Consider the following 60,948-nt stretch of genomic DNA (forward strand, 5'->3'; position numbering starts at 1 on the left):
CTGGTGAGACGGCATTCAAACACTCCACGGTCCGCTAACTTGTTGTTCTCGCTACCAATACTAGTGGCTGTGTGTCAACAATGTCAGTCTGCAAAAAAAAAAACTGCGCGCAGTCTCCTCCTTCAAGACTCCGTATCATCTCTAAATTCAGGTCTATCGAATGTTTATTTCAAGCGAAAAACAATTAATATCTTAAATTGAGAGAGTTCTGAAATCCCCGGGAAGCCTTTTTTAATTACTCACAGCAGCATTGTTCTGTCTCTGTGAACTGGACATTTATTCTCATGCCAGCCTTGAATCATTAGGCACCTTAATGTACTGCTCCATAACCAATGAATAATAGTGGGAGGTTTCATAACCCAGGCCAAGAATCCTTGAAACACTGGAAATAAAAAAACTAACTCTTGCGGAGGTGTTGCTCAAGATCCTTTGACCTGACGAGGAAACATCTCGGTTGCACACACTGCTTGAAATTCTGTGTAAGAACACCAACTTCTCCCTACCTTCTGAAAAACGTACAATGTCAGAGTATAACACAAATCCTATGTGTAAGGAATCCACTGGTTACCCTGCTGTATTCAATTTGGGGCTTAACCAAACGCTAGATGGAGGATTTCACAGGCTGGAACGTGAGTTAGTTTTAAATACAGCAGAAGTTATTGAGACGTAGTTGAGACGAAGTGAGACTGTTAGTTCAGAAGGTTAAGTGGAATCATGTTTCGCGTGGAGGAAAAGTAAGAAAGACCTCTCTCAGCCGGCACAGCCACGTTTAGTTTTCTTCTTCTTGTCTAATATCAAATATGATTGAACAGACAGAGCAGGTTCTGAAATTAGCAGCCGCCAAATGTGGGTAAGTTGTTGGCAGCGGTGGGTAAATCCTCAGAGAAAACACACAACAGAAAGGCACGTTTAGCACGGTTTGCGTGTGACTGGATAGAGCTACACATTTGGATAAAAGCACTGCTGTTGGCTCAAGACACTGCAGCTGCTCAAGATCCCACGTCTTGCTTCAAAACAGCTTCCCATCCTCCAAGAATAGGTCTCCCCCTGAAAGACTTGCAGTAATTCGAACACTGGCCGACGACATTCCTATTGAGTTATGTCCATATTCCTTTATTTAGCGCATTGGTTTAAAAAGTGCATGTTCAAATGTCTGAGTGGCAGACATTTAAATAAAACTTACCTGGCACAGTGGCAGGCAGTTTAAAAAGTACATTTCAGAGGTCATGGAGGTCATTTACTGCCTCATACACGGCTGGCTTTTGAAGTTTCCCCAGCTGCATTCTGGTTGGAATATTTATGTAAATACATGTATGACATGAAGTAAACATTAACAACACAAAATAGGTCTTTTGTCGTTTAATATCGACCAATATGACTGTTATATATGACCGTTTCGACAGCAGGGACCCGGGACTGTTGTCTTTAATGTCTTTTTTGTCTTTATCTTGTTTATTGTGTATGCACACTACCGTTCAAAAGTTGGGATCACTTAAAAATGTCCTTATTTTTCAAAGAAAAGCACTGTTTTTTTCAATGAAGATAACATTAAATTACAGAAATACACTATACATTGTTAATGTGGTAAATGACTATTCTAGGTGGAAACGTCTGGTTTTTAATGAAATATCTACATAGGTGTATAGAGGCCCATCTCAGCAACTATCACTCCAGTGGTGTAATGGTACATTGTGTTTGCTCATCGCATAGAAAACTAATGAATAATTAGAAAACCCTTGTGCAATTATGTTAGCAGAGCTGAAAACAGTTATGCTGGTTAGAGAAGCTATACAACTGGCCTTCCTTTGAGCTAGTTGAGTATCTGGAGCATCACATTTGTGGGTTCGATTATACTCTAAAAATGGCCAGAAAAAGAGAACTTTCATGTGAAACTCGCCAGTCTATTCTTGTTCTTAGAAATTAAGGCTATTCCATGCGTGAAATTGCGAAGAAACTGAAAATGTGTCTGGGTGACCCCAAACTTTTGAACGGTAGTGTACATATGTACGACGAGAGCAACGTGAAACCGGAGTCAAATTCCATGTATGTCAGAATCAGAACCAGAACCATTCATTTACCAGGTATGTTACACATACAAGGAATTTGTCTTGGTGGGTGGTGCATACATTAGACAAACAACAACAACAACAACAACAACACAGTAAAATGTGTACACACATATGGCCAATAAAGCTGATTCTGATTCTAAATGAAGTCCTGAAAAGGCCCAGGTCGGGGGCGGTCAGTATTTTCTGAATGTACAGGAACTTTTGGGGTGGGGTTTGCAGGGATGACCGTTGCTGATTGGTCAAACACGCACAGCGAAGCTGCTCCAGCTCAGGTACCGCCTCCTTCATAACACAAGGAAGCTCTCTAGCATGTTAGGACGAGGGGATCTTTCTTTGTTAGTTAACATTAAATGTCAAATTTGGCTTTGCTCTCGGCTTCCGGACTCATTTCTAAAAAAAGAATTGGCGAGCGGTAGAAGAGAGAGTGGATGAAAAACCAAGTTATTTACTGATTGTTTCATGGCGGATACGCTCTAAAGCACAAATACATAACAAACACTCAACCGAGGATTTACTCTGCATTTCATTCACTACATCAAACGTGCATCAGTTAATAGTAAGCAGCCAATTGGAGAGTATGTTTACCACGGCGACCACCAGCAGCCCTCGTCCCAGGTCTTGTTACTTTTTCATTCTGACAAATGTGCCTAATCTTTGCAGGTCTTTAGGACCTTTTAGATCCTTGAAAAGTAGTCTATTAGCTACTAAGGACTGAATGACCAAGAACAACTCGATATGAATAACAAGACTGTGATGATGGGCAAAAGAAACCGAGCATCCCTGTTGATGGAGGGCAGAGCAGTGTAAGTGGCAAGACGTTCTTCAACATCTCCTGATACATTCTGCAGATTCCACTCGAGTGTATTTCAGAGCGGTTGGAAATGGATTAGTGCATTCAGCCAGTGGATCACTGGGCACCGGCTAAATGTTAATTGATTTCTGACCTAAATGCAAATCCTGTCTATTTCATACACTCAAACGACATAACAGATTTGCTCATATTTGAATTCAGTTCAACATTCTGATATAAAAAAAAACAAACCCATTATTAATTTAGCTTTTATTTTTTTCTCCAACTTTTGTTGATGCATCATCTCTCAGAGGGAAAAGCCCTCGACAAGTAAAGGGCCACAAAATAAGCCAACAATGCTCATAGTTTTCTTATTGCTAGTAAAATCTCATGAAAACACTAAAACCAACAATGTGTTAGTCCGCCTCATTTCTTTTTGGACAACTCACTCTCACTCTCTCAACCCCACGCACATTGGGGATACTTATAGTCACACATCAGTTAGACTTTTTCAAATGTATTTCGTTGCAAACAGTATTGAGACATAGTGCAGTTGTTTGGGACTATTTTCGACAGATTTATCCATATTTGGTGCTCAAGTGAGTGTGAGTGTGTGTGGGATTGAAGCAAAATCCACTACAGTGTGTGTGTTCAACATTTTAGTTTTTTGGGATGCATAATGAATAAAAACTAAGAATGTTTAAAACAAAAAAGGTGTCTATGACCCTTGAGCTGGTTAGGACAAAACTGCATGTTAAACATACAGAAATAAGGCTTCACACCGTCGCATATTCGTGTCATCTCAAGCTAATGGCTCCAAATTCTATCTGACAGCTCGATTGTTTTTAGTCACGCCGGCTGTAGGGATGGAAATACTTTGGCTGTCCATCACTTTGGTCCAGATTGAAATATCTCAAAGTATGGGATAGATTTCTCTGACATTTGTACACACATCTGTGCTGCCCTGAAGATGAATGACTCTTGTGGTTTTTGTTGTTTCCCAGCTTCAGGTTGAAAGATTTTTGAGTGAAATGGCTCAGATTGATTGCCATGAAATTTGGCACAGACATTCGTGTTTTCGTCAGGACGAATCGTAATAAATCCGGTGATCCTCAGACTTTTGATCTTTTCCTCAGGTCCAACCCTTTGGTTTAGGACCAAATACCTGCAAAGCATGAAAGAGCTATTGTCTGGTTTTGTCGGCGCCTTTATGAATAAACGATAGCAATCATCGTTTCCTTTTGACTGCTTCATCAGTTGAACACTGAACGAGTAATGTAATATTATAAATATTTGAATTGTATAGTAAGATCATTCTCTGTGGATCCACGTACAGCTTTTATTATTCCCAGTGTGCAGTGACTCTTCCAACCAGTAAGTCATTTATGAGATGATTTTGGTCAACAGTAATAATGAGGACACGTGTCAGAAGGTCATGCCTTCCATTAGCACAGTGCAGGTGTAACAGACAAAGCCTGTTTCTATACAACAGCAGGTTCTCGTGGCAGAGCGGCAGCTGGGTAAACAGCTTGATGTGGGATGCGGCCAGACGATCCCTCGCCTCTACACAAGGCCGCTGTTAGACATTATTGCACTGTCCTAAGCCGGGACACGGCAATGAAAGATGCTGGAATGAGAGCGAGAGTATTTGTGTGATAATGAAAGAGAGCTATACCTATTCGTCTATTCTATTCCACTCCTCAAGGTCTCTGAGAGAAATCGTAATGGCCTCAAGTTTACAAAAATGAAATAACGTGAAAGGTCATTTTTCAACAAAGTCGGACTGTACAACTAGCTGCCGGGTTCAATGAAGACTGATCGTGAAAGCGCTGCAGTAAACATGAGAAAAGAATAGTTGAACACACGTAGTGTGTGCTTCTTCCTGTGCACAAAGGACACTAGACAACACCGGCTGTAGAGCCGTTGTCTCTTTATACTCTGCCGTAAGACCGCGACTCACTCCAACAGTAAAAAGTGTCGGAGATCAGCGTGAGGTGGGGGATGTAGAATTAGTCACCTCTGTTCACCACTTATCCTAAATCATATTATTTACATCCTTAAAACTAATTAGCTGCATCAATGTTATTGTGGAAATACTATCTGCTGGTCTCCGACAGCTGTGGCCGACGGCGCATTATTTTGTCCGTCCGTCCGCTTCATTCTTGTGAACCTGATGCCTATTGTAAGGTATTTCTTCAAAATTGGCTGAAACACCCACCTTGACACCTGATTAGATTTTGGCGGTCAAAGGTCAAGGTCACTGTGACCTCACAAAACCTTTTTTTTGGTCATAACTCAAGAATTTATGCGACTTATCACGCAAATGTCTAACAAGATAAAATTATGAAGTGATGACATTTTGGACAGACTTGGATGTGAAACCTGACCAGTCGGCAGAGGCAATACTTTCCCTCCATCTTTCAGAGATAGAAGGAACTGTGTTTATGTATAATGCATTATGTTTTTAGGCATAAGTGAGCTAGACAGTTGGAAGGGAATGAAAGGAGAAGATTTTTTTTTGGAACTGATCTCAGATGCCTAATCTATTTTTAAACAGTCTGTCTCACAGATGTCTCCGTGTGCATTACATTGGTAAGTGGAGCTAATGGTCGCGCTGCAATACACACCTGATTTTGAGAGGATTCTGCAGGCGGACTCTGATGCTTGTTGTGTTATACATTTAAACAGCTGGCTGTCGCTTTTGTGAACCGTGCAGTTTATTTTATGAGTTTACATACATCTCAGAGACACGGACAACCAGATTATAGTTAATTACTACAACCAGATAACCACATACTTATGTTCCATGCAAACATAAATTCCACATATGAGCCAAACCAGGATATTGTGCTGCAACGTCAACTCCTGTTCATCAGTTAAACAAAAAGATAAAATGATAAAAGTTTTAATGATCGTCATCCTAAAATAAAAGTGGATCTAAGGATGTCCTGAGCTGAACCATAGGCTCATGATCAAGGAATATCCAGTCAATTTGAAATAATAGGCAGATGATTGCTCTTTAAATGACAGCTGTCAAAAAATGCCCATTTCTTTCCTGATAAAACACTAAAAATTGCATCAAGGAAAGGCTTCAGGTCATATTTTCTTAGTGCAGAATACATTCATCTGTAAAACATATTACAGTTGCTTTATGAATGTCTAAGCAGGCCTGTTGATGGCTAAGTGTGTACCGTTAGCCGTATAATTTAAATACTTTATTTACATATTGGATCATAAAAAGTGGTCAGGACATCCACAAATGTCTGTTAATGATTTTCCTGCACTTCAGTACGCAGATGAGAGACGGTCATTTGTTGAGGAGTCAAAGAAACCTTAACAGAGGATCAGCAACCTGGATAAGAGATGAGAATACAAGTTTCCATATCACCTAATATGAGTACAAGGATGAAACATAACAGGGACAGTGGTATGCATGTACACAATACAGTACTTATTGACAGACTAGACGTTGTTTGCAGTGAGACACAGAGAGAGAAGTTGATTTAGATACAAATATTTTTAAATTAATTATTTGCCGATAGAACCAAGTGATATCTAGCAAATGGCAAAATGGCCGACACTGCTCAGTGTGAAGGCCAGTTGTGGTGATGAATCAGAAAAATTAATAACTTGATATTTTCCTTAAAAAAAACGCGGTACTCAATGTCTCCCTTTTTGAATCGCTCACCTTGCTACTGTTTCCTCTGAAACACGTGCAGATGGGAGACTTGTATCCATTTAACATGATTTGTGTCTTGTTTCTCTAATCCAGTTTAGTATGATGTAAAGTTTAAGTACCCGAAAAAACATGCTGTGACCAAAGCCGCCCCTTGTGTTGTTTCACATGCTTTGGGTCTGAATGCCTGCACAATGATACATCTATCATGCTGATGTTCGGTAATGTTTATATATTATATTTGTTGAGATATTTAGTGTGGGCCAAAAATAAGGGCCGACCAAAGTACCAGCATCGTCATGCATGGAGCCCTGCCGCTAGAGATGCTACAATTGGCTTATAATTGCCATGTGGCAATGTATATGTCTCCCAAATTATCAAATGGATTCTCAGAGTAAGTGTAGAGCCCATCATTGTAAAATGCCATTCAATTGAATTAATATTTTTCACACTCAAAAAGATCTTGTTGAATAGAAAAGTGTATATAATAGAGTATGTATTACCCTTTAAAAGCAAGGAACTCTAATTATAACAACACTGATCTTGGTATATATTTAACAACTTACCACCTTTTGAAATAGAGATGTCCTGAGCCGAGTAGCTCGTGAAAAATATCGCTGTTATTTCAATCCGTCAGATACATATTTATCAATATTTAAGTCAATGTAAGTTTGGAATTGGACAGCAGATACTCAATATAAAAGAGCTTGGATCACACTCTGGGCCAGACAACTTGATTTGGACATCCTTATTGATCCACATTTGATGGTGATAATGAAAGAACAAATAAAAGGCCACACTGCATAACAAGTTCCAGTGTATCCCTTAACCGTATTTGTTCAACTTGTATTTCTGTTTAATCTTATTTCAGGCCTCAACGCAGCATGTTAACATCCGTTCACACTCCAGGATCTCCAGTGGGCCGACAGTGAGGACCAGTCGCCACTATGCGATGTGTGTAAGGGACCAGTGGCAGTGTTGCGGCCCCAGGCGGGATGCTGCTGGCGGCCGGTCAGTATGACTTTGCTGGACTTGTGGCTGTCGCGCTCCATCCCCATGTGCCTGCTCCTTCAGAGCCTTGTCCTCATGGCCCTGTGCTTCCCCTCGGCCAGCATGTGTCCAAAGGGCTGCGCCTGCCAACGCGAACTCCACCTCCACGGCCTCAACGTGACCTGCAGTCAGTCCCGCCTCAAAGAGATCCCGCCGAGCCTCCCGGTCGACACCGTCCTGCTGAGGCTGGACCACAACCAGATAGGCGCCGTGCCGGATCAAGCCTTCCACGGACTGAGGCTTTTGAGGGAGCTCAACCTTTCGTACAACGCGGTGGAGACCTTAGGGGAAGGTGCCTTCAGTGGCATCGAGGCCACGTTACAGGTGCTGGACCTCTCCCACAACCGCATCACTAGCGTACACAAGGATGCCTTCGCTCGGCTCAAGGCCCGCGTCATTGTGGACGATAACCCCTGGCATTGCGACTGCGCCCTCCAGCAGGCCATCGGCGGGATGGCCCACAACCACGAGGCCGCCGCCCGGGTCCTCTGCAGGAGCTCGGAGCTCCGCGACCAGGAGGTTCGACCTTTCTTGGCGGTGAATACGGACCTCTGTAACCTGGCCAAAAGGACCACAGACTACGCGATGCTGGTGACCATGTTCGGCTGGTTTGCCATGGTCATTTCATACGTTGTGTATTATGTCCGTCAGAACCAAGAGGACGCCCGGCGCCACCTGGAGTACCTCAAGTCTCTGCCCAGCAAGCCCAAGAAACCGGACGAGGTCGACGACATAAGCACTGTTGTCTGACAGCTGTTTCAAAGCGACACAGACATAATGAACACCAAAATGTTTATTGTAACAGGACCCACATTTGTAGTGTTTACTATTTCAAACTTTTAGGTGATGTGAGCATCAATTCTGCTGAGAAATCTTTGTATTTTAGGGATTCTGTCGTATGTTCTTTCCAGGGTTTGTTGTTGTCTGATTTGAGATGAGATGAGAAGGAAGGCCAGAGAGTCTAATAGTCTAACACCAACATTGTCTTTTCTACAAAAAAAAATTGCATATGGAGCTTTGAACATTTTAATCTCAGGTTCAAACATTGACATGATAATGACTTTTTATAGATGAAAATTTGGAATATCTGTTAAAAAGAAATATATTTGTAAGACTTGACACCCTAAACTTCTTTTCCCAGAGCCCTGATTTTGGTATCTCAAAGCCCCACGTTAAACTGAGTTTTGCAAACACTTGCTAAACCAACTGCTTCTTTCATTCCCCCTCAAATTAACTGTTAACTTAAATATCTATATTGACAGCATATCTGAGGCTATTGTCTGCTTACGGAGACCATTTGATCTGTACATTGTGTTATATTGTAGACCGGTAAGGCCTTGGATATGGGGTATTCAGATATAAAGTAGTCATATCTCCCTGCCTGCTTGCCCTGAGCTTTTTATTCAGACAATTCAAAATGAAAAATCCATTTTAAGAGACGACCACTCACTGAAGCACTTAGTAAGTCGCAGCAACAGAGAATACTGGACGCTATGGAAGCCCATTTCTGTAACGAAACAAATGAAAGGTTAGGAATGATTACAAATAAAATACTTACTCAAAAATGTGACTATATAAGTGCAAATTCTGAGATATATTCTGTCAAAGTTATGACCTCTGAAACGAATCTTTTCAATCGTCTTTGTATCGGTGCAATGTGGGTTGATGTGCAAATGAACGGCAAAGTTCAACAACGTTTTCCTTTCCCACTCAAAATGATCATATATTAAAGTGATAGTGAGTCTAAATTGTAGCTAGCTGTAGTGCCAATACAAAGTTTACATTTAAAGAATGTACTCGCCCCAAAATTTAGAGAAACAATACTTATATATAATATTTTAAATGTAGCAAGTGGCCATGGTGTAAGCAGGATAATCTACTTTCTTGCAGCTATTGAACAATAATGCAAATGTTGGTGCAAATTGCCCATGCAATAGCATGCATTATTTTTCAATAATGGCATTATGGAGTATGCTTTTTATACATAAATGTGAAAGTTGTAAAGCTAATCCAAATTATGATTTGTATTTAGGCTTGAAAATAAGGCTTTTTAGCTAAAATTACAGGGTTAGTTGGTGGCTCCTGATTAATCATTGAGGAGATTTTATGAGGAGAGTTCATGAGGAGAATTTATTTACGGTGAACAAAACAATTACATCGTTTTCTTTTGTTATTGCTACATGCAACATTATTGAGTTTCAACAAGAAACTTTTATAACCACTTATCACTTTATCCGGTCATATCAAGAAACCATTTCTGTTACACAATACCGCAGTATATTATATTAAAACAAGAATCCTTTGTTATTCTAATGACACAGCACTTTAGCTCATTAAAACAATATTATGTCATGAGAAAAAGAAGACCGACATCGGTTCGTTGCTGCATATTAAAGTGATTTCTAGCCACACAACCAAACCATGAGCTCATGGTCATAAAATAATCCCCTAAACCACATTCTTACTCTCCAACCACCAAAACCCAGATGGAAGTAGCTCTGATATCTGAATGTTAAAATGGTCGCCCTCAGTTATCACTATGCACTCACAGCAAATAAGCTTCATAAGCAATAGTGAGTACATTACAGACACCACACTGTAATTGTTTTACCCCACATTTTGCCTCTTAGGCATACAAGCAACTCCACTTTCTAATGAGAATGTTTCTGGATGAAGTGATATTCTGTTTTAACAAAAACCTTTCCTGTTCATACTTAATACATTGTTTTGTATTCAAAACAAGAAAAATACATCATTATGACATGATAATGTGTTTTTGAGATAATGAGACGCTGAGCAAATAGTTTTTGTAAAGACGGCAACACAACCTGCCAAACAAGTGAGTCATCTCCATTAACAACTCTGTCACTAGACCCAAACACATTAAGGCACATCAATAAAGAGCCACATGCCCTGAAAGGTTGTCCTGGCAAGCAAAATAACAATTTCCATTCAGAAAAATTTGACATTTAAATGGATATGTGTTCAATTTTGCAGCATACTAAGATTAATGTTTGTTTATATAAAATTGATTTATCTGCCTTGCAATGACATATTTTAAAATAACCTAATTTCTATTATCAAAATGAATGTTACATTTATCAAACGAGGAATTTGTCACACTTTATAATTATTTAAAAATATCCCCGGAGACCTCAGATTTAGTGAAGAGTTTTCTTCGCCGATACAGCTTCATTTTTTTTGCCCAGAATTTGAAGGACAACCAGTGCATGCTTTCCCCTCTAGATAATCCCATCAATTACATGTCAGTTTGGGCTACTCAACATAAACATCTACAAGCATTATTTTGGCTCCAAACTGGCCATTCTGCTCGTATGAACACATGCATTTAAAATGTTTTTTTCTTTATGCCTTAAAACATGAACACGCTTGGTACAGTCAGCTGAAAGGAAATGGTATTCAATACATCCATTGGTTTTGAAAATTAATCTAGCTTCCGGAATTAATATGGCAGGAATCTACGGTATATTATTGTCCAAAAAAAACTGTTATTGATGAAGACCCTGAATGTTAAGAGGTATTGAACAGTAGATTGCCAATGGTGTTTTAAAATTGAACTTGAATGAGTGAGACAGTTCATTCTTGACCTTGGGAATAGTAGTTTCCACAAAATAATCTTGACTCACTTCACAATTTGTTTACTTAATCTCTAGTCTTCATCAGCAGTGAGATTCTCAATTTAAGACCAAGATGGACGCTTAATTACCACCAGAAGCATCCCAGTGGGATCCAGCCAAGGTATTCAAGTCAATGGGAGTTCAGCAGCTTAAGATCTTAGCTAGTTCACCAAGACAAGACCCTTGTGAATGGTTCCAAAGCAACAGTAGTAAGGAACGCTATATTGGCGAAACAACAAGGTCATCAATATCCAAAACGGGTCACAGAAGTGACTGGGAAAGGGTCCCGAGGAACGACATTCAACATCATCAGTCGATGCCAATGGAGGAAGTTGTGCGCCCTTTAAGGTTGGAAACGAAAGGTGTGGAGGTCAAATTAACTTTTTTATTAACCGTAACATAAATTTCTCCCTGTACTCAATCATAGTTTATTTGCCGTAACCACAAACGTTACCAAACCTTAACCATGCCTTAGTTGCCGAGTGGAGATTTAGCTGAATGCGAGAACATTGGCACAAGACGTTAAAACGTCCCTGAACTTGGTCTCGGTTTTGGCAGAATTGCCCCCATGTATGAAGGGTCATCACGTGGCCCGAATACTCTCTCTGCAGATGAAGACGGTGAGATGTAAACTAGCTAGTTGAGATTATTTTGTCAAAGAATATAAGTGTGTCTTATTTGATGTTTTGGAATCGAAGGTTTTGGGGAGCGGTGAACAGGCTGTTGCTGTGTTGTCCTGTACGTTACTTCCCTCAGTTTGTGAAGTCTATGTTTCTGTTGTCGTCAGTCAGCTGTTGTCAGTCAGTCTTTGTATATCTGTACGGATCAGGAGTAAGCACAAGGCTAAATGTCAGTTTCAGTGAACTCTTGTTGTTGTTTTGTGTTTACTTCAGTCATTCAGAGTCAATGCTCTTTACTGTTAATTGTTACCGTTTGCCTTCACTCAATTTCATTTTTACCAGGCCCTTTCAAGGGGAGGACAGATTTCTCAAATTTGGGGAGGGCAGACTATGCGATCATCTCAGTCATGACAAATCAACACAACCATCCCTATTCAAGACAAGCAGCAAGTGCATGCATCATTTCCCTTTAATAACACTGTGTACAGTAATGTCCCCGGCAGTGGGTGAAGAGAAAATGATGCTGTCATTTTCTCAAATGGCTTCCTTTCCAACACGGCCACTGGAACATATGCCAAGAGAAATCTAATGAAAGCCACATGAAAGACAAGGGTGGTATGTAAAAGTACAGAAAAATTGATTTTCATAAAAAAATAAAAGCTCATTTTATAAATACTAACTACTTTAAATAATAACCTAAAAGAATTCCTGCACATGATTGGTGACGTGTTGGATACTGGGTGTTGCTGGTATCTTGTGAAATTTCCTCTCGCTTCATGTTTTGTTTGTCACAGACTTTGTAGAATAATGGTTGTTAAAAACGTCTTAGGGGATATGCAATGAGAATACGTAAGTAGAGAACACTAGGATCACATGTAAATAGGAACGTTGATGTTGTGTGAAATACTTGAAATCCCTTTAATTAGTTGTTCTTGAATGTGCTAAAGCCTTGTCTTGTAGAGGCGACCTCATACTCCTCATGACAGGATCAGGATAGGCTATAAAATGCATGTACAATGTAATGAAGCACAGTGTAGCCAAGGACCCGAGAGTATTTCTAAGTGCCTGAATACTTCTCTCATCATTTTATTTTTTTATTTACGTCTTCTTTCTCCAACTCTGGTCTTTGTTCTGAAGCCTCTCTTAGTTTAGGATTATCTCTGTTTAGTGGATTTGTCGATTTAGGTTTATTTTGCAAATTAGAAAGAAAAAAAAACGGACTCAACCACGCTGATGTAAAGAGCTGTTCAACTAAACTATACTGTAGCATATCACAGTTTTCCGTGCACAGACAGGATGTGATAGACAAGCTCACAGTTTAGGATGAAAATGTTAGCACTGACTATCATGGTTGTGTTGTAATAGCATGGCATACAGAACATGAAATAAAGGAGGTATGCATTGGTTTATGGTTTATTTTTCTCTCTCGGTTGGTTTAAAAATAAACAGCTTTAGGCAGTAAATGAGTACTGCATTACAGGAATGTGATAGCTTTCAGGAATGAGTAGTGTAACACCACACAAGGCATCAAACGTAGGTGACCTTTCTGTCTGCACAAGCCCCGTTTTTCAGAAGCCTTTTGTTTTTGTTTTCAGAGAACGCCATCCTAAATATTAATCCTTAAATATCTGCCCAGAAATACTATAAAAAAAGCTCTCATCATGGGGGATAGTTAAGTACCTGAGGTCAACTGCCATCTAAGAGGCATCTCTTTGAGATGAGAAGATGCACTGTGCAATGATTGAAGGTTAACTGTAGGGCAACGATACTTTGCAGAAATAGTGTTAAAAAAAAGTCCTAATAGACGGATGGAATTGCACCGAGTTGAATCCAATTACAGCAACATTTCATTGATGAAACAGTCTGTGATCACATTTCATTGATGAAGGTCGGCTGTCTATCAGAGGCAGAGCATACGGTCACACAAAAGAGCCACAGCTCTCCTGCTCAAGTCTCCCTCTTATCTAACACCAACACATGTATTGTACCGCACTTTAACTTGTTGAACGAGCATCCAAACAAAAGTGCATAGTTAACGTACATTTTCAGGCCTGGTAACGGATTAGCAGCTCAGCTGCAGCTCATTAAACGGCACATAAATGTCCCTGTAAATATCGCTTGGGTACATGTAGCTGATGTAGCGATCCGACTCTTCAATAACACCAACATGCTACATCCACGACATGTCGGCTACTGCCATGTGGGTACCGCGCTAGTACCATTGATATAAAATGGGAATAAAACAGACATTGTCATTCAAATCAACATAGCAGGATGGTTAGAGCGCTTGTCTACCGTTGCCGTTGGGACCGTTATAGCGGGCTAACTTCAACTAGCTAACTTAGCTTACTTGAACTAAAGTAAATGTTTTGCAGCATCAACTAATAACACAAGCAGCAAATTTAACAACTTCATGCTTCGTCCACACACTCTCGTCACAGCGCACATTGCTATCGCCAGATGAATGACAACTTTGATCATCTTATTTTCTGCAAGTTTGCTAATTGCACCAGGCTTTAACGCTACACTGGTTACAGAAAATGAGCCGGACGGTGGGCTGGTGGCCGGTGGCATAGCTGGGTCCCTCTGCCTCATTCCCCTCCGCTCTGGAGAACGACAAGCTACGTATCTACAACTACCTATCTACAACTATCCAGCCATTTGACCCCCTAACCTCTCGCTCTCTCCCGCTAAGTAGCCAAGATGGCGGCCATTAAGGGAGAGAAGTGTCCAGCGTTCCGCACAAAATAGCATTTTTGATATTTCCTGAAGTAGGCCTACCGGTACCTTTTTTTTACTTCCTTTTAATATTAAAAAACTATTGACGATACATTTAAAAAACAAAACACATGTTGACTTTATTTATGACTACAAAAAGGGATGACTAAATGTGATTTCAGTGGGAAATGGTGCGACTAAAAGGTATCCTATCCGATTCTGCCAACATTTTGTAAGATGTTGATGGCCATTAATATCTCTAAACTGTGGGCTACCTGGCAGTTAAGAAATTACAATGTCTCACATTCTGTTGCTGCATTTATTAAATACAGACGATGTGACACGTGGGTGTGAAGGCTTTGGCGTTGTTTAAAGGTCCCTTTGACAAACCAGTGACAGAAAGTAAAGAATTGATGCATTTCTGCTGTTGTAATAAGTAAAGTATTATATAGTCATTGTTTTTTGGTGAACAACAAGCAATACATCAACACAAATATATGTGGTTAAAAAACAAAAAACACATATTTGTCTTGTTATTTCAAGCCTCAATGCAATTGTATTTTAATCACACATTCATTTTCCTTCAAGGCAAATATTTCTCTCCTGAAAAATGAGTCTGCAATTCAGATATTGTTCTTGTCACTTGACAGAAAATCTCTAAAGTATCATGAATAAAGCATGCATGATAGTGACGATGCTAATCAATGCCGCATTTGAAGTAAAAATACTTTTCGTTTCTGATTCAGATGTCTCCAACCTTCCTGCACTCACCTGAGTTGTATTTATAGTTTACATTTCATTGTTCTTTCTCCTCATTTAGTGTGTTGCTATGCACGCTATTACAGTGCACAGGCTGTACATGAGCATACAAATAAAAGATGATACATAGAATATGCTTTATCTTGCTCATGGTTTATTTAGTATTGTTTACAGTACATTAGTTCTTTAGTGCATCAAATTTAGGTGACTTCTGTGTAGTCTATTTTTTTTTCTTTCTATGTTCTCATTTCTATTTCTTAGAGTTAGCAGCGCCGAAGGTTTCCCTTGTTTGATTTGTTTCATACAGACTGTGTTACATTTTCACTAAATGTTAGAAAATTATGCTTTCCAAAAATAGTTGAGCCTCTGTGTCCATCACACAGTTTATGTAACAACCTGACTTTTAATTGAAATGCCCATCAAGAAGGAGAAAACAGAACATTATACAATGTGTCTCGTTTCCCTGAAGGCTGTAACAAACACAAAAAGCTTCAGGATGAAATGAAAATGAATGTGTCCTCAAAGTCACCCTATTGTAGAATCATTTGAAAGCTGAACTATTTGAACAAAACGTATTCAGTCAGCTAACTTTAACATTTCATTCTAGTGTTGGAAATGGTGACCTTCACAGACGTGAAACCGCTGTTCACTGTGTTCTTGAATGTAACAGGAAGTGCAATGCAATTAACTATCTGTTGTATTCAGTTGTTCATTAAGTTCAAAACTGTACTCATAGAAACTCCAAAATATAGTCCTTTCTTTACCTTTAAATCCCTCTGAAATGAAACACATAAACGTGTCTCCTCAGCCAACAAGATAAGGGCCTGAATTCAACTCTCAGGAGTAATTTCCCTCCTGTGTTTTAATTTTCTTTTGCCTCATCACAGTAAAACAGAATATGCTCGTCTATTTATTTATTTTTATCGCACTTCAAGGTATTTTCTTATGCGAAGCTGAGGCAGGAGCTTGATATTTCACCCGAGCAGAACAGTCACTTGTGATGTTCTGCTCGTCCACAGGGATTTGGTTATCCTCATGCAAACCCTAATTTAGAATTTGAAAGCTTTGTCTGACAGTAAAAAAAAAAAAGAATTAGCAAAAATGTTCAGACAGACTGACAGAGAAAAAGTAGAGTGTGACTATGTAAACTTAAATTTGATGTGATGACAACAAACGCAGAGATTGATATTAAATAAAAGGATCTTTTCTGGCTCGTGGCAGCCACGTGAGCCAACATTGATCACTTAGATCTGTCACTAAGATGTAGAGTCGATCTCAATCACACTGATTGACTCTTATGATTCATAAAACATGTGGGGCAGAGTGTAATGACGACACAAAGCAATACATGCCTTCAATGTCAATACCAATTCAACAGATATTTTGATTGATCTGAGGCTGATGTTTCCCTCTTTATTATATTATATTATTCTTAATTTGCTTTAACAAAGGGGTGCGGCAGAAGATACACACTGTCGTAACCCGACTCAGAGGCTGTGACAAATCCAGGAATTGACATAATGGATGAAGGTTAATTAAAGGTATGAATTTGTACATGTGGAGTGTGTCAGTGAGTAACATCACTAATGTAGATGTGAATGTGTGAGCATGTTGAAAGAAAGCAAAAGAAAAGCAAGCGAGGGCGAAACAGGCGGACAGACGCTGGCAGGGATGAGTCCCGGTGAGGGAAAAGAGAGCAGAGCAAAGATGGAGTCGTGCTTTTATGTCCTCGGCGCTCCAGGAAGGTGACGCCTTCATGGACAAATAGTTACACAGAGGCCTTCACAACATCATGGATTACATTTTCACCCATGTTGTGCCAGGCAACCCAGAATGAAATAGGTATCATTTTTTAAATATTACTATTGCATGGATTTCCATTCATTTCTATACAGACATTCATGGTCTGAATGAAGACACTTTTCCTCTTGCCCAATCATGATTTTGATATTTGTCAAGTCAATGCGATTCTTTACAAGCATGTCCCGAAGATAACAGATGGAATAATTACAAAATTATAATAATAAAGCACGTAGTTTTCCCCAAATGAATTAGACTATTTGATGAAAATGTATCAATTTTTATTGATCTATTTATTTTCCTTATTGATGGTTGTGTTGTTTTGTATTGTTTGATATATTATTTTTTGCAGCTGTTGTTGGTGTTTAATGTTGCCTTTGCTTCCCAGTTTGTTTGCTGGTTGTTTGGAGTTACCTGACAGAATTTCTGCATAAGACACAAAATATTGTTCTTCTGTCTGACATTTGTTTGTATTTGTAAATAAAAGCTTGCAACAAAAAAAGACGGCATTAGAGATTTTTAGGGAAATGTGTCAACAACTATGAAATGTATTGTCATTAATGGTATAACATTCATGTTCCACTCAGGATGAATCGTAAAAACTTAACAAAGTTATTGACATACAATGTGTAGATATATTGCATGCATATACTGTATGTATAGAAGCACTAGATGCACATTAAACCACTGTGACTCACCGACTCTGTGATATTGAGGTCTTTTATCGGTCAGGTGGTGATAAACAGTTGCAGCCTGCATCCATCAGCATGGTGGGTGACATGAGCTGAAGGCCTCCGGGGATTTCACAGAGGAGGCAAAACTGTCCACTGACAGAATGAGACTCTGACTGATGATTGTAAGATAATTACCTCACACCCAATGGCAGTTCATTCATTATGACTGAAGCTCACGTTCAATATTTGAACACTGTCTTAATCCCGACTAAAGAAGCGAATGCACCGACCAAACTAGATGGAGCTTCCACAGAACCAGCCTCGCTAGAAGCATTAGCTCAGTGGGAAAACCCCCTGCTGCTGATTTCATCTCCGGTTTATGGACAGTAAAGTCAGGATGAGACAGTGTAGAGCCACACTCTCATTTTAAAGTTCAGAACTAAGAAAATATAATGATCTACAACCGACAACAGTGGTTCTCAAATGGGGCTTGAGATTAAAAAAATATATTTAGAATTAGCATAAATTAAAGAATCCTTTAAAAATAGCTATTTAATAAATATTCAATGATATAAGTGTACGTTCATAAACTGAATTGTATGTATTCTATATTAAATCAGACACTGATGGCACAGCGCTGTGTATTGCATTATTTCTTTCAACCAAAAATGCTTTTCTTGGCTGGAAATAAAGGGGTACATCACTGAAAAAGGTAGAGAACCAAGATACAACAAAGCATACCATTTAACATAATGTACATTTTTTTATTAAAAAACATAATAATAACAACTAAAGCATTCAAATGGAAACCACAAGAATGTATATTGCTATGAAGAATTCACAGACTAGACTGTAAAATGAAAATGTCATTCAGTTTTGATGCTAAAGATCCATATAGTTATGGGTAGAACCTTCTTCTGAAAGGGCTTGTTAGTACTTACTGAAATGGCACAATAGCTTCCACCTAATGGCAGTGAGGTGCAGGCAGCACACAGAGTGGGCAGTGTGGTCTTCTGTATAAGAGTAACCCAGACAACACTTTGAAGATGGACCTCCTCTCGTCTCCGGAGGTCAGTGGAACCACTTTCCTCCTGTGGCGGACAACTGCTCCACAGGGGCGAGTTACTGATGCCTGGAACAGAACCGCCCCACATGCAACAGCAGCTCCACTACCTGGATGAAGACTACGAAGACAACTGCTGTAAGATCCCCATGGAGCAATATCACAGTTTTCACTAATTGAATATTATTGGATGGATTCATGAAAAGGCTTATCGGGCACAGACCTGAGGTGTCAGGGGGCCTGAGGGTCAAGAGACACAGAGGGACCACACGGACACACAATGACCACACGGACACACAATGACCTCAGAGAGACACAGAGGGACCACAAGAGACCCAAATGACCACAGACAGACACAAAATGACCACAGAGAGACACAACATGACCACAGAGAGACACACAATGACCACAAGGACACAAAATGACTACAGAGAGACACACAATGACTACAGAGACACAAAATGACCACAGAGACACAAAATGACCACAGAGACACAATGACCACAGACAGACACAAAATGACCACAGAGAGACACAAAATGACCACAGAGAGACACAAAATGACTACAGAGAGACACACAATGACCACAGAGAGATACAAAATGACCACAGAGACACAAAATGATCACAGAGAGACACAAAATGACCACAGACAGACACAAAATGACTACAGAGAGACACAAAATGACTACAGAGAGACACAAAATGACCACAGACAGACACAAAATGACTACAGAGACACAAAATGACTACAGAGAGACACAAAATGACCACAGACAGACACAAAATGACTACAGAGACACAAAATGATCACAGACAGACACAAAATGACTACAGAGAGACACACAATGACCACAGAGAGACACAAAATGACTACAGAGAGACACACAATGACCACAGAGAGATACAAAATGACCACAGAGACACAAAATGATCACAGAGAGACACAAAATGACCACAGACAGACACAAAATGACTACAGAGAGACACAAAATGATCACAGAGAGACACAAAATGATCACAGACAGACACAAAATGACTACAGAGACACAAAATGATCACAGACAGACACAAAATGACTACAGAGACACAAAATGATCACAGACAGACACAAAATGACTACAGAGAGACACAAAATGACCACAGAGAGACACAAAATGACCACAGACAGACACAAAATGACTACAGAGAGACACACAATGACTACAGAGAGACACAATGACCACAGAGACACAAAATGACCACAGAGAGACACAAAATGACTACAGAGAGACACACAATGACTACAGAGAGACACAATGACCACAGAGACACACAAATGACCACAGAGAGACTAAACATGACCACAGAGAGACACAAAATGACCACAAAGACACACACAACGACTACAAAGAGATACATGATCACAACAAAGAGACGAAAGATGACAAAATAAATGACGCAAGACGACTACACGGACAAACAAAGTTACTAAAATGGACGACAAAGACACACAAAGCGACCACAAAGACAAGCAAAAACAATTACAAAGAGACACTAATGTCAACACTTGATTACAAAGAGACACAAGATAACAACACTCTTCTTGGGTCTTTATTATAATGTTGTATTTGCTAAATATTTGCAAAGATGGTTAGTTTTTAGCCATTACAAGAGCTACTTTACATCACAATCCTGTTAAATAATAATAAAGGTCTAATATAGTGAACTGTACTGATTTGGGAGAAGGGTTTTTCGCTAAAGTGATTATTAGTTTCACACATTGTTACTGGAGAAACGTTGTACATTACAAGCCTCTCAAAATGTATAATAAAAACAGACTTTAAAGTGTTGAGGCCCTTGTTACTTAGTTGCACTATTCCCCTCACCACTATGCCCGTGGTTACGCGACAATGCACGATGAAGGCCATGAGATGTGGCTGAAAGTGCAAGAAGAAATCTAGTAAGTGGATCGTGAACAAGAAAATGTAAATGAAGAAAATGAACCTTCAAGCTGTACGACGTGTTGACAGTAAAAGGGAACAATGCAAACAATGAAGAGGTGACAGTATTGACCTGAAGCTTTCTATACATTTACACCGAAGACTTTCCAATAAACAACAAAAACAGACGTACTGGAGGTCAGAAACAAACTAAGGATGGAATTCACAAGGATTTTATTGCTTTTTGTCTGGCAGCCGCGATTCAGTGGCCACTGTCAAAAGGGTCTTTGAACACCGTCACGGCCACATTGGAAATATGCTTCTTAGATTTCCTGAATGGCTTCCGGCTCTTGCCTGCGCTGCCTCCATCCGACTGCGTTTTGTCTGAGAGTATTGTGTTTTGGAATGATTATTATCAATTCATGTCCTCTGTTGCAGTCTGCCTCTCTGCAATGTCGACAATAATATATCGAGCAGAGCTCAGAGGCGAGACACCCTGTCGGCCTCACAAAGGAGACAATATGGACCATCTGGAAATATTTATGTGTTCGAGGATGTAATGAAGTGCACAATTTCTTCTCACACAAATCATTACCTCCTGGCCGGATTACTCAGCACTGACAAGGATCCCTTCATAAGGGATTGCTAAATTTAGCACAGAACCCCAGAAAAACGACGTGCTCATTTGTACGAATCACACAAAGCACAAGCAGTTTGATAAAAAAAGAAAAGAAAAAGAAAAACAGCGTTATTTTTATCTGCTGCTGTTAATTGGGACGACAAACTGTTTCCGCCCGTGATGTAGCAGCAGGCCGCTTGCAGTCAGATTGTAAAGTTGTTTTGCCTTCAGTCAGTTTTAAATACACACTCATCTGAGTTTATTTTCTACTTACGCATTTGGCTGAAAGTCAACAGTTAACACTCGTTCACTTTGAAGCGCTTGTGATTCTCACTTGAATCCATTGATGGAATATTTTATTCTGACAGCTGAACTTCACCAAACCAGACATTTTGATCCATGGGAACAGTTTGAATTCTGTGTGTTTAGCCTCCTAAGCCTTCTGGATGGCTGGGACATATTTTTCGGGGATGTAAAAGCTGTTACTCGTACATGTCATTTGACCCTGTCTCGATGTAACAGGTTCAACTACTGCAGCTTTATTCTGTCACATCAACCTGGTTGTTCAATACAAAAAAATACAAAAATTACAATGTCCAATTATATTTGGCACCCATTAAAATAATAATAATAATGCATTTTATTTATATAGTGCTTTTCTTTGTACTTTACACAATGTTTTCAATGTCCTAAAAGCTATGCAATGGAACAAATAGAATAATAAAACAGATGCAAATAAATAAAAACAATAAGAGCACACAGTCATACATTAAAAGCAGTTCTGAAGAGGTGGGTTTAGATTTGGGTTTTGAATGTGGAGAGGTCTCGGATGAGTTTGGGGAGAGAGAAATGAATACATACTGTATGATTAGAATATCCAGTTGTGGTCATTGGAAAAGTAATGACAGCACTAATTGAACATTAAGGAACATATAGGATACCTAACGTCGATCAAAACAAAAATGTTCTCACACACACACACGTATTTCTCTCACAGTTGGTGTCAGCATTATGTAAAATCAAGGTGATGCCTTCAAACATCTGTGTTAAGTCTGAGGAGTTGAGGCCACAACAACTCCCACAGTGCTTCTGCTTTTACCTCTGCCGCTACCGTAGTTGTTTTTAACACTACAAACATGCGTTCTCCTCCGTGTGAGGTCACAGCTCTTGTTCTTGTTCGCTGTGCAGTATGTGGGTTGACCCGGAGGAGCCTGCGCCTGCGAAGACGAGTCTGTTTTTAGTCACTTTCGCACCTGATGACTGTCGACACTCACTTGTTTCTCTCACTCCTTTAACATTCATTTCCTCCGCTCCCCAATCGGGGCTGCAGGTAAACTGGGAGGTGCGAAACCTTATTAAGAAAAAGAAGAAAAAAAACAGAAAGCACTGGCTGTTGCATTAACTCGCTGCACTTTACAGAAGGAAAACATGACATTTTGCCGTAAACGCACGACGGTGTGCAGCTGAAGGAGCCGAGTTTTCTCCACTGTTTCTGTTGCTGTATTGTATTAATGAGGGAACGCTCCCAGGAAGTGCAGCCGCGGATGTCACCAATCTGGGAATGATTCACCTCCTGACCCTCGAGGAAGAAACTTGCATGTGTGCACAGATGAGTCAGACGAAGAAACACACACTTGCTCCTTTTATGTTTCCACGATAATCAAAGTGATCTGACGCCACACAGCTTTGGCATCCCAGTATTGAAATCGGATCAAACATGTTTCTGTTAGCTAATGAAGGCACATAAGTGGTGACGGGAAAACATTGGAAATGTGCGGCAAAGTTTCAGAATCTGGATCTTTGAAGCCCTCTAAAGATGTGTTTCCCTATCGGTGAGTCTCCAATTGATTCATGGGCCGAGTTATTAAAGCCGACTTCCACTAAAGACCTCTTTCTTTAGGTTGTGCTTTGTGGGAAAGTGGATGCCTCATACTATTATCCTGACAATTTTTTATTTTTTACTTGCTACCATCTCACAAAATCTCTATATTGCAGCCTCCTCTCGTGTAGGATTGAGTAGGTGGTTTCAAAGAAATCCCTCCTTTTCTGCACAAACAACTGATCTCTGCTTGTTTTTCTTTAGCTTTGAGAGTGAAAGGAGTCATGGAAAAAATGTCAGTTTCTCTCAAATGCATAAAAAATGTATAAAAACAAGCAGGACTTTGTGAAGGACACGGCTTTGACAGTTATTCTGACAGTTACCATCTGCTGCAGGAGCGACGTCTTTTTGAAGGACAACCCTGGAAGCTTGACAAAAAGCCAATTTCCATTGGATTTTGGGATTTCTGCAGAGCATAAGCTCTTTGGCAAACAAAAATTGATGATACACCTTTTGTTCAGCAAGGTCATCTTCACAAATGAAGGCCATTTTAATGTGAATGCAATCGGCAGTAAAAAAAAGCTTTACTTGAAGCCTGACGAGATAGATTTGTAATTTTTTTTGTAGGTCAACCCTGGAAGTTAGGGAAGAGCACTGAGCTTTGAAGCACATTTGACAGGCAAAGCGGTGGTTACATCTTGGAATTACATCTTTGAATATTGCTATCAGACCCCAAAATAACTTTCTTTTAGATGAATCAACTTCCCAGTACGAGCACTTCAATGTCCCTAGTTTAAATCGTGAGGTCCTAAAAGTTGTAATGGCTAGCTAAATAGCTAAATCTAGGTTTTTTTTCCTTCTTCCGTTCACGTGAATGAGCCCAAGAACGAGGCTGGATCGAGGGGCTGGGAGGCGAGGTTAAAGGTCACCCATAGATACGAAAGATCGCCAATAGATTCGGGTGTTTACACCGGAATGTTATACCCGGAAGTCAAACTTTATTTCGCTTAATGCGCCAATGAGCAACTTTCACAAGAATGAATGGGGCGCTGCCTCCAACGCTGTATCTGCTTCTCTTCATACATCTCTGGTTCCCATCCCTGACTTGCTGATCACAAGTTTCACTTTGTTACACTGCGATACTGCGTTAGTGTGTTCTCTACCTGTGAACCCAGCTGGAGAGGACAGACCTCCACCAATACTGTTTCCATTAGTAAAATAAAAAAGGCCTCTATATAGCCGATATCTCATCGGCCCTATGATTCGGATCCGCTCTAAAATTGAATGGGTTCTTCCTTGGCCTTCCATCATGAAAATTGGGCCAGTAGTTTTTTTTTTTCTGTAATCCTGCAGAGGTAATTACTTGTGCTTGCTTTGTGTGTGTAACTTGGGAGGCTTGTTAGCCGAGAGCTTTCATGGTTACCCAATCAGCAGAGTGTGACAGAGAGTTTTTTTCAGTCCAAATCTGTATGTTGTTTATGCTGCGGCATATCTTCTTTTAACTTTAATGAATCACAGTGGCCACTATGGGGTCATCTCACATTTAGTGTTACATCACGTATTATTATTGCACACAATCAAGTGCCAATGCACGCAGTCATATCTCAACATATATGATACGAATGGAGTGAAGGTTCATTCAGTCACACTCCCACCTGTGCTCTATGCTGTGATCAACACTTCCCTCTCGCCAAAGCTGCTTCTCCTCTCCCCTTCCTCTCATCCTCCTTTCTTCTACTATCCACCTCGACTCCCTCCTAATCGTTCGATCAGTAAACGGAGCACATACTCCTCTCCGGCCAATAACTATCCCATGTTCACTGCATGTACCTTTCAGCTGTGTGTGTGTGTGTCTTGCTGCCTGTCGCCCATTTGGTTGATTCCTTCATCCAATAATAGGAACATTAACGCCTCAAACGGCAAAAAATCTTTGAAATCGTGTCTAATTAAAAATAGAGCCCTTCCTAACATGGTTTTAGCTGTGACCCTATTAGCTATTATTCATGTTTCTTATCTGACAACGTAATAATGTAATTTTGAACATTCGTTATAGACGAGCGCAGGCAGAAGACTCTCGCGTGAACGTTGCTCACATTGCTGTGGGGACCGACACCATGTGGCAACAGATGGGGCAACTGAGCTCTGGTTATCACATATGAACAAAGAGGAGAAAAGACTGTTCACACACACACACACTATCACCACATGCAGGCCTCGCGTCTGTTCTCCTCTGCGTTCATATGTGATTTTTCAGCTTCCTTTTGGATGCTGATAAATGGAGAAGCCGCTCAGCAGCTCGTGCTTACTTCTCTTGATGGTGGTGTCTTGTGAAAAAACTATAATTCCAACCTCGAGGCTGGAAATCTTCACTTTTCAGTAATTGGACTTCCCACACTGAAGCAAATCAGCCTTCAGATAAAAATGCAGGAGGAAGAAAAGGCTATAAATCTCCCCAAATAATGGATGTGTTCAATTATTTCTTCAAGAAATTTGGAATAAGGCTGTGTACTTATTCAAGGGAAGCCCTTTGTGTGTGTGTTTTTCATGTGCATCTATACTTTTCTATGAATTTGATGGTGAACTCAATCTCCAAGTCAATGGGGAAAGGTTGTGACTGTAACAGCAGTGCATGGTCTTCTAGCTTTGTGTTGTGGTGGATGGGAGATGAAACAGAAGGGCACTTTCAGATGGAAATAAATGATGACAATGGGGCTTTTATGTCAAAGACGCAGGGACATCAAAGAGAGAGCGACGGCAGCCAGATTGAAACCGCGGTGACAAATGTATTCACACCATACCGCCTATGATTCACACATAAATGAAACGGGCATCATGGAATGTGATGTTGAGGAGGCAATGGACACATTTCTGCTTCAACTCATCATTACGAAGGTAAATGTTGATGCACAGTTGGAGCGGCTGTAGAATAATGTTCAGCCTTCAGATGGGTTCCCTACAGCCTCGCTTCCACTATACAAATACGTCTCCCACCAGGTCACAATCTCCTGGCATGAAGGCTCTGTTTCGTACTAGTTTTACTCGGCTTTGTCGTAAGCGATGAGATCACAGTTTCTAGTTCTTATGCTTGTGGTCAGAAAACAAACATTTCTGTAAAAAAAGGATGAAACACCGATGTTTGACAAATCCCTCATTGGCTTCCCACGTGAGTACGGCCAATAGACACGTCTCATAGCAGCGATGCTACATGTCCAACATAGGAGTTATTAATGCCATTAATGATGGCTGCTTAACACTTCTAGGTGCTCATTCTGCAGCCCAGCATAGAGCATTGGTTCATGTTATTAGTTGCACTTGTGTTTTTTCCTGATTAAAGCTCAATGCACAATGATTTCAATGATTTATTGGAAATATGAATGATTTCCGGTGGCCTGTTTGCATCATTTAGACAGCAATGTGGGGGGAACTCTGAAACACGGTATTGCACGGTAATGCACTCACTGCAGTACGGTACATTACCTGAACTGAATTATACAAATTCTTGTCATGTAATTTCTTTTTTTTAAAGATATTTTCTAAGAAACGTTATGGTGATTTCCCCGTCGTCTCTGCTCTCCGTTTGCTTGATGAATTCGATTCTCGTGTCCTTCAAATCCACCCGAGAAAATTCAATTAATTATCCGAAAGATTCCCAATAAAGGCCCTCGACGCGCAGCCTTTTCTCGGGCGTACCGACACGAATCTGCCTGCAGAACTGTGTGGCAAAAGAAAAATGATGGAATGTGAGGTCCTCCCGCCTTTCTTCTCGAGGTTATGTATAGTTAAATATTCTTTAAAGCGAGAGAGCCGTGGAGCCGCTGCAGGCCTCCTGGTCGGCTTCAGGAGGAAGAGCCCACGTTCTCCTGCCTCCTAATGAGCTGCTGCTCCAGATGACAGGCAGCTCCTCCACCAGCTCCAGTCATTATCTCTCTTACACACCCATGGTTGCTCATGTATGAGCGTGTGTGTGTGAAGGGCAGTAAATAGAAACAGTGAGTAAAAGTGAGCACTGAGCAAACCCACACTGAATTGGCAAAGGGACAAATGTTTGTGGCTGAACGGAGACAAACTGTGTTGATGAACGCACATGAGGGGAAGTCGCTATTGGTTTTTCTGCCACTGCTGAATAATTCACCAGAGAAAAATAAACAGAGCATTTTTGCACAAGTTGAGTCATTTGACAATACATCATCAAGGCAGGTACATGATATCCCCCTTTTCAATCACGGCCAAGGAGATCCCTAAACATGGGAGAAAGCAAATTAGCTCCCCGACGATGGAATTAGAATCTGTGCATATAGACGCCCGGAAATTAATTACATCATTTCAATCTGAAATTAGATTCATGAAAAGGACGACTTGGATCACAGATGGCTTTGTTACGTGCAGTCATTTCAATTCAGTGCTGCATGGCGTCACATCTTGTGCTGCTCCATCAAGGCGGTCGTTCCATTCACTAAACATTTCCATTCATCGGGATTCTTCAGCACTCGGATTATGGGCGTCTCAGCAAAATAATCAAACATGAGGTCAGAGTTTTCTTGTATAACTACATCATTATTCACACGACGTGTCAGGCTCTGGCCTGTTGTTATTATATTACACTGACACCTTGTGTGTGCATTGTGCCATAACTTGAGGACCAGGCAGCAGCGAGGCTCTCTGCCGTGACATAACAGCACATACTAGTACATGTACTCAAGTACTGTACTAAAGTTTTAAGGTACTTGTACTTTACTTGAGAGCCTCGATTTAATTGTACTTTATACCTTTACTCCACTACATTTATCTGTAGGTAATGGCTACTTTGATGATCACGATTTTACCTGCAAAATACATTCAAATGCAATGCAAACATATGTAGATATAGATGAATTCCCCATCACTATATATAAAGTATTTCCATCTTAACCAGTAATATTAAAATGCTGCTGAAACAGTAATGCATCAGCTACCTCATAAAAATCCAATAACATCTCACTCTGTCAAGGGCATTCTGTTACATAAGTACTTTAAGTGCATGTTTTCTGCAAATATGATTGAAATCAGCGATCATTGTCTTATTTACAAAAGCCAAATATTAAGCAATAATAATAATCAAGTGAACTGTGAACAGATCAAATAAACTGCAAGACCAAAATGAGGAAAAATGTCTAATAATGTATCTTTATTAGGTGCACCTGTGAAATGCAATGCGATTAGAATACAATAAAATAATAAAAAGGCAATGCAATAGAACACAGTATATAGATAAGTAGCACGAAAGGAAGAGACATGTACTTACACATCAAAGATTAGTATTTGTCAAACACATAATACATATTTTCATACAATAACTCTCTTGACTGACTATTTTTTAGTAGTTTTACAGAAACACATTCCATGTTTATCTGTCGTAACAAAGTCTATTTGTAGGTGATAACAAGCTCTATTAACAAAAAGGCAGCGCATATTTCCTTTTCACTATTACAATGGAACCATGAAGAAAATTAATCAAGCAAAAAGAAAATTGCTGTTTTTGTGTCAGTGTAATTATATAATTTACAGTCTTTGAGCATCTTGAACAACTCCAGCATCTGCAAGAGCAGCACAGCCTCCCCATCAGTTAATGACACTGAGCTACACAGAGACACAGATGGTGCATGTAAAGCCGCGTGTACATCAGCTGCCAGCTTCATATAATGGGATGTGACACGCTTATTCCTCTTATTGCCACACTCCATTTCATTTCATTTCACAGCCAGAGGTTGTTGTTGTCTTGTACGTATACGAAGCTCGGAGAAGCAGCTCAGGCTCCGAGCATTGATTTTTTCTTATTCTACTGCTGCCTTGCGTAGGATGGCTCATGTCTGCTATGCTCTTTGATGGAAACAAAACACCCAGAATCCTGTGCAGCACTCTGTAGATATACTGTGCAGTATCTTTCTGTCTGTCCTGGTTGCTTTTGTTGCAACACTTTCAGCCCAGAGTGAAATACCTCAACAAGATGGACTGATGGATTCCCATTAGCACACATTCTCACTCACAATCGGTCATTGTAGATTTACTGAATGAAATACTGTTACTTATATTTGATGTTGTATATGCACTATTCTACAACTTGATCCTCTGACTTTGCCTTTAGCACCAGCAACAGGTTCACGTGTCCAACTTGTTCATGATAAGATACCTACTCCATTATGAATGGTTTGGTTCATGTTGGGTGTTCTTTGAGTTGTGTGCATCTTTGACAATGTTGAGAAAGCTGAGCCAGAGATGACCAAAAACATTTTTCCCTGAAAATGTTTGTAAATTTCCAAAGAAACAGCAATGTAATAACGTCGCACAGCTGTCGGACAATTCATCAAGTGTTGTTTCTCTTCAGGCAAGCTGCTATGCACAGTTGGTTCTTTTTAACTGCACAAAATCCAGCACACAGTGGGTTGATAATAAACAATTGCCACTTGCAGAACAGAGCTATCATCAGCTTTCTGCCATCACTTCTCCTGAATGTACAAATCCATTTAAATGTAACAAAAAATGCTGGGCTTCTTTTTGACTCCTCAAATCTCTGATATTATAATTATCCATGTTAGTTCCAAAATGTATTGTAAATTGTATTTAACGTAAACATCCACTAGATGGCACTGCTGTCTAATTTCCCGGTAGACAGAGAGAGTATCATCAGAGGAGAGTGTGGACGTTTGGAAGTCTTTATTTCCTAGTTAATATTATGAATATGGTATTAGGCGATAACTAACTGTAGCATGATGACATAATTGTTAGTAACGTTTGATTCTATGCAAATCTCGCGAGGAATCGCAGTCAGCATTCTCCAAGAGGAGCTTGCGCGTTTTGCGTTGACGTTCTTGCGTCAATCACATACCATTACGTCCAATAATGTCCGTATCCCGCGATCCCGCGAGGCAAAACCAGAGCCATATAAAGAGGGGGTCGCGTCAACTGAAGTTAATTTCCATGCATAGATATTGGTAGAAATTAGTACAACAGAATTGCTGTTTTTGCTAATAAGTAGTCAATACATTAATGAATTTACAATATTCCTATAGAGCATACGTATTTAGATACATCAATACTTTTCATGACTAAATATGTGCTTTTAAAAACACATATAGAATTGTAAAAGCAAATAAATTCAGAACAGATTTAGAAGTTATTTATAACTAGATATTGTTTACAACAGAAAGTCACTATATAAAGTCATCTCACTAGAAACAAATCTAATAAGAATGATACTTATCAACAATGAATAACAAACATCAGATATGTATTTCCTCCTGTCCTCCGGCCTCCTGGCTGTTTTGTCTCAGCTAAGATAAACAGACTTCTCACTGACATCTTTTGTTTTAGCCTTTTTGTAAAAAAAAAAAGAAGCTTTTGGCCGAGCTTTCGTGCTTTGCTTGTGTAAACACAGCGGCCTGCTGACAGAGCCTTTTAAATTAGGGGTTGCTTTTGTTTACATGTTCATGCTTGTTTAACCGGGTGTATTGACAAAGTATTGGCTTTTTACCCGCCAATGTTTTATTGCATTAACAGTAACGAGCAAAGTTGGCATCAACTGGGATATCGTCACTTCACCTGGTTCACCTCAGCGGCCTCTCTGCCTCTGTATGCTGACTTATTTCAGTGTGTGTAGTAAAGAGGGACGATGAGATAATACATTAAACCAAAACATTTTAAAAGTATGAAGGCAAAAGCACCATTGACATTGGGGCTTATCAATACTCAACAATGTAGCATTGGGTCCTGTTTAACACTGAGTTTTGGTAGTTTTCGTTACCCATCCCTAGCTTTAATTATTTCAGTGTTCGGTTGGTCCTTTCTAGGCTGATGTAAAAACATGGCGGTGCAACATGGCCGACTCCATGGAGGAGGACCTGCTCCCTATGTCGATAGAAATGGCTTTCCCTAAGGCTAAGCTAACAAAAACATAATAATTATTAATTTCAGGTCATTATACGCTAAGGGAAATTATTTGAATATAGGTATTATTATTATATTCCATTTCTGCCAATGTATTTCCCTAAATGTTACACACTGTCCCCTTGATGGACAGGTAAGATTGTGTAAGACTTACTTTAAGTGTAGCAACGTTTAATAAAAAATGGCCTTCAGAAACCAAATTTCTTGGCATGTGTTACAAACTCAACAGCTCAAACTGTTAACATTCTCTGAAGCTACTAATTTAGAGGGAGACACGTGCTTTAATGTACACAATATTAGTTTTAAACGTGTCATCTTTTAGACCATTGACGAAAAGATCCTCACCAACGGTCACGGTAACTTCCGGGAACCATCGAGAGGCTCCGCGAGCCACCATTGCTGTCCATCGGAGTGAACGGAGACGACGTGACTCTCTTTATACGGCTCTGGGTACAACTACTACTACTTTAGTTACAGAGTTGAGTCCTGAGTTTAAGCGAGAGACAGAGAGACAGAGGAGGCAATGTCAGGCAGAGAATCATCGGTTGGTGAGGTAGACGGCGGAATAATGGGTAAGTTTAAACATTTCCTCCTTCGTGTGTGAAGTTGAGCCAAGTCTAAACGGTGAGCCGTTGAACAGTTGGCTGTTTAACGTTCGCGACATGTCACGCCAAACTTCATGTGAAAAAATCCGATCGTTTAACGTCCCATTAGCTTCTCCGGGGCAGCGGAGCTACGCACCCCGGGGAAGAGCTGCCGTTTCCCCGGTGAATTTCGTCAATTTAAAAGTTGTGAACCTCGCTCAAACTGGTCGCTGCCCACCCACCACGCCGTGTTACGGTGTAATGTCACGTTATTGTGAACATAAAGGGGACAGTAACGTGGTGTTTTCGACGTATGCCGAATTGAAAAGCGGCTCCTAACGGCTGCTACGGTGGTTGTTTTCAAAGACAACGTTCAGCCGTTAGCGCATAAACTTAAACATTTTAGCGTAGTAAAATCTCCAGATTTATGAATGGGGTTTGGCGAGGAGCGTTTAGATTTGAACGTCGACGTTTTAACGATGGTCGCTTTATACGTCAGCCTGGCATTTCCTGTTTCTGTCATTATCGGCAGTAGCGCACACAAAGAAGCCTGCTCATTACAAGAGATCTAATAAATGCATAAAACATGTGAGGCTGTTAATAGTGTTTACCAGAAATACAACAACCAGCTGAGAGTGTGAGGATAAGGGATGACCTGGCTACATAGGTCAGTGTTATCCTCCCAGGTAGTAACGTTACTGAAAGCAGAACACTGCTCAGGTACATGTCTAGATCACAAGCAATCCTCTTGTTCAGCACAATGTATTTAATCTGTGATCAAAGTAAATCCCACTGCAGTCTGACTCCTAATATTACAATCTAATTTGATGTAGCCTGTATCCATAACAAACCCACACGGTTGCTGTAGTTTATCTTGACAAGAGTAGGTACAAGTACACACAGAGATTAAACATTTAAGGCTATCACACGGGGAATAAAATTGGTGGTGTCTTGCAGTTGGAGCCAGGTGACATATTGTTTGCTCTGTTTGCAGAGTGGCAGTGACATAGCACAGATGGGCAGGTCAGGCATTCATCCAGACAGAAAGAAAGAGTGTCAGATGGCGTGGCAGGCAAATACCACAGGGAAGTCTGTGATGACAGAGCTGTGTGTGTGTGAGCCGGCTCCAAGTTTGTTCTGGTGTTGGTGTAATGTAGTTCAGCCTAATTAAAAAGGCTAATTCTAAAAGGCATCAATGGGGTGTATGCTATCATCCTTTCTCTATATGCAGTGAGAGGCTTGTATGACGGTTTCAGGTTTGCATAACTGCAATCACACCACTGGTCTAATTTTAAATCAGCCTTTATCTTTACAGCAACGTAAATATAAGAAAGATGCACAGCAAAGACTAAGTGTAACATCTGCTTTGGACAATTGTTTGTGGTCTAGCTTTGACTAAATTGAGTTATCTTTCTACAACTAGATGAACTCTTGAGTTTCGCATTGTTTGCTCTCTTGAAGAGGATACGTTATTTACAATTTGATTCTGGCGGCTTCAGGATATATTCCAATGTGTGTATTGAAATAGGTTGCAAGTTGTATTTGGAGTTTTTTTTAGTTTCTGTGTATATCATACACAAATGCACGCACCCCAATTCATGGTATCCGTGGTATTCAGGCCAGGCTTTGGTGTTGTCCCAATCGCTCCACAGTTTGAGATTCTGATCAACATTTGTTCATGTGACAAGTGCACTGCACATTTGAACTTTAAGGGAATGCGTATGGCTTGCAGGGTGCGACGCTACTGAGTTACCATGAAGCAGCACACTGATGACGTGATTGAAAAGGTACACGGCACATAAAGCGGAAACGACGTAAAGTGCAGGGCTGCAGTTAAGCTGAACTCTCAGTGAATGGGAACGTTTTAATCGACATGCTTCACGATCGAATGCTTACTTCTGTTGAATATCTTCTAAATGGTCGCTTGTGTTCAACTTTCAGATAATTCACCAAAGTACCGATAGTGCCGCTCTTCTTTTAATGCCATGAATCCATTCTTCTGGGTCATGTGGCTCCTGTTCTACTGGCAGATACTTGTTCCATTAAATAAACCTTTTTTTTAGTAATACCCCAAGGCATGTAGCTAGCTTTGTCCAAGGCTACACTCGCTATCTTGCCACACAGAGCTCATAATCAGCCACAACTCGTCCTACTAGTTCGGCTACCAGAAAAGTAACATTCATCACATCAACAACACCTGCTGATGAGTGTTTATCTTCCGGTACAACATTGCGGTATAGGCCAACAGTTTAACTCGAGACCTGCTGATGAAAAGTGGCACCTACCAGTGCAACACGAGTGGTTTGCTGTTTTTACAGGGCACACAGCAGTGACATACTTTTGTCGGTAAGAATATGTCAAGTTAGCTGCCAAAAGAACACCAGACACTAGTCAAAGTGGTACACTATATGAATTGGTATTCAACACTGAAATCCTCCTCTGACACTTTGTTGAAATAGCTTAGCTTAAACTTGCCTTTGTCATTTTATAGGGATCTCTGAAACTCAATTGAGAGGCGAAAAATCCAATTTGGGACTTTGTTTTTCCCGAGGCGGTGTGAACGGAGCAAAGTAGTGTCAACAGAGAAGTTTGTAAGAATAGCAGTGTGGGACGATGCACGAAATGTCTGCTCTCTCCTGAGGTCGTGGGAAGCGGTTTGTCACAACGCATCCGTCTCCTCTCTGCTGCTGCGTTCACATTCAGAGCCTCTGAGCTAGTTGGACCGCCTACTAAACCCCAGTTTCCTGGAGACTCGCTGCATTGTTTCCGGTAGTTTAGAATAGCAAAATGCACCATGCACTTTTCTTTTAGTTACTGGTGCATTTCTTTTCCTGCACTGATTTAATTTGTCGGTGACACTGGCTCTGTGCTCTTCAGACTGGAACTTGTCCCACATTTTGCCGATATAATCTAAACCATTGAATTAATGAGTGCTGCTTTACTTACTTTTTAAATTGGCTTTGTGTAAAACAACTGTAATTACCGCACGTTGCCTAAATTCTCGTTTCTGTGATGGAAGTAAAACAGTAAAGCCTTGTTTCCCCTGCGTGTTACTGCACAGCTCGACTGGAACCGTTCTTTTTTTAGTTTTTTCCATTTGCAAAAGTTGTGGATAGTACCCGTCACCTGGTATATGAGCTATTCCGTGCATGTGTACGTGGTATTTCTGGCCCTGTATGTGAAAGTACACAGTGTTGCCCTGACTCATCATCTTCAATGCAAAAAGCCAGGAATTGTGACTTAAAGGTCTTGCCACTATTTGTCTCTGGTCTTTGTTTAAGCTTATCCCATCACATTGGAGATTAGGTGACGTATGCAGACATTTTCACATTGTTTCAGACTGAATGTTTGACTGCTCTGCTGTTCGTCAACTGTCTCCAACACAGGAAGCAGTGGGAAAAGAGCAGCCAGCGATGTAGTGCTCTGTCAGACGTATGTGTGTGTGTGTGTGGTTGCAATGAGACAAGTGGAGGATGCATCATCTTAAACGCTCACATTAACTGGTGACTGCTCCTATAAACACACAGGAAATGACAGCTGGTTGAAACTGTACAGTTGCTTTACTGTAGGTCTGACTTTGTTGACCCACAGTACAGTAATGTGATGTAATAACAGTTAGTTTAAATTAGCTTCACTCACTGAAGCTGTTAATCAGACTCGGACACCTTGTTATTCAGGGTTTCCACCAGAAACCTGGGGTGATTAATGTGGCAGTGTAGCAGATGTGGTTATGAAATATATATGTCCAGCTGGGCGAATGCAAAACTTAAAACCTCTCCCTCTCATCTTCTATAAATTATTCCTCACACATTTGCTAACCGTTCACGATCGAACCCTTTGCTTCTAACATATCCCAACTGGATAAAATACTCACTCTTAGTGTAAACATGGCATTCGGGGGAACCCACAGTATCAGACTGTGAAAACTCTTTGCACTAAAAACAACTGGCTGACAACTTTTTTGGCTTGTGAGCCAATGAATCAAAAGAATATTTAGTTGTGATCCATTATTACTTGTTGCTAATTTCTCTACCAATGAATGATTGTCCTCTATTTTTTTTTAAAACATCCCTAAGGTAAAACTATCCAGTATTTCACAAGAAAAGTGTATTAGATTTGAAGTTAAATTAAAAATACAGCCAAGAAAATATACAAAAAAATAAATAATAATGACAAAAATAATGACTGAACTTATCTTACGCATGACTGAGCCTCTATAGTTGCTGCTATACATTGTATTACAAGTCTTATATTGTTTCATGTCCGTTAACTGGCAACTAAAGACGGAGACCTGTTGACCAGATTCATACTACGTTTGTGTTTTATGTCTGCTGTTATTTGAAAAATCATATCCAAGTGTTTCCATTGTTCCTACAGTAACTCAGTGAGCCAGACTGATGCATCAAATATCATTGTGTGTGTGTACTTTTACTCATTTTTGTTTTGTATCTGGTTCTTTTCTCTCTGGTTTTGGTTCCTGCCTCGTGGACCTGCCTTTGACCGCTGTCTTCCCATGTCATTTTATTCTTCTCACCAACCTGTCTGCCCGTCTCCAACCCAGCTGTAAGTAATAATGATTCCTTATCAGCCTGCAAGGCTTCTGGGTTGTAAAGATTATACATCATACGCTCATATTGGATGTCATTGTTCAACACATTTCTTTCCATATTTCTTGTTAGAGTTGAGTTCTGTGTAATGACAAAACTGCAGCTCAAATAACTTTGTTGATTTAAATTGTGCAATGTACCTTTTTGAAGTAATAATATTTGACATAAAATATAAGCCATTAGAGTTATTAGAGGTTGCATTTTTATTTTATTTTTTTACAATTGGGTAATGTAGCAATGCATAGTGCACTTTACACACTCATTGAAACTGATTGTGCAATATTGTTGTCATATTTTTGTGCCTTATTTAATAAATCTTCTTATACTACTAGCATTTATAGCAATGCTTTTTTAATTCTTAATTTTTTTTTTAACCTTAAGTTTATTGTAATTCTGTGTGTAAGGAGGACCTAGCAAAATAAGCTTTTCATTGTACAGAGTAACTGTCTGTTATCTGTGCATATGACAATAAAAATATCTTGAATCTTGAATATAAAAACACTTAATTTCACTCTGTTAGTTGTAAAGTTCACTCTTCAGAAAAGTAGTAGTTTGACAAAAGAACAAGATAACTCAAAGTCCACTTCCAATTATTCTGGAGCTTTCAACCACATCTCACAGTCTTCCAAGCTGGGCGTACTCTCTCCATTATACCATGCTTCAAGATTTGTTACGCCCACAGTAGATAATTGCCCGTTTCTTTGCAATATGCATCCACTCAAAGTTAGATTAGTTCTGTCTTTACTTGCTTAAATATAAATCAGCTGGTTATGCAGGCACAGTGTATTTATTTTGTTTTTGTGGCACCACAGTAGTAGTAAGTGTTTTTACAAGTGCTGTCTGAAATCTGAGATCGCAAATGATACAAATCTACCACAACCTGAGCTCATTTTCCAGTATGTTCACTTTTGGTCCACAGCAACAGAAGAGCCTGGAGGGCTATGTGGGCTTTGCAAATCTCCCCAACCAAGTTTACAGAAAATCTGTGAAGAGAGGATTCGAGTTCACACTCATGGTTGTGGGTAAGTCATTCTCTTGTTACTCTTGTAGCACCTTTTTTGTTTTGTTTTGTTTCTCTTCAATCTTTGTTATCATACAGTTTAATACATGGTTGTGTCAAACGGGGTACTGGTTTCTCAGTCTGTTTGCTTAATGAAGTGGGACGGTCTTTAAAAGACGTTGATATGTCAACATCCAGTACATCTCCGTCCGTGTTAGAACTTGTAGTACATATATATTTATGTGTTGAGCAGTACTGCGTTTCACAGAAACGTCGTGGCTGAGAGTGATGGCAGTGTTGGCTGCCCGAACGCGTTAGAGATGGTTTTAGTTCAGGAGGATGAGGTGCACAAAAAAAGAAGTCCAGGAAAACACATTTAACACAAATGCTTGCCATTCAGCAGTACAGGCAGCCCACTAGGGGCTGTGTGTGTGCGCGTGTGTGTGTCTCTTGGACTGTGTGGTGGGAGGGGGTGGGAGGAGGTTTCCTGTCATTCCATTCATGCAGCCAAAGTCAAAGCCTGAGCAGCTGATTTCAAAAGGGAGACACACCCTTAGACCGCTCCTCTCTCTGCTGCGCGTTATCCAGCGTTACCTGAGCAGGAAGTCGCTCCGAATGCCTGCGTGATGTCACATCCTGTCCCCTGGGTTCACGGCTATCTGCGCCTGCCTCCCTCTCTCTGGGGCTAAAGGGCCCGTCTCTATGGCAACCAGAGCTCTGTGTGTGTGTGTGTGTGTGTGTGTGTGTGTGTGAGTGTGAGTTCAATGTAGTCATGGAGTTTCCCCCTGCTGTGCATTCTCAGGAAAGAGGCTGTTATGTGGCAATTTTGTGTGCAGCGTATAATTAGAATAGCGGTGTAATTGGCAAAGTCATGTGCTTGTCATGCTGGAGTCAATGGAGCGTCGGTTTGTGTGCACGGGGACCCCGCACGGTTATGGAGTTTCTAGACTTATATTTCAGAGAGACCGTTGTGTCGGAAGAGTATTTATGCTACGAACAGGTTACTTGTTTTCACTTTATTTTAGTGCTTACTTTATTAGACATTACAGCATTAAAAGGACATTTATCATGAATGGGGTGCCCACACCCTCAGGAAAGTATGACCACAACAGGAATATTGAATGTCTTTTAATATGGGCGTATACCACATATACAACTAGTACACACCCAGTGACCACCCATCACATAACAAACTACAAGGTAAAGGGTCTGACTAAAGGGAATCTGTACATTTAGTAACACGTAATACAAAGAGTAATTTAATTACCGCTTAAAGTCTCCTTTGCAAATGTTTGATTGGCCATCTTGGCATTTAATCCTATAACATTGTTTGTATTTTCTGACGCAATAAATGTACATTTTTAGATTCTCCATTGTTAAGAATATAATATCATTTTGAAGATGATGCCTGTTTTAAGAGAGCCCTGAGTAGACTTTAAAATATCTAAATAAATGAGAGAAAGTAGCATAACAAGAGTACCAGAATACAATTTAAATTTATTTTTTGGGAAGTGAATGTCCGAACCCTGTTTATAACCCAGTATCTGTTTTTTCAATGTGTATTTAGTGGGGGGATGGCTATTGTTACACGTGACACGCGAAAGTGGGCCAGAGCCATTTGTTGGTCAAAGTCAATATTTGGCAGTGATTTGCACGTTTGCAGGATCTGACCTTGATGTTAGCCACTGCAGCCGCAGCTCATTGTGTTTGGTGTTGGTTGACCGAGTTAAATGAGCTCTGTTGTATCCCTTTTTGGAAAGAATGCCCTCGCATAAACAAGAAGAGGGGCTTTTAGGAGAAGGAGACGAAATCTGACACAGGGAGAAGGAAATTGATGGCTCTGCCAACAGATATATGTGCAGCGCTTTTGTCATGCTCTCTTCTTGTTAAACTTTTACTGTCTTCTGCCCCTTTTGATGGGAAAGTCCCCGTCATGAACAGAGTGGTGGAGAGAAGATGACTGCTTTCACGGGATAATGTTGAGCGAGCAGAATTTCCCTTTCACAGACCAACCGAACACTTTTCTGTTTTACCTGCTCGTTATTAGCCCGGTGTCTTGGAAGTCCTATCAAATGAATTAACCCAACGCGGGCGCCCTCTCACAAGCCAAACGTTTCCTGCTTCCCCTGCACCAGCCTCTTGTATGCAGTGGTAAGTGCCTTTGAATAAACCCCCATGGTTTACACAGCTGCTGGAAATTTCCTTTAAAGGAAGTGTGCTGGCTGCTGAGCGAGCCGAGCAGCGAGCCAGCGGGGCTCGGCTCGGCGGGCTCAATGAGAGTGGTCGGGTATGCCTGGCTGTAACGACAGTGAGCGGCTTCTTTTATTTATCCCTGTGCAATATGGCAGATTTGAATGAAACCATGTAATGGCAAGGAACCGTCATCCATTGGTTGACAAGATACGCTGCATTTGTGCTGCAAAAGAAGCAGTGCACTGGGCTTATAGAAATAATAATAATAATAATAATAATAATCAATTAGCCTTCACTACATTAACTTTTTTAACATTCCTTTGTTGTGGCCTTATGCTACTTGCAGAAAATGAATATACGTTCACATTCTAATAAATTTAAAAAAAAAAGTCCAAAAACCTAATGGAGTGCTTCAGGGATGACGTATTTTTGGATTTATTTAGATTTCTTATATCTGAACTTTTCGCATCGCTTTTAAAGATCACGTTAAATGCCAGAAAACACTAAAGAAAAGGTAAAGCGGTAGACCGACTATTTCAGTTATCGGAGACATTCTACAGATGTATTTATAACATAGCATCACTTGTTATCTTTCTGCAAGATCATTTTTAGCACTGGGACAACATAGTTACCTGCTGTACTCAAACTGAGGACTTTGTGTTCAATGTACATGGTGCACATCTTCTCCCCTCGGCCACTGTGACAGCTCATCAATCTGCAAGTCACAAGGTAAAACTTAACCAGCAGTAAACCTACAGTTTGTATCGGAGCACATTATCTTTTTTTCCCAATAAGAGTTCATTTTATTTGAACACTACAATGTTTAATCTCTCAAATCAAACGTGATTCGCTCCCATAAATCACATCTAGACCAAGACCACGGTATTTATCACTTAATTCTGTATTGAACTTTGTTCACTGTCTGCTTCAATGGAACAACTGTTTTTTTTAGCTTTTTTTTAATTTTTTTTAATGACATTATACAGTTCGCTCACTCGGGCCAGTGAATATTATGAACCAGTGTTAAATTGTGGGAAAAGGGTCGGTAAAAGCCAATTATCATGCGATCTCATTTCTGTGTAATGCTTCAGTTTTTGTGACAGATTCATGACCCCGTCCTATCAAAACAGCCACAGCTCTGACCAAGCACGATCAGCATCTCCACTAAACCCACCGCCACCACCATAACTCTTGAGTTTGACGAGTTTGGTTCTCTTGTAGCCAGAGCTCCTCATCCTCCCTCTCCGCACACTGGGCCGAGACTTGAACCTGGATCTCGCCGTGTCTCCTTGGTCCTGCTGTTCTTGTCAGCTCTTGGCATCTCTAATTCAAGTGGACATTTATATTGCATGTATTTCACCCACAGTTTGCACAAAACCACAGTCTCCCCCTGGTACCCATCAGCCTTCAGTGCACAAGAGTTCTCCATTCCCATATAGCCTCAAAGAAAGGTTTACAGCGATCCTGCATGTTTCAGCCCAGACAAGCTATAATTGCTGAAACATTTCTGTTGAGACTGCAAGATAAATGTGGCTCTACCCTCTTAGGAAAATATTTATTACTGCGAGAGTGTGTCCCGTGAAGGATCCTTTTGTGCGACGCTTTCTTCATCTCGCCGCCGTCCTCCTCCCTATTCATGAAGCGGTTGAGTGGGTGAGTTGTGGGCAGCAGTGGTCCATGTTGGCCCCGGACACTTTTAAAGGTCAGGAGCAGCTCTCCGGCTGCAGTGCCGGGCCGGCGTATGACGGCCTCTTCTCGCACACTGAAGCTTTTGTTCGGCGGCTCCTTGTTACACTCCGCTCACACCAATCTTAACAGCCACACTGCTGATGGTATTGGATTACAACAGGCAGTCCCTCTAGGTTCTTGCAGACATTTTGTGATTTATTACAGCTCTAAAAATGTTCAGTCTTAAGTTGACTTCATCAAGCTGCTTGTTTAGTATGACTATCAGTATTCAACTCCCACACATTTACTTCAGAAAGGACTTTAGTGTTTCATTGTCTATCAAAATTAGTCCAGATTTATGTCTTTTGTCAATCGATTATTCAAGTCTTAGCTCTTCCAAAAACAAGAGCAAAAGTGTGCACGATTATTTGCTCTAAAGTTAGCATGCCTAGCTAACTATCGTATTCCCTAATGCTAGCATCACTTCCAAGGCCAAGAGTATCTGATTACTTAACTACACTTCCTGAGTGCAGGAACATAAACATAGAATACGGCTTTATAGATCTGGGCCAGCCTTTGATGCTTTAGACGCAGTTAGGTTGATAATAACTATATCGAGAGTTGATACCCAGTGCTATCCAACAGAGGCGCTAGGTGTTGTGTTTTGTTATTGAAAGAACAGTTTAAAGTGTTGTGTTGGTTGTTTTAATGGAGGCTGTTGTAAAGCTGAATCCTTAGAAATCTTTGAAAGAGAGCTTTTGGGGGAAAATAAGGGAGAAAAATCAACAGTAGATGATCTGTCACACATGTTAAAGATCTTTTAAGCTCAAGGTCTTTATTAGCATTGAGAACATTAAGCCATCATTAAACATTTGAAACTCTTTTTTTTTTTTATGGAGTGGAAAAATGTGCCAGTTGTCTGTTTGCTTCTTGTGCTGAGGATTTCTTTGAGAGCAATGGAATCTGGGCTTTTGATTTTTAGTTTTTACTCTGTCGGAGTGAAAATTCATGATGACTGAGGCGGTTTTAAATCTTCCTTCCCCGCTCCTCCCTTCCCACGATTCTCTGATTAGATTCCTGAAATGCAGACAGGAAAAGAATTTGGGAGGACAGAACTTCCACCCTGTCTGTCTCTTCCTTCGTCTCGTGTTAATGCTTGCCTGTTTAAAAAAAAAAAAAGGGGGGGTTAAAGAGCCATTTCCTGTACTGAAGAAAGTCTTGAATCTAAAACATGTAAAGAATGTTTAACAGGGAAAGTCTGCATAGGAAATGGAGTTGATACACATCTGGAGATTGTGTCATGTTGTGCCTCAGTCTGGCATGAAAAAGGGGATTATAAAACAAGTCTAGTGTGAAATGCATCTCTCGAGTTCACTCCCACACACTCACTCTAGCTCTGTCTTTGTCTTTCAGGGGAATCTGGGCTGGGGAAGTCGACGCTGATCAACTCACTCTTTCTGACAGACCTGTACTCCCCTGAATACCCGGGTCCTTCGCATAGAATAAAAAAAACTGTTCAGGTAATCGTATAGTCCACACCCTTCCTTCTCTACGTTTTAACACGTCACTGAGCTGAGGATTTACCGTTTCTGTTGACATGACTCGGCCACTAATGGGGATTCAATCCCATAAAGGGCCAAATGTTTCTCTGTTAATTAAAACATGATTGTTTACCTTCACTAGCTCACACTAACTTTCACTTTTTCATTATCTCTTATCATTGCAGCCGTCTACTAAATAGTTTCTGACTGAGATCTTGTTTTATGAGGTGATGTCTTAGCTGTTGCCACACATGTGTTTGTGTTAGATGGGGAAACCGGTTTATCTGCTTCAAGAAGCAGAGAGTTTGTTTGCCAAATGTAAGGATGTCATTTCAAATTGGGCAATGTAATGGGACGGTTATCACATAAATGATTGTCAATTTGTCTTGACTGGCAAACAAATACTTTGTGATGAAAGTACATTGAAATAATAATCGAAAGACAAGGCAATGTCAAATATATTCTGGGTTTTTGGGGGTAAAAAGGGCATTCTGAATATGAGCATTCTGCTAATATGATTATCACATATGTGCTCTTTACATAATAACTGATCAATAATAATGGTAAATCACGGCGTACTATGCTGGACCTGAACCACCGGACCGGGTCTGGCTGTGTGTGTTTTTGGAGAAAGAAGGCCGGCGGCTGCAGCACAGCTTTGCTTGTGAGCCCACAAAGAAACTCTATATGTGTGCTGGAGTATGGATGAAGGACGCGGACTAAAAACAGCAGATGGATACGATGTAATATGAAGAAGAAAGCGACCTTATTGATTGATACTGTTTGTTTCTGGACGTGTGCGGGCTTCTCTGATACTGCTTGAATGAACAAGGTTGTGCTTCATGTGGATGATGAGCTCTGTGAGTGGCAGGTGGAAGGATTAGAGGAAGTTTAGTTTTTACACTTTGATTGATCAGAAACAGTAAACTGTTTGCTGTGACAGGGGAAGCTGGTTTATACTATGTGTATACATTCGGAGTGAGAGAGATGCAGCGCATGTGTTATATGTAAACAGCTGAATGGAGCCAGCGTAGAGTATAGCGTATAGATGGTCAGTGGCTACCCTTGATTGGACTCCAACATCTCTGTAAACACACTGTATTTACTTCTCTGCTCCACAAGGTTTGGGCGTAAACACTGATGTGAGCTCTTCATGTCAGAAGCGATGTGATTCATAAAAAGGATAGACATGATAAGCTGTAGCTTCAGCCTGCACATGGTGTGTCGTTTGAGTAATTGCTTTTCATTTTGGTTAAATAGTTTATTGTCTTGTCATTGTCACCGCCATTATTGCTTTCAGACTGAAATACTTTTTTAATTTCAACATATTGCAAAATAGACGTGGGTTGTCTCCTTTTCTGGAATAGTCAGCATCTCGTAGCTCTAGATATATTTTTGTATGTACGTTCTGGAAGATGATAAATGCCAGTGCATGGACACATTTATGCATGCATCCAATGATTTATTATTACGTCACACAGGGCCTATTTGGATCCATGTGTGTTAGACCTCCTCTGATAGATGTGTCACCATTTTGTGATACACTGGCTAATGTATTGCTGTAGTGTTTTTTTTAATTTTTTTAAAAGACTCATTCTGGACAAAGTTGAACCTTTCTCTCTTGATGGGTATGACCCATATGGCTCAGTTGGAAAACAGTTGTGATTTCCTGTCCACCAATCAGGATTTAGCTATATATAATGACAATATATGATTAGTTGCGAGGTTGTTTGCTTATGTTGCCAAGCCACTGTAGTGTGCGGCGGCATCCACTAATCACTAGGTTGGAGGTTCGATCCCTGGCGGCTTCTCGTGTTCACATTTTGAAGTGTCCTCGGCTGGACATTTGGGCCTTGAGGTATCCATTAAGGTAGAAAATCACTGTTTAAGTGCAGTCCATTAACTTGCTTGATTGAAGCAATTTAAGTGTGAGTGAGTGTTAGACATGATACCTAAGGATGTACTACATTAAGCAATGAGTGTTTAATGTTATGGGAATACTTCAGATTTGGAACCTATTTCAGGAGTTTTAGTGAAGCTGTAAAGAGCAATTTGATGATGGTATTGGATTACAACAGGCAGTCCCTCTATGCTCTTGCAGATATTTTGTGATTTATTACAGCTCTAAAAATGTTCAGTTTTAAGTTGACTTCATCAAGCTGCTTGTTTAGTATGACTAACAGTCTTCAACGCCCACATATTTACTTCAGAAAGGACTTTAGTGTTTCATTGACTATCAAAATGAGTCCAGATGTATGTCTTTTGCCGATCGAAAAACAAGAGCAAAAGTGTGCAAATGCTAACTTATTTGCTCTAAAGTTAGCATGCCTGGCTAACTAAGATTTGGAACTATATTTCAGGAGTTTTAGTGAAGCTGTAAAGAGCATTGTAACATCCTGTTGTAACTTGACAAACTCACATATTCCCAAAATGCAGATAATGTCTCTCGATGCAACCTTTGCTGTTGACCCACTTATTCAGCCCACTGGTCCCCAAAATGGTGCCGAAAATGCGGTTGCCACCGGGAGCGATGCTGAATGTGCGAGGCATGTGGATTATGCCCTGACTCCTCGGTCTTTGTAGCCATTCGCTCCTCTGACGGTGCAGAGGATAGAGGGTTTGGCCGTTCCCTCAAACGCAGCTCGCAGCCGCATAGCTTTACTTGAGCTTCCTTTTGAAGAGTGAAAGTTGATACTGTTGGTGTGAAGGGGCTCCAACCAGCTTCTCTCTCCCATCCTCTGCCTGTAGCAGGGAATTACAAGTGTGCCGGTTGGAGTTGGTGTACAGTAGATCAGCTGCATGAGGAGGATCTTCCCTTCACCTGTTCCTTGTGAGCTACTACTTTACTCTAAATCTCCTAATCCCTGGCAACACACGCAGGGGCTCTGTCTGCTCTCGCCCCACTGCTGCTTCCAATTTGTTTACCTGCCTATTACTCCCCCCCACAGTTCTTCTTAAAAGTTTAAATGAGATTTAGTTGGTGTGTGTGCTTCTGTTGGCTCCCAAACAAAAGGCTTTAGGATTCCTCAAGGTTTCCCGTCCTAAAGGTCATCTAAAATGTTTAAAATTAAATCTACTATATGCATGTGTGTTGCCTGTTATTTATATATGCAAGGACCAAGACGATACATATGTAGAATAGAGCTCTCTCGGAACCAAAAACTAATTTAATTTAAGAATAACTGTGGTTACTTTTTTTTCCAAGAATGCTATAAAACCCAGAGGAAATGATGGTAATAGAGTCCAATTAATTATTAAACAAAGGAGGAAAAAAAAAAGCAAGATGACCGGGCGGGCGGATAGAGGGAGTGTTAACTGTTGCAGGTGATAAACCAGGCCAGATTAATCTGTTCCTGGTTAATAAGGCTCAATGAGGCTGGAGAGTAAACGAGGACAGTGACTTGGTGATTTGCCAGCAAAGTGTCTTATTCACTGAGCTCTCATCTTGCCAATGCAGACATGCCTTGTTGTTTTTATAACCTTCTTCCTCAGGGGAATTTTAGAGCTTAATAATGTTGGGTTTAATACAAAAATATCATGAAATACTTAGGTTTAATAAAGGTTGATTTTCTTAATGAGCCACGTAGATCCAGAACGATCCAGTTACTTGCAGTAGCTTTCATTTTCACCCGAGTTGTAAATATAATAATGTATATTTAATATTGGATGGCATTCAGAAGGTCTTTAAAAGTAAAATTGTCGATTAAGGGTCTGTCTGGTCAGCCTAGCCTCCCAGTAGCAGCCCAAGAGGTCAGTTTAAAGATTCCAGTATGTAATGAATGCTGGTAAGTGGTGGGTGGGAGTCACAGGGTAAGGGTCTGCTATGCTGGGGTGCTGCAACAGCCTGTGTGATGGATTGTGAAGGAAAACCATGTGAACAAACGCTATAAGGACAGCAAACCTGCAGCCCAACGGCTGTAGAAAGGATGGAGGTGGAGAAGGAAGAATCGACTCTCAGCTTGGCGCTCCTTTCTGTACAACTTGTTCTTTGACTTTCCTCGTTTGAGAAGTTTTGTTGTGAGAACCTGGCTGTGTAACCGACATGTGGTGTAGTGACGGTGCAGCCCGGCCCTGGTCATTAAACCTACCACTGGCATTCTGCGGTGCTACTTAAGTGTAAGGTAGCAGCTCGGTTAAACCCAAATGTGGCAAGTATTCCACAATTCAGCCACCCCATCGCTTTACAGCACTCGCAATTTGTGTCTCAAATCGTCAGCTCAAGAGAAATGCATGTTCCGAGTTGGACTGAAATCAAAGGTAATACGCGGTGACGTACGTAATTTAGGGAGCGTCGTAATGTCAATGTTTGTCTGCCAACTGCTGCGAGGACTTGGCTTGACCTCAGCCACGCTGAGTGTTTCTCATCAGCCACTCGCAGCGTGAGAGCGTTCTGCGTCTGCGATGTGAGACGCGCTCTGGTTCGGATCTGCTGATCTAAATCAAAGTTCATCTGCTGATCACGAGTTCTGTCTTCTTGACCCCATGCTGATCGAAGCCCGGCCCTTCTGGCCCTTCTGATGTTGTCCACGCTCTTCAACTCACCGCTTCCCTCTGTCCAATGCTCGTCTACAGATTAGTGGTTTGCAAAATAGTTGCGGCTCACTGTGGCTAATTGTTTTTGCAGAGCTGTTTTAGTTGTTTGTGTATTTGTTTAAAGTACATTGAATAAGTAAAGAACTAGCCAGCTGAGGCCAATGGTCCTGTGAAACGATATTTGATTATTTTATGTACTTTAAATTTGGTGTGTAGAGTCACTTCAAGTTAATTACATCATTAACTATGTATCATGTAACTTATTGTTCATCAAGAGTTTGAAGTTTTTACCTCAAACTGAACTTTGTCTTCCTGGACAACTTCAGTGTCCCACAATCTTTATATCTTTCTAACTTGAGTTGTAAATTAATTATAAATACATACAATGTTGGCCTCGCCATTGATTGATATAATTTGTACTCTAATGTCATCAAGACATTTACAATGTTTAGATGCATTTACTAAGTTTCACAGGTTTACAAAAGGTGGCTTTGCAGTTATTCCCCCGCAACATTATTTCACAGATGAAAATGGTTTTGACTCTTATTTCAGCACTTGCATTTTCACGGGCAGGAGGTGGCGGTTTTAATCAAAAGGCTGCTGACTCGGCAGTGTTAACCACAGTTCCAGGATCAGTGTCATCCTTCTGAATTCAGTAATTTAAATTGCGCTGTCTCTGTAAATCAAACGCTCACGGCTTCAGTAACTTTGAAGAGTCCACTTGGTTGGTACCCTGTTGGAAATCACGTTTGCTCTCAAAGTTATTAATACTTGCCAGAAAATTTACATTTGATCGCCAGGTGCTCAACCACACACACATGTTGTGCGTGGTCATCTCCTCTTCAAACAAAGATGATTAAATTTGTGTAAACTATAAACTAGTATTTTGGCATGTAGTGTATATGACAGGCCGCAGAATGCTATGTGCAATGTGTAGATTTTAACAGTCATGATGAACCTGTTTTTCTTTTTGTGTTTTTAATTTGTTTGTACAAAAATCCTTTTGCTCTCAAACAAAACCTCAACCAAGCAATCGAATGTGGAGATACATTGGTTTTAACCACGAATAGGAAATGACTGTATTGTTAAAGAAAACTGTACATAATGAAGTATTGTAAATGGGTAAATTAAAAGTAATCCTGTTTTCACAGGATTATCAGTCATTCTGTTATTATTTGCAAACAACATGACTGATTTGTGTCTCTATTCTGGGTCTCTGCAGGTGGAACAGTCTAAGGTTCTGGTGAAGGAAGGAGGAGTGCAGCTCCTGCTCACCATCGTGGACACTCCCGGCTTTGGTGACGCAGTTGACAACAGTAACTGGTGAGCTCAGCCGTCTGTCATTGGCTAATTTAAAAATACTAAAACTGTGTCACTGTACCTGACTTTGATCTGCGGTCCTCAGCTGGCAGCCGGTCATCGACTACATCGACAGTAAGTTTGAGGATTACCTCAACGCAGAGTCCCGGGTCAACAGACGGCTGATGCCGGACAGCAGAGTGCAGTGCTGCCTGTACTTCATCGCTCCGTCTGGACATGGGTAGGTGATCATGGGATCTTTAGAGTCATGGCTTTTTTAAATGCACAATATTATATGTACATGTCTGCCACTAGGGGTCTTTACATCATAACAATAGACGGTGTTGTGATGTCATTCCTTAAGTGTTCACTTTACTCGGCTATACAGACAGCTGTGTTGAATTTGGCAGTTAAATAGGATTAAGTGTGAAACTGTGGACAAAAGAGCAAGTATGTACGACTGAAAATGCTGCATGACGACGCAGTATCGCGCAGTAAAGCGTAGCTTAAAGGGCTATATGTCATCTTGCATGTTTTGGGCTATAAAAACAAAGTTCAAAACGGATCTGGCTCTCGGTGCCATAAATTACATGTTATATAAGCACAATATTAAACCTGTTTTTCATTTTGAATGGGTGATGGCATAAAATATGACAACAGGCATTTAAAGCTTCATTCAAAAAACTTGAATAAAAGCTTTGAGGAAAAATAAATGACATTCGTTACAAAGGATTTTCAGAGTCCAAACACTCAGATTTACGATGCTGTCTGGTCACTCCAGATGTGCAGTTTGAGGTCAGCCAAGCCCTGAAACATGACCTTCAGGTGTGTGTGTGTAGCTCGCAACTTCGCCCAGCCCTGCAGCTTCACTTACACCAGAGCCCTTCACTGACACTCTAACCATTAAACTGTCTCGTTTCTTTGCTCCTTCCTCAGACTGAAGCCCCTTGATATTGAATTCATGAAACGGTTACATGAAAAGGTGAACATCATTCCCCTCATCGCCAAAGCCGACACAATGACCCCTGAGGAGTGTCAACAGTTCAAGAAACAGGTGTGTGTGTGTGTCGCCTCTTACTGAATGTATACGTTCCTGTTCGGCTCGCATCTTTCAGGATTTATTCAAATGTTATTGCTTGATTGAATGCCAGGTTTGCTGTCACTGTAGACAGTTTGTGTTTATGACCCTCTAACAAGTCCTGTTTATTCATTATACATCACAAGCCCCATGAACAGAATACAGGAAGTACAAGTCACACTTTACCACCAATGTTGAAGACTTGCATGTTGTATTTCAGTGTACACATCACACTGTATTCATGCACAGATACTGTAGTGCCCTGTTCTTTGTTCTTGTCCTATTCTGTGCCACATAAATGGACTCTGTTTCTTGACTCAAATAATAACTAAGTTCGTTGATTTATTTCACTTTTATCGAACTTAACAAAATAATAATTCTAGCGTGAATTCTAACATGAGGTCAAAGACTGTGCCGATGTCCCGTTCTACATAAAGAAAATAAAACCCAAGATTCGGTCCCGCCCCTTCCTCTTATACCGGCTGATCCTCATCAGATTAATATAAATAATTCCCCCAAAAAAAGCATCATTTCGAACATGAATATAACATCCAATCATATGGCAAAGGAATGTCTTTTTAGATCATACAAATATATGACGTGATTTATAATCAACACAAAATGTATGGCTCCAACAGACTCTGTCTGTACACGTATAACGGTTGCGTGTGTGAACAATAAATAGGTAAATTCCTCCTTGTGTGCCTCGGCTAACCTCCAGTGTGACTATTGATGTTTCTGCACCCGTTTGTCCCACATACAGCTCACTCACCATCGCTGTTTTTCCATCTCACCCTGCCTCTACCTGTTTCCTCTCTGCTGTGTGCAGATCATGCAAGAAATCCAGGAGCACAAAATCAAAATCTACGAGTTCCCAGAGACGGATGATGAGGAGGAGATGAAGATGGTCAGAAGAATCAAGGTATGTTCTTCTAAAGAAACCCAGCAGGAAACTTTAATTAGAACTTTGTGGGGTTTTTTTCCTCTTAAGTTTCACTGAACTGTTTTGAATGTATGTCATACACACTTTGTCTCTGTGCATGTGAGCACACATCCTACAGTGTATTTTTAGCCAATGTGCGTGAGCTATGTATGCAACAGTTGTTTCTCCTCCCTCCTCTCCTGCAGGATCGTTTACCCTTGGCTGTAGTCGGTAGTAACACCATTATCGAGGTCAACGGAAAGCGAGTGCGCGGGAGGCAGTACCCCTGGGGTGTGGCTGAAGGTGAGAGATCGAAGGTCCCATCAGCTGATCCCAGCCTGTAAATTGATCAACTAAAAGGAGTCTCTCGAACACAAATGAAAACACACCAATATTTCCACTGTTGTATTGGATTATTGAGTGGACATCATGTGCAGATGGATAACACAACCCATGTGCACGCACACAGAGGAGTGCTGGATCAAATCAAATTTTGCTATGAAGCATTTCTTTACGCTTGCATATGAATAAGAAATTCACAAGAGAAATGCATAAAAAAAAAAAAAGGATTAAATTGACAATATATTAATGAGGTCAATAATGATGTCATAGTAGTTAATTTTACGTTCATAGATACAATTAACTTGTCTGCATACCTTTCTGTATTTTCAAAAGAAAACTATCGTTGCAATTTCATTTTCTGACGTCCTCCTTCCGATTACGAGGCAAAATAGTGGATTTAATAGGCACTTCCCTCTGTGGAAGAGTGTTTAAACCAGCGTTATCACTTGCTTTATCCTCATCAGGGCATTATATGAAAAAGAAAACATTTTTCCCACCAGTGGGGAAACTAGACGCTTTTTCTCACAGGATGTGAGAGCCCGATTTGACCTGACACAGGAAGTGTCTGTCACATTGTGGTGAGACGTATGAAGCATGACTACATAGTCAGTTTGAAGTGATGAGTGCACACAGCCACAGTGGGAACGTCACAGAGGTATTTACTGTAGCGGTAGTGAATTGGAGGCAGTGAAGGGGAAAATTATTGTCTCCGCAAAAAAATTATTAACAGCTTGAGAACCTCGTACAGTACAGCCTGGTGGATGACTTGTGGGAGTGCTACTATGAAACTGGTTTGCTGCCAGTGATGCTGTCAATGTTTTGGAATACCAAAAATGTTTTTGAGAGGGTCGGGGAGAGAGAAAGAGGGCAAGGTCCCTGAGAAGCTATGCAAGCCACTCTACCACAGCAGTCCAGAGAAACCCCAGAGGACCGCGGAGAGTTTTACTGTAGGAGGGATACAAATGGCTGCGTGTGGTGCCACCTGCTGATGGGTTCTGGTACTACAGCCATCTATTAGTGCCACTCCAGGGCCTTGAAAAGCCTGCTCAAGTCTTGATAATAATTAACCGTTAAAACCAACAAAAGGCAGTAAAAAAATATCCGTGAGTAAAAGATATAATCGGACACAATAAATCAAGAAATCAATAAATAATCCTGATGGTGAAATAAATGCAATCCCTAAACACGAAGAGCATGCAAATAAGAGCAGGGTTCTTACGATCCTGGAAAACCTGGAAAAGTCATGGCATTTTAAAATGGTTATTTCCTGGCCTGGAAAAGTCCTTGAAAAAAATTAAATCCCAAAGGTTTTGGAAAAGTCATGGAAGTTTGTTGTTTTCTGTCGTTCATTTACGCTGAGTTTGAAATAATTAATCTATTAATCTAATCTCTATTTATAAATGTTTATTATTTTTAATCAAACTATTGTCTCTTATTCATTTCTGTCATTTGAGGTATACTGTATGCTTTGGAATTCTCATTATTAGTTTAAATACTACATTTTCTCACTTTTTCATGTTTACACCGAGATTTCACAAAATGTTTGGTCATGTAAATCCATTGGTCAGAATGTGTATGAACCCTGTAAGAGGATAGTAGGTAATGTTGCAAAGTTTAGGTAATTAAAATATGAGATATATTTCAAAACACATTATACATGTTAGAAAATAATTGTTGAAAACTTGGCCTCCAATGGAGAGCATATATCAGTCCAAGATCCGTGAGGAATTACAACCTGATCCTCGAGGGCGATCGATACGTGACGAGTTTCAAAGGGAACTCCAACAGGCTCCTCCTCTTTTTTGGCCGCTGCCACCAGAGCCACTGCTCCCACCAGGGTTGCTTCCCAACTCAAGTTATAAAAAGATGATTTTGAAAGAAATCCTCATTATTACACCACTGGTTTAAGATGTTTACATGGAAGTAAAAGCAATATAAAAAGTCAAAAGTGGAAGCTGAATTAAAGACATGCGGGGCATAATACATAATTGTATGCATTAATTCAGCAATGTAGTGTTTCACTGTAAAAACATTTTTAGTACAAGATTGTTCATACCCACAATTGGTCCTTCCGTATAATCTGGTGAGAGTTCTACTCCGGGTTTCCTCCAATGTTGGGCTCAAATATTTAAAAGTGATCCGTTTAAAGATACGGTTTCTCTTTTTTCTTTTCTTTTTTTTGTGTCTTAATCAAGACCACTTTGTTGGTTTAAAAACCTAATCTATATTTGTGAAAATCTGAACACATTGTAGAAGAAAAATAATTTCTGGAATTTTGCATGTCATTAAAAAAGGAATTCAATCAGGTTTTCCTGTGTAATGAGCAACTGTTACCAACGAACACTTTGGTTTTAAGGGTTTTCCCTAAAATAGTTGGTTTGTATTATCATCTGACTGCTGTGTTTGTTGCCCCATTGGATCTTTGTCTGTGTTCTAATCGCATCTCCGTCTGTCTCTTCTTACAGTGGAAAACGGAGAGCACTGCGATTTTACAATCCTCCGGAACATGCTCATCAGGTGAGCAGAAACCTCTTCAGCACAGGACAGTCAACGCTAGAATAAGTTCCTTTTACTTCTACGTTCAGAAAACATACCTTCAACTGTGCAGGTTGGATGGAGATACAATTTAGATTGTCCAATTTAAAATGCCGTTCTGAAGGAGTGAGAAGAGGAGTTCTGCTCAGAGCTGAAATGTAGCATAGTAGAATATTTAAAACATTAAAGCAGAAGTTTACTAAAATCTAGTTGCTACTTCCAGTGAGAGACCGCATGCTTATTTACTTCTTGTTGTTTTCCAGGACCCACATGCAGGACCTGAAGGACGTGACGAACAACGTTCACTACGAAAACTACCGAAGCAGGAAACTCGCTGCGGTCACCTACAACGGAGGGGAGGGGAACAATAAGAACAAGGGGCAGATGACCAAGTAAGTCCATCCGCACAGTATGCACAGAAACTGTGACGTTTGGTTTGCTGAAAAGCACATGTATGGTGTGAACTCACGGGATAATGTTGCTGCTCTTGAGCAGCTCATTCACTGTGTAAACACGGAAGGGAACTACAGTTCCAAGGTCAAAGTCCGCAGCGACAGATTAAAGTTGGCAAGCTGTCACTGAAGCGGGTAAAACCTTTAAACCCATTCCTGGCCCATACAAGCCAGCACTAACCCCCCACTAACGGCCCCCCAGTATCTGTTGTGTTTGGTTTGACTGAGCTAACTGAGGCACCATCTGACTCATAATCCACCGGCTGCAGCTGTCGGTAATCACCAGCACCCTCTCACAAGCTAATGCATGGTTCATGGCAGCATGCTAAGTGTCTGTGCATCTGTTTGTTTTTAGACCTGAGACGTCTGACGACATGTAAGTGTTACTTAACTTCTTCACCATCGCTCCAAAGAACGCATTTTCACTTTTTATCCCTTGATTTCCTTCGTTCATTTTTTTCCCTCACCTGCAACGCTTTGAAATGCTTTCATCTGTTTGAATGAAACTATTGGAATAATGTTAAATGTAGAGATCCTGTTTGACTTCATATCACACATGTCATATTTTATAGGTTTCTACATAGCATCTAATGTATCCAATCATTGTCATGCTCTGAAGCATCAGTCATATGGCTTGTCTTCTTGCTTTGCAGTTTCCATACTCATTTCTCATTAACCAATGTTGAATAATTTACTCATACCTCAACACTATACAACCGCTGGCTAACTAATCTTCCAGTATTAGGGGCGATATAGACAATTTATGTCACGATTATGACGATTAATTGCAATCTACAATATTATTGTGATGGTCATCAGAAAATGCTTAAAACTTAAAACGTTTTGGAATCACTTACGGATCAAAGACGACAGATCTTTTTTTGTGAATATCCTTTTTAGTAAATGAAACCCAATCAAACAATCTTAAATAAGCATAAATATAATGACAACATTGTGCGAGTCAGTTATTTCTTACACAATAATTCCTGTATTAAATATATACTTGAAAATATTCACAATTATCCTGATTATGGAAATGTAACACAATCAATCAGGGCTATCAATGGAGAGAACCCTCTAGAAAAAAGGCCCGGTGGCTTTGAACTTAATACTAACATTTATATGCTAACATAAAATGTGGGTTACTTGCGACAACCTCTTGTCTGTTTTAAACAATCAAACTAGCCAACAGTTTACAAGCCTGTGGTGGAGATGCATGCTCAAAAGAAAAGCCCATATTTCTGGTCTTACGGAGAAACACATTTCCTTTTAAACATTATGAAAGACTTAAGTAATTTAAAGGACGTAGCCAAAGTAAGTGCGTCACGTTTCAATTCATTAGCCGTGTAAACAATTTAGAAATCTCGTCTCTATCAGAATAAGGGCAAAAAAACAGTATTTATTTGCATGTAGATTTAATAATTTGAAAAAGATACTTTCACTAGCCTCTATTTACGCTACCATTAACATATTAGACAAGTTTTATATCAAGCAAGCAAGCTGGGGCTTTCCTCCTTCCCTGATCCTGCCTCTTCTCCTTTTCATCACTCTGCAGTCAGAAAGGCTTTTATAAGTGTGTGTGTGTGGGGGTCACTCACAATGTCCAGCTGGAATCTCACAGCAGTGTGGCCATCCACCTGCCACCGTGTGCCGTCTGTATAATGACTGGCTTGTGTCTCCAGGAGTCCTCTAGCCCAGATGGAGGAGGAGCGACGGGACCACGTGTCCAAGATGAAGAAGATGGAGCAAGAAATGGAGCAAGTGTTTGAGATGAAGGTCAAAGAGAAGCTGCAGAAGCTCAGAGACTCTGAGGTCGAGGTAAAATAATTGTTTTTTTCTGTGCTTATTTGTGTGGTTTCCTTTTTTATGGATGCTTGGTTAACCTCTCGATCGTACATCCGTGTCCCTGCAGCTCCAGAGGCGTCATGAGCAAATGAAAAAGAACCTGGAGGCCCAGCACAGAGAACTGGAAGACAAACGTCGCCAGCACGAGGATGAGAAGGGCAACTGGGAGGCCCAGCAGAGGATTCTGGAGCAGCAGAAACTAGACGCCTCCAGGTATACGCACCGCCACACATGATGATCAATAATGGGTGAAAAGAATTCAAAAGAAGGGTCATATTGGCTTCACAAAACTGTAGACTGAAGATGCCACTTCAGATTAACTTGAGTATGAACACGGCTGATGGCTTTTAAGCACAACTGCACTACCAACTGGGCATGAAGAACCAGAAAACAGCTCAAAATGTGAATATTAAAAACTGAAAATATTGATTTAGTTTGTAAAGGTATATATATATATATATATACTCAACAAAAACTTCTGCTTAGAAAGCAAAGCAGTGTTTCTTGATATTTTGGTGCAGGAGGCAGGATGTCCACTTTTTTTACAATTATAATATTTTTTTACTATATTTTTATCCAAAGAAAAATCATATTACTCATCGCAGTTTGGCATAATAACATAGGAATTAGTTAAACATAAATAGATAATAAAATAAATAGAAAAATAAGCTAAATTAATTAATACTTTACAACACATGAATGGAAGTAAATAATAAATAAATAATAAACCTAGTCATTCCTATCCCTTTCTGATTGTATCGGGTAATCAATCATCTGTGTCATCAATAAACAGTATTTGCTTTTGAATTCAAATTAGTGAAGCAGTTCAGATGTTTGTTTTTTTTTCCACCAACAAAAATATTTTGTGTCCTATAATATTTTTCCTATCCATTTTGTCGGAGTTCATCTGTTCCAGAAAAGTCCGGACAGGATTTAAGATTTAGCATGAACAACCAACCTTCAAAATGTCACTGAAATACACGGAAGACTGACTGCGGTTGCTGTTGTCAGTGTTTTCAAAGGAACATCTGAGGCGTTTTAGGCCGGGACACAAGAACAAAACTCGTACTAATCTGACCAGCTCGCCTTTCTTTTATTTTCAGTTTTCATTAAATGCCAACTGCATGGATGAAACTATGAATATGCAGCAAAACGCTCTTCATGGCTCTTCAGCAAGTAGCAATCAAATCAGAGTCGCAACATAATGCCTCGCAAATAACCAGAATGTAACTCTTCCAAAAGCCTCTTTTCTATTCTAAAAGAGGCTTTGGGAGGATTTAAAAGATGCGCTATCGGGGACTTGTATGTGCAGTGAGTAGGTAATTGTGTCAAAATCAGATTTGCGTAGCAGTAAATTAGTGAATTGCTTATTACTGACTGACACATCCCCACGGTGTTAGTGGATGCAGACAGTTTTTTTTAGACTGCTGCGTGCTTGACTGCTCTTCTGTCCTCTTGTTTTCACAGGACCTTGGAAAAGAACAAAAAGAAGAAGATATTTTAGGACCTTCCTGATGTTACAGTGTATTTTCTTTTCTTTTTTTCACCAACCTGCCAGCCTTGATTGTCAGAGCATCTGTCGATCAACTACATCCGCTGTTTGACCATATTACTGTGTAATACTCATGTGAAAGCCCAGGGGGCAGTATTGTCTGGACTCTGAGTTTCAACAATCGTTCTCTGCTCCTCATGTTCCTCCTTAAAGAACTGTAATAATCTCTAAAGAGCCAATGTGCAGTCCTGTTCTGGGTCACTGCTCACAAAAAAACAAGTATATTCACACAGAAAACACAACTGCCGTTATTACTTAATGACACACACGACAACCAGTTCAGTCTTTCTTTCGTTCTTTCTTCTACTTTGGGAATGTTTGATGCTGCACTGTGCTGCATCCTTTTAATGCCAAAAACCAAACGAAGAGGTCGGCCTTTCACTTCCTGCACATTGGCAGACCGTGTCAGGCTGAGGCTCACCTCAGGCACTGTTTTTTTATATATGTATGTATCTTTCGGCTCACATATTTAGGTATTGCATTTAATTTCCTCCCAAGTGGTTTGCTCTTCCATCTCCTGTCATGTAAATTGTATTACCATTAACCGCCGTGTTCAACTTCAAACATTTGTAACATGTTCTTACTTTTTGCGCATTTCTTTTTTTTTTTAGGTTTTTTTTCTTTTCATTTTGTATTGGCCTGATATAGAAATTATTTTTCATTTATTTTCCAGTGTTTTCCATCCTCGCTTTTTGGAAACCAAACATGTATTCCTGACTTCGCTCATGCTGAGTGTAACAACGTCTAGAAACTGCTCTCGAAGTGCTTTAACGTGAATTCATTGGAACTTCTTGTGCAGATTCTATTTAACAAATAATTTCCAACAGAAACAAATCTTTCCAGGCGGCGGGATGTGGAAAGCTTGTGCACATTTAGCACCGTTTGTGTTCTGCATCTGTAATTTGTAATTTCTTGTTTTTATTGTAAAAAGTCACATAATAAAATTGTGATGGGGAAAGAAAAACGGATGAACATGACTACACATTTTAAAAACATTATACATTACAGGTATATGGATAGCCAAATATTACATCCATGTGTTATTACTAACCGATGGGCATTAATGTGCTGCTATAACAGCCTTCACTCCTCTGGTCTCAGGATTTCCAGCTGATGTGTTACCCGGCTGCAGAGATCTGTCCCCATTCAGCCGATAGTGAGGTCCAACATTGATATCGGACGATAAAGTCTGGCTCCCAGTCAGCGGTCCAGTTCCTCCCACAGGTGTTAGATGTGGTAGACGTTACTCTATATCTTTATGACAAATAGTTGTTTGCTGCTATATTAATGCTCTGAATATTAAAATTAGCATCTTTTAATGAAGTCCAGCAGCAATGTTACCGGATCAGATTGCCAGTTTCCTTCCCAATTAATTAAACTACCTGAATCATAACCTTGCCAGACACCTACTGTATGTAAACTATTAAATGCGTCATAAAGAAGACATCATCAGCATGCAAAACTACATACCTGTATCAAACATCCAAAGATATAATGTTGGATAAATAGGCTGTCGCAGCACACAGAGTGCTATGGCAGCCCATTTTCACCAATTATGACTTGGTATCCCATAACTAAGACTTGGCTATTATTCATATTGATATTTATTGAAACAGTTTGTCATTCGTAGCAACTGTCTGTAACAACAGAGCGCTGCTATGAATATCAGACCGTTGCTATGAATAATAGACCGTCTCCATGAATAACAGGTCGTTTTTATGATTCCCAGGCTGTTGCTATTATTAGCAGACCCTTTCTTTAAATAACCGAGCTCTGCTATGATATGGTAAGTCATATTGATGAGATGCTTTCTCATTATAATGACTTACAGGATCTTTATTATTTCATCACAGTGGTGGGAATGGGCTTGAAAACCAAGTACACAATGCATGTCAATGATGACGACGTTGGTCCTTAATTTTCCCCAGCAATGATTGAAAACTAATGTCAATCATACATTTCTCAAATTAAATGAGTCAATATGAGTGAGTGGAGACAAAACCCCGTCAAACTTTGACAAAAGCAGCCCAACGGTTTGTTTGCAACACTGCAGCAGGTGGCAGCACAAGACCGTACTGACCGGCCTCCTGCTGACGAGCTCTGGACTTTCAAAGTCTTTGATCAGCCTTATCGGCGTCTCTCTGGACTTTAACCACGACGCCAGCTGTTTTTTTTTCTTTCTCTTAATGTACTTAAAACCCTCATTTGCGCTCAGTAAAGGATTCACCTCGGCTCGTGTTGTCATAGCCTCTCACCTACTGAAAACATCTTCGGCCATTCTGCCGAAACAAGTCAGATTAGGCTTTATCAGGAGCATAGTGCACCTAAAGTCTGAGAGTCACGGAGCTGATAGCTGCCAACTTGGCACTGAAGTTTTTAGTGCAAAGTAAGCTTGTTTTATCTGATATTTGTAATGGATTGTTGAGTACGGTTTAAGGCCTATTCCACATCCTTGCATTGGAGTTCAAGAGATTTTGAATGTGTGGGGCTCCTTGAGTTATTCCCGAGGTCCTTAATTGGTCAAAGGTGGTGTTGAAGGGGTTCCAAGTACTATTAGGTGTCTCCTTAAGATGCTCCTGGGATTATTTGGAGCATTTACAGTGCATTTAAAGGGAAAACGTTGCACTTTTTATGTGGATGCCCAGTCAGTGTTGATTGTAAATGTTTCCACTTGAGCAGTACATTTCTCAGTGCGTGCTGTATTTACCCAGAAAGCCGAGTTGTCCTGCTCTCGGAGCCGTGGAGGCAGTGCCTACATGTACCAGGGTGCATTGCACGCACGCTTCTGTCCAAGGTGGGAACATCTTCTGTTGGTCTTGCAGAGCTGCAGCATGTATTAGTGCACACTGCAAACTCTACTGAACATTCACTTTATATCATTTATGATAAACTTAACCACTATACTCCGATTGTTTTTCCTCGTTCACACACACTCACGCTCACACACTGCAGTACTTGTTCTGCTCTTCACGCTACTCTTACAAAAACCAAGGCTTATGCCAACTGCCGATCAGGTCATATTTCGATGATTTGAAGGGATGATTACCGAGGACTAAACCAAATTAAATGCATAATATCGTTAATGTTACCATACAAAACATCATTAAAAAGTGATTGATATTGCTTATCATCAGCATCTTTCCGTTCTTGGTCGTACCCCCCAGTATGTCGTCATTGTATGATGTAAAAATTCCTGCTGAAACCTATTTCCCAGGAACTGTGTTGCTAGGAAACCGCCTGGGTCCAGGTTTACTTCCTGTCCGCGGTTGACTTACGCAAACAGAAGATCAGCGTGGGCCCGTTTAGTACCGGTCTCCCCACAGAAAGCCAATATGTGGATCGGTTCAACAATACAGTCGCCAATCAATCTGCATCACATTAAATGTGGAGTTTTATTTTAAGATAAAAACCAGTGTTGGCTTCATTTATTGACGTCACCTTAAATTGTCTTTGCCTCTGGCGTATTCAAACAAAAGCTGGACCCTTTGGACACACACACACACACACACACGCACACGCACACACACACTGCTGTCCTGCAGCATCACGCCACGGCCTTTCATGTCCAATTCAGCCCCTCATCTCTCTGATTGGCCGCTTGTCCTCTCAGGTCACCCAGGTGAAGGCGCTCTCAGCCAATTACAGAGGTGCACACTGAAG

At 40.4% G+C, this 60,948-nt stretch overlaps 2 protein-coding genes across 3 annotated transcripts; both read left to right on the plus strand.

Moving 5' to 3' along the window:
- Window positions 1-7,552: 7,552 nt before the first annotated feature.
- Window positions 7,553-8,335, plus strand: lrrc3b (leucine rich repeat containing 3B; the record flags this gene model as incomplete). The annotated part of the gene is made up of 1 exon (XM_079232242.1): window positions 7,553-8,335. The coding sequence occupies one exon, from the start codon at window positions 7,553-7,555 to the stop codon at window positions 8,333-8,335; it is 783 nt and encodes a 260-aa protein (XP_079088368.1).
- Window positions 8,336-37,226: 28,891 nt separating this feature from the next.
- Window positions 37,227-58,244, plus strand: LOC306748990 (septin-7; the record flags this gene model as incomplete). Of its 2 annotated transcripts, XM_079232229.1 has the most annotated exons (13): window positions 37,227-37,350; window positions 42,603-42,709; window positions 48,486-48,586; window positions 48,669-48,803; window positions 49,499-49,616; window positions 50,470-50,562; window positions 50,769-50,865; window positions 53,370-53,421; window positions 53,703-53,831; window positions 54,247-54,267; window positions 55,574-55,709; window positions 55,804-55,949; window positions 57,204-58,244. In XM_079232229.1, 13 exons carry the CDS (start codon window positions 37,227-37,229, stop codon window positions 57,238-57,240), a joined length of 1,296 nt encoding a protein of 431 aa, XP_079088355.1. In that variant the 3' UTR covers window positions 57,241-58,244. The 2 variants fall into 2 exon arrangements, with proteins under 2 accessions (XP_079088355.1, XP_079088356.1); XM_079232230.1 differs by lacking the exon at window positions 54,247-54,267 and having other exon boundaries at window positions 37,254-37,350.
- Window positions 58,245-60,948: the final 2,704 nt, after the last annotated feature.

The sequence above is a fragment of the Taurulus bubalis genome (assembly GCF_910589615.1).
Source record: "Taurulus bubalis genome assembly, chromosome: 16".
In the NCBI taxonomy this organism is placed as follows: Eukaryota; Metazoa; Chordata; class Actinopteri; order Perciformes; family Cottidae; genus Taurulus; species Taurulus bubalis.